This window comes from Schistocerca nitens, chromosome 9 (genome assembly GCF_023898315.1).
Source record: "Schistocerca nitens isolate TAMUIC-IGC-003100 chromosome 9, iqSchNite1.1, whole genome shotgun sequence".
In the NCBI taxonomy this organism is placed as follows: Eukaryota; Metazoa; Arthropoda; class Insecta; order Orthoptera; family Acrididae; genus Schistocerca; species Schistocerca nitens.
This window is the reverse complement of record NC_064622.1, coordinates 352,400,973-352,470,115: the sequence shown is the minus strand read 5'-3', so window position 1 is coordinate 352,470,115 and position 69,143 is coordinate 352,400,973. Positions and strand designations below refer to the sequence as shown.

The 69,143-nt window shown below is 42.9% G+C and overlaps 1 protein-coding gene across 1 annotated transcript; it reads left to right on the top strand.

The window, feature by feature from the left end:
- The first annotated feature begins 18,324 nt into the window (after positions 1-18,324).
- LOC126203225 (arylsulfatase B-like) lies at positions 18,325-39,003 on the top strand. The gene is made up of 9 exons (XM_049937470.1): positions 18,325-18,356; positions 23,148-23,264; positions 25,449-25,608; positions 27,533-27,756; positions 30,460-30,709; positions 30,910-31,058; positions 34,587-34,722; positions 36,880-37,038; positions 38,524-39,003. The coding sequence occupies exons 2-9, from the start codon at positions 23,163-23,165 to the stop codon at positions 39,000-39,002; spliced, it is 1,659 nt and encodes a 552-aa protein (XP_049793427.1). The 5' UTR covers positions 18,325-18,356; positions 23,148-23,162; the 3' UTR covers position 39,003.
- Positions 39,004-69,143: the final 30,140 nt, after the last annotated feature.

Below are 69,143 nucleotides of genomic sequence, written 5' to 3'. Positions count from 1 at the left end.
ACTGGGACCACTTTCACTGGTTTCACCCAGCGTGCTATTATCATTATTATTGATGATGACGATAATGTTTGGTTTGTGGGGCGCTCAAGTGCGCAGTAATCAGCCCCCGTACAAAATCCCAATCTTTGCTCAGTCCAATCTCGCCACTTTCAGGAATGATGATAACACCAACACCCAGTCATCTCGAGGCAGGTGAAAATCCCTGACCCTTCTGGAAATCGAACCCGGGACGCCATGCTCGGGAAGCGAGAACGCGACCGCAAGATTATTATTATTATTATTATTATTATTATTGTTATTGTTACTATCAGGCCAGACGCACATCTGTACACGGCCTCTTCTGTGGAGGTGTTCCCTTCTGAAGGAACGCGCTCACTAGACGAAATTTTGATTCGCCTTCGCTATAACAGATTTTATATCTTAATTGTGTTGTAACCGCTTGGAAACATACACGCATAAATTGATTCAGTGGCTGGGTGCAGGCGGTTATCGCTAAAGCAGCAATCAAATGTAATGTGTTTTTTTTTTCATCTAATTAGGCGCATTACCTAGCTTTTCGGCGATATTTAACGTGAATAGTCATTCACGACGAGCTGAAAACAACGTCTTCAGTGAGTTTGCGTTTCTATGTAATTTCTCAGCTAGTACGCGTCCACTTAAATGCAATGTCAGCAAAAAAACTGACAAGGTGGCCCTCAGCACCTGATAAAATTCTCATTACACTCCTGTCTTTCGACTCTAACACAAGTGGTCAAGGTTCAAGTAGGTCCGATTACTTCCCAGAGCAGCTGTGGTGATTAGTCACGTTAAAATCTTGAGTGTTCTCGAAAATATAACGATATGCAGTTTGAGCACTCTAACGCGGTAAAAATATCATGAAGGCAAAAGGGGATACGAAAAAATTTGATTCCCTGCTCCCTCAAGGAAACGAAAGGAGCTGCTTGTGTATTCAAGACTATCGAAAAATGGAGCTCTTAGTGTACTCTTATTAGTCTTTCGAGAGAAGAAGATGAAAATTATTGATACAACGACGCCTTTGGAAATATTACATCGCAAGTAACTCCAAATTCCACCGTACTTGATCAGTGAAAAATCGCTATTTGGTTGCTCATTATCTACATCTACATCACTACTATGCAACTGAAAATTAAGTGCCTAATAGAGGGTTCAACGAACTGCCTTCAAGCTACTTTTCTACCGTTCCAATCTCGAACATTTCGCGGGAAAAACGAACAAATTAACCTTTAGTAAGGGCTCTGACATCCATTATTTTAGAATGATTATCATTTTTCTTTACGTAGTGGGTGCCAACAAATTATTTTCACACTGTGAGCAGAAAGTTGGTGATTGAAATGTCAAGAAAAGGTCCTGCCTCAACGAAACACGCCTTTGTTTTAATGATTGCCACCCCAACTCGTGTATCATACCTGTGGCACTCTCCTCCCTATTTCACAACAGTACAAAACGACCTGCACGTCGTTGAACTTTTTCGATGTGATTCGTCGGTTCTATTTGATGTGGTTTCCACACTGCACTGCAGTACTCCAGAGAGGGTGGAAGGGGGCAGGGGGCGGGGGGGGGGGGGGGTGGCAAACGTAGTGTAGGCAGTCCCTTTAGCAGACATGTTGCACATTTTCTAAGTGGTCTGCCAAACTTTAGTTTGCTTTCCTCACAACATTAGCTATGTGATGGATCCATTTGCTTGTAACTCTAGTACCTAAGTGTTTAGTTGAATTTGCAGCCTTTAGATTTATGTAATTTACAGTGCAACCAAAATTTAACGGATTCCTTTTAGCGCTCATGTGTATGACTTCACACTTTTCATAATTAAGAGTCACTTGCCACTTTTTGCGCCACACAGGTATTTTGTCTAAATCATTTTACAATTGATTTTGATCTACTGATGACTTTACATGGCGGTAAATGATAGCATAATCTGCGGACAATGTAAGAGGTTACTCAGATTGTCTCCTAAATCGTTTATAAACAACAAGAACAAAAGAAGGCCTATAACACTTCCTTGGGAGATGTCAGTTACTACTTTTGTTATCCTCGATGACTTTCCGTCAATACCACTCACTGTGACCTTTCTGACAGGAAATCACGAAGCTAGTCACACAATTGAGACGATGCTCCTCAGTCGCGGAATTTAAATAGAAGAAGCTATACCAAAAGCCTTCTGGAAATGTAACAATTTGACAACCCCTGTCGGAAGCACTAATTACTTTGTGAGAATAAAGAGACACTTACGTATCATAAAAACTATATTTTCTGAATGCTTGTTGGCTTTCTGTCAATAAATCATTTCCTTCGAAGTAATTCATAGTGTTCGCTCATTCTGCATGTTCAGAACTCCTACTGCAAATCTACGTTAGTGATGTGGGTCTGTCATTCAGCAGATTACTCCTATTTCCTGTCTTGGGCAACTTTCCACTCTTTGGGTACAGATCTCTCTACTAGTGAGAGGTTGTCTATGATTCCTAAGTGTGCAGTTATTGTATCAGCATACTCTTAAAGGAACCTCACTGGTATACAATCTGGACCAGAGGCCTTACCTTTATCAAGTGTTTTAACCAGCTTAGCTACTTCTAAATTACTCATGTTGGCAGTTGTTCTTCATTCGACTAATGGAATATTTACTTGGTCTCCTTTTGTGAAAGAATTTCGTAAAACCGTGCTTAGTAATTCTGCTTTAGTGACACTGTAACCATTAACATCACCACTGTTATCGCAAGTGAAGGTATTGATTGTGTTTTGCCACTGGTGCACTTTACGTACGACGAGAATCTGTTTGGGTTTTCTGGCAGATTTCGAGACGGGGTTTCGTTGTGGAAACCATTAAAAGCAGCTCTCATTGAAGTTCGCGTTAAATATTAAGCTTCTGTAACACACTTTACGTTCTTTTCAAATTCGCGTGCTATTTTCGTCACTTACGCAATAGTGTTTTGACCTGTTTTGTGTACCACGTGGCTTCAGTATCATCTGTTATTAAAATATTTGGTATACATCTCTCAATTGGCGTCGACATTATTTCTTTGAAGCACATCTAATCTACGCTTGCATGATGTTGTTGTTGTGGTCTTCAGTCCTGAGACTGGTTTGATGCAGCCCTCCAAGCTACTCTATCCTGTGCAAGCTTCTTCATCTCCAAGTAACTACTGCAACCTACATCCTTCTGAATCTGCTTAGTGTATTCATCTCTTGGTCTCCCTCTACGATTTTTACCCTACACGCTGCCCTCCAGTACTAAATTGGTGATCCCTTGATGCCTCAGAACATGTCCTACCAACCGATCCCTTCTTCTAGTTAAGTTGTGCCACAAACTCCTCTTCTCCCCAATCCTATTCAATACCTCCTCATTAGTTATGTGATCTACCCATCTCTTCAGCATTCTTCTGTAGCACCACATTTCAAAAGCTTCTATTCTCTTCTTGTCCACACTATTTATCGTCCATGTTTCACATCCTTACATGGCTACACTCCATACAAATACTTTCAGAAACGACTTCCTGAAACTTAAATCTATACTCGATGTTAACAAATCTCTCTTCTTCAGAAACGCTTTCCTTGCCATTGCCAGTCTACATTTTATATCCTCTCTACTTCGACCATCATCAGTTACTTTGCTCCCCAAATAGCAAAACTCCTTTACTACTTTAAGTGTCTCATTTCCTAATCTAATTCCCTCAACATCACCCGACTTAATTCGACTACATTCCATTATCCTCGTTTTGCTTTTGTTGATGTTCATCTTATATCCTCCTTTCAAGACACTATCCATTCCGTTCAACTGCTCTTCCAAGCCCTTTGTTGTTTCTGACAGAATTACAATGTCATCGGCAAACCTCAAAGTTTCTATTTCTTCTCCATGGATTTTAACCCCTACTCCGAATTTTTCTTTTGTTTCCTTCACTGCTTGCTCAATATACAGATTGAACAGCATCGGGGAGAGGCTACAACCCTGTCTCACTCCCTTCCCAACCACTGCTTCCCTTTCATGCCCCTCGACTCTTATAATTGCCATCTGGTTTCTGTACAAATTGTAAATAGCCTCTCGCTCCCTGTATTTTACCCCTGCCACCTTCAGAATTTGAGAGTATTCCAGTCAACATTGTCAAAAGCTTTCTCTAAGCCTAAAAATGCTAGAAACGTAGATTTGTCTTTCCTTAATCTAGCTTCTAAGGTAAGTCGTAGTGTTAGTATTGCCTCACATGTTCCAATATTTCTACGGAATCCAAACTGATCTTCTCTGAGGTCGGCTTCTACCAGTTTTTCCATTCGTCTGTAAAGAATTCGCGTTAGTATTTTGCAGCCGTGACTTATTAAACTGATAGTTCGCTAATTTTCACATCTGTCAACGCCTGCTTTCTTTGGGATTGGAATTATTATATTCTTCTTGAAGTCTGAGGGTATTTCGCCTGTATCATACATCTTACTCACCAGATGGTAGAGTTTTGTCAGGACTGGCTCTCCGAAGGCTGTCAGTAGTTCTAATGGAATGTTGTCTACTCCCGGGGCATTGTTTCGACTCAGGTCTTTCAGTGCTCTGTCAAACTCTTCACGCAGTATTGTATCTCCCATTTCATCTTCATCTACATCCTCTTCCATTTCCATAATATTGTCCTCAATTACATCGCCCTTGTATAGACCCTCTATATACTCCTTCCACCTTTCTGCTTTCCCTTCTTTGCTTAGAACTGGGTTTCCATCTGAGCTCTTGATATTAATACAAGTGGTTCTCTTTTCTCCAAAGGTCTCTTTAAGCTTCCTGTAGGCAGTATCTATCTTACACCTGGTGAGACAAGCTTCTACATCCTTACATTTGTCCTCTAGCCATGCCTGCTTAGCCATTTTGCACTTTCTGTCAATCTCATTTTTGAGACGTTTGTATTCCTTTTTGCCTGCTTCATTTACTGCATTTTTATATTTTCTCCTTTCATCAATTAAATTCAATATTTCTTCTGTTACCCAAGGATTTCTAGCAGCCCTCGTCTTTTTACCTACTTGGTCCTCTGCTGCCTTCACTACTTCATCCCTCAAAGCTACCCATTCTTCTTCTACTGTATTTCTTTCCCCCATTCCTGTCAATTGTTCCCTCATGCTCTCCTTGAAATGCTGTAGAACCTCTGGTTCTTTCAATTTATCCAGGTCCCACCTCCTTAAATTCCCACCTTCAGTTTTAATCTACAGTGCATAACCAATAGATTGTGGTCAGAGTCCACATCTGCCCCTGGAAATGTCTTACAATTTAAAACCTGGTTCCTAAATCTCTGTCTTACCATTATATAATCTATCTGAAACCTGTCAGTATCTCCAGGCTTCTTCCATGTATACAACCTTCTTTTATGATTCTTGAACCAAGTGTTAGCTATGATCAAGTTGTGCTCTGTGCAAAATTCTACCAGGCGGCTTCCTCTTTCATTTCTTCCACCCAATCCATATTCACCTGCTATGTTTCCTTCTCTCCCTTTTCCTACTACCGAATTCCAGTCACCCATGACTATTACATTTTCGTCTCCCTTCACTATCTGAATAATTTCTTTTATTTCATCATACATTTCTTCAATTTCCTCATCAATGCAGAGCTAGTTGGCATATAAACTTGTACTACTGTGGTAGGTGTGGGCTTCGTGTCGATCTTGGCCACAATAATGCGTTCACTATGCTGTTTGTAGTAGCTTACCCGCACTCCTATTTTTTTATTCATTATTAAACCTACTCCTGCGTTACCCCTATTTGATTTTGTATTTATAACCCTGTATTCACCTGACCAAAAGTCTTGTTCCTCCTGCCACCGAACTTCACTAATTCCCACTATATCTAACTTTAACCTATCCATTTCCCTTTTTAAATTTTCTAACCTACCTGCCCGATTAAGGGATCTGACATTCCACGCTCCGATCCGTAGAACGCCAGTTTTCGTTCTCCTGATAACGACGTCCTTCTGAGTAGTCCCCACCCGGAGATCCGAATGGGGGACTATTTTACCTCCGGAATATTTTACCCAAGAGGACGCCATCATCATTTAATCATACAGTAAAGCTGCATGCCCTCGGGAAAAATTACGGCCGTAGTTTCCCGTTGCTTTCAGCCGTTCGCAGTACCAGCACAGCAAGGTCGTTTTGGTTAGTGTTACAAGGCCAGATCAGTCAATCATCCAGACTGTTGCCCCCGCAACTACTTAAAAGGCTGCTGACCCTCTTCAGGAACCACATGTTTGTCTGGCCTCTCAACAGATACCCCTCCGTTGTGGTTGCACCTACGGTACGGCTATCTGTATCGCTGAGGCACGCAAGCCTCCCCACCAACGGCAAGGTCCATGGTTCATGCATAGGCAGATCGAAAAGAGCTGAGGCTGTCCTTGGGGAAGGTGTCAAGAGAATTTTTATCTGCTTTTTGAAATGGATGTATTTTGCGTTTATTTTTGGTTGATTTGGATTTTACGGTATCCAGTCTAGCTACAACCTTGTGGTTATTATTCCCTATTTGGTTAGGATTATTTGTCGCTAAGAGGTCAAGTATGTTCCCACAACCATTTAAACTTCGAGTGGGCTCCTGAACTAGACGTGGAAGACGTTTTTGCCTACCACTGACTTTAAACATGTGTTTCACTAACATATCAAGTATAGATTGAAGTCAACACCAACAAAAATTTATGAGGGGGGATATTTAATTGAAATGACACTGAAGTTTTATTTGAACTGTTTAGCAATTGTATGATCTCAGTCGGGGGTTGGCGAAAGATATCAATCATTAATTTATTCCATTTGTCAGGTATAACTTCTACCCACACTAAGTCTATCGTTTCAGTGTCGAATAATGGTGATGTAGCAGGATGGACTGAGAATACACTGGTGCTATTCCAATATCCCCAGACTCAATGAACCAGAGGCGATGGCTGTTGTGTATGGGGCTCAACTGAGAACGCTTGAAACGGGTTTTGTTCCCTTTTCCGATCACGTGTGTGTATATGTTCGCCTTGCTGTGTGTTGTAGTCCACAGTACCATTCGAAATCGGCAGGAACTGTCCTACAGCGGGTGCCTGGAGAACTGCCTCGTACTAAATCTACAACTGTATAGCTGCTGAGGAACACGTGCACACACACACACACACACACACACACACACACATATATATATATATATATATATATATATATATATATATATATATATATATACACTCCTGGAAATTGAAATAAGAACACCGTGAATTCATTGTCCCAGGAAGGGGAAACTTTATTGACACATTCCTGGGGTCAGATACATCACATGATCACACTGACAGAACCACAGGCACATAGACACAGGCAACAGAGCATGCACAATGTCGGCACTAGTACAGTGTATATCCACCTTTCGCAGCAATGCAGGCTGCTATTCTCCCATGGAGACGATCGTAGAGATGCTGGATGTAGTCCTGTGGAACGGCTTGCCATGCCATTTCCACCTGGCGCCTCAGTTGGACCAGCGTTCGTGCTGGACGTGCAGACCGCGTGAGACGACGCTTCATCCAGTCCCAAACATGCTCAATGGGGGACAGATCCGGAGATCTTGCTCGCCAGGGTAGTTGACTTACACCTTCTAGAGCACGTTGGGTGGCACGGGATACATGCGGACGTGCATTGTCCTGTTGAACGGCAAGTTCCCTTGCCGGTCTAGGAATGGTAGAACGATGGGTTCGATGACGGTTTGGATGTACCGTGCACTATTCAGTATCCCCTCGACGATCACCAGTGGTGTACGGCCAGTGTAGGAGATCGCTCCCCACACCATGATGCCGGGTGTTGGCCCTGTGTGCCTCGGTCGTATGCAGTCCTGATTGTGGCGCTCACCTGCACGGCGCCAAACACGCATACGACCATCATTGGCACCAAGGCAGAAGCGACTCTCATCGCTGAAGACGACACGTCTCCATTCGTCCCTCCATTCACGCCTGTCGCGACACCACTAGAGGCGGGCTGCACGATGTTGGGGCGTGAGCAGAAGACGGCCTAACGGTGTGCGGGACCGTAGCCCAGCTTCATGGAGACGGTTGCGAATGGTCCTCGCCGATACCCCAGGAGCAACAGTGTCCCTAATTTGCTGGGAAGTGGCGGTGCGGTCGCCTACGGCACTGCGTAGGATCCTACGGTCTTGGCGTGCATACGTGCGTCGCTGCGGTCCGGTCCCAGGTCGACGGGCACGTGCACCTTCCGCCGACCACTGGCGACATCGATGTACTGTGGAGACCTCACGCCCCACGTGTTGAGCAATTCGGTGGTACGTCCACCCGGCCTCCCGCATGCCCACTATATGCCCTCGCTCAAAGTCCGTCAACTGCACATACGGTTCACGTCCACGCTGTCGCGGCATGCTACCAGTGTTAAAGACTGCGCTGGAGCTCCGTATGCCACGGCAAACTGGCTGACACTGACGGCGGCGGTGCACAAAGGCTGCGCAGCTAGCGCCATTCGACGGCCAACACCGCGGTTCCTGATGTGTCCGCTGTGCCGTGCGTGTGAACATTGCTTGTACAGCCCTCTCGCAGTGTCCGGAGCAAGTATGGTGGGTCTGACACACCGGTGTCAATGTGTTCTTTTTTCCATTTCCAGGAGTGTATATATATATACTCCTGGAAATGGAAAAAAGAACACATTGACACCGGTGTGTCAGACCCACCATACTTGCTCCGGACACTGCGAGAGGGCTGTACAAGCAATGATCGCACGCACGGCACAGCGGACACACCAGGAACCGCGGTGTTGGCCGTCGAATGGCGCTAGCTGCGCAGCATTTGTGCACCGCCGCCGTCAGTGTCAGCCAGTTTGCCGTGGCATACGGAGCTCCATCGCAGTCTTTAACACTGGTAGCATGCCGCGACAGCGTGGACGTGAACCGTATGTGCAGTTGACGGACTTTGAGCGAGGGCGTATAGTGGGCATGCGGGAGGCCGGGTGGACGTACCGCCGAATTGCTCAACACGTGGGGCGTGAGGTCTCCACAGTACATCGATGTTGTCGCCAGTGGTCGGCGGAAGGTGCACGTGCCCGTCGACCTGGGACCGGACCGCAGCGACGCACGGATGCACGCCAAGACCGTAGGATCCTACGCAGTGCCGTAGGGGACCGCACCGCCACTTCTCAGCAAATTAGGGACACTGTTGCTCCTGGGGTATCGGCGAGGACCATTCGCAACCGTCTCCATGAAGCTGGGCTACGGTCCCGCACACCGTTAGGCCGTCTTCCGCTCACGCCCCAACATCGTGCAGCCCGCCTCCAGTGGTATCGCGACAGGCGTGAATGGAGGGACGAATGGAGACGTGTCGTCTTCAGCGATGAGAGTCGCTTCTGCCTTGGTGCCAATGATGGTCGTATGCGTGTTTGGTGCCGTGCAGGTGAGCGCCACAATCAGGACTGCATACGACCGAGGCACACAGGGCCAACACCCGGCATCATGGTGTGGGGAGCGATCTCCTACACTGGCCGTACACCACTGGTGATCGTCGAGGGGACACTGAATAGTGCACGGTACATCCAAACCGTCATCGAACCCATCGTTCTACCATTCCTAGACCGGCAAGGGAACTTGCTGTTCCAACAGGACAATGCACGTCCGCATGTATCCCGTGCCGCCCAACGTGCTCTAGAAGGTGTAAGTCAACTACCCTGGCCAGCAAGATCTCCGGATCTGTCCCCCATTGAGCATGTTTGGGACTGGATGAAGCGTCGTCTCACGCGGTCTGCACGTCCAGCACGAACGCTGGTCCAACTGAGGCGCCAGGTGGAAATGGCATGGCAAGCCGTTCCACAGGACTACATCCAGCATCTCTACGATCGTCTCCATGGGAGAATAGCAGCCTGCATTGCTGCGAAAGGTGGATATACCCTGTACTAGTGCCGACATTGTGCATGCCCTGTTGCCTGTGTCTATGTGCCTGTGGTTCTGTCAGTGTGATCATGTGATGTATCTGACACCAGGAATGTGTCAATAAAGTTTCCCCTTCCTGGGACAATGAATTCACGGTGTTCTTATTTCAATTTCCAGGAGTGTATATATATATGTCTGACACCAAAAGGTATATATATATATATATATATATATATATATATATATATATATATATTGGTAAGAAGTGTCAAGGAAGCAACCTATCACATCACAGAAGTGTAGGAGGGCCAATACACACTACCTCAACAGAGGGAAAATACTTCACTGTTCTAATTACACATCGAAAAAGTCATGGGAAAAAGCCACCACCCGTAAACAATGGATCATAACGCAGCTTAAATACTGGGAATTGATAAAAATCATTGTAATAACACAGCTACCGCAAAAACTGACACCAAAAGGTATCGCCAAGAGAGTGACGGCAGCTGGATGTGTGTTCACCTCGATGTGTGGATACAGACTAAGTGGCCTAAAACCAGTGTTTACTCCCCTCCTATCTCCCTTTCACCTTCTCTTCCCTACCCCCATAGGTATGGGTACTGGTTTTCCATGCCTGTTCTACCCTGTTACTGACGGCACACAAAGGGATCCATCTACTGGCAGTGATGTACTATTTTCTGTCTGCAGAAATCAGTTACAGATGAACAAAAGACTCAAGAATAGAACGCTTTCCACAAGCGAATAAACGTGTTTCTTCGAAAGACTGGCCTCCCTGGAAAAATTTCTCAGAAAGACTGACCTCCCTGGAAGAAAAGTGAAATACATGAATAGCCATCACGGATGAAGAACTGAATGTTCCACAATAGTGCGCTTTCAATCGTTGTGGATGTGCCAGCACTGTCTGAGAATGGTCCTCGGAAATCGGTTCATGTAGGAAAAACATTGAAATAGCACGCCTCGCGTAAATGAGATACACACAGACCTTTATACCAGTTGTCTCACTGTTCGCCGATCTGCCCCCGAGAGGTGGGGAGCACCGCCCCGCTCTCGCTGTCTTTCACATCTGCAGGCGGTTATAATCTGTCGTCACTATCGTTTATTGTACTTCTTCATGTAAAGTGTCTGAAGGCTGTCTGGCAGAGGTTTCAGATACTCCACAGTTTCAAATAACAGCTTTATGTGTGTATGTGTGCGTGTTTGTTTTGTCATTTGCAGTTTACGGATGAGATTCCTGCTGTACAATTGGTGGATGAATAGACGGTGAAGGAATTTTACACAGATCACTTGGTTCTCATGGAGTAACACACTGCATGTCTGAGTCAATGTTGCTGTTGTTAGCAGCTTAATTGCTGTAATATCGGCTCATTTAATTATCAAAAATAAATAAAGAAATATATAAAAACGAATTATCATTTGATCCATGAAGTACTATCATCGTTTATTCTCCAGGTGTGTGATTCTTTTGCTTGCTACAGTAAATATTGTACCGACAGTTCTCACCTCACATTGTGTAATGGGTGTAGTGTTACGCTTTTAAAACGAATACTGTGATGGAAACAGTACAAAATTGTGTCTTGCACTTAACACCATCCAACAGTCCTTAAACATACATAGAGCAAGGAAGTGTGACATACTATGGTGAGTAGAATACTTCACCAATAACGTAATGTTGATAGGAGCGAACAACACCATGATAACCAGTAATGAGTGTTGATTCCAAGATGGATAGACGTGTTTTTCTTGTGTGAGGTACCAGTGTGTCTTAGGCAGAGACATCTAAACCTCTTATAAGCCATCAACGATCAGAAATAACACAGTAGCAACGACTGTATTAAGCCACGAATGCATCCTGGTCTTGGTTCTACAGGAAGATGAAACACTGTAATAATATCACACAACTATCGAAAAAAGAAAACCTTCCACTAGGACAGTGCAAGAGTTTTCATCTCGACGTGTGGAATCACAGCTTCTTAGAACTAGTCTTACTCCCCTCCTACCTCTTCCCTTTCCTGTCTCTCCTCCCCCCGTAGGAGGGGATGCTGGCTTTCCATGCCTGTTCTATCCTGTCGCTGATGGTACAAAAGAGCTCCATGCACTGCAGGTGCTCTGCTTTGGTCGGTGTTTAGTTGACAATGACATTCTGTTTCCAGTCTGCAGCTGGACACTTAGGTAGGCGGTGGTTCTGCTTTACCAGGAATTTCTATATTCTCGCTGTTGGAACACGAAGAAATCCATTTGCAAGAAATACTTTGCTTTAGTCGGTGTCGGGATGACAATGATATACTGTTTCAAGTCTGCAGAAATCACACATATTTCTAAGGAATGCCAACCCCTGGTACGACGACGCCGGAAACCTCCCCCTCCCCCCCTCTCCTGCCGTTGCCTCCGGGCGCTTCCAGCAGTAATCTCTTGCAGATCGTGCGCTAATAATTAGTGTCTGTGGATGTCTTTAAGAAAACAAAGTTACCTTCATATCTCTGACGTCATATTATTATGGCACCCATTGTCCCAAGTAACATTTGTCCCACAAACTTTACAGCTACTATCATACTTTTGGAGTTATACTTGGTGGCAATAGTTAGTGACTCACGACGTATAGTGGGGCAGATCCATACTAGATATTGCCTGAGAATTATTATAGAGACAGACCCGCCCTAACAGTTACCCTCGAGTGAATTCACCCCACCCCCCTCCTCGCACAAAAAAAAAAAACCATTTGCTGGATCCAGCATGAATAATGTTCCTGGAATTATAACATGCCAGATCCATTCCAAACAATAATCTTGGACTTACTGCAGGCGGATCCACCTTTCGGGCGCCACCTAAGACCATACACAGGGGTGGGTCCATTACGAACGTAATCCAGGAATTATCATGTCCATGGATCCAACCCATTAATATACTCATCCATCCCATATACTACATCAAGGATGTGACGTGAGCGAATGCACATTTAATATTATTCCCATATGTAGTGCAATGTGGATCTTGCATTATTGGTACCCCACTTATAGTACAGCAAACCCCAGGCAATAATTATAGGATGAACCACCAGCACCCTCTGCCTCTATGGCTTGTAACTCACCATTTACAAATGTCCTATCCAATTAACTGATACTCTAAAGTATCTTGGACTAACCCTTGACCAGTGACTAACATGGAAACTTCACCTACTAACCACCCAACAGAAGGCCGCAATAGGCTAAAACTACTCAAAGTACTAACGGTCCGAACTTTGGGTTTAGACCCTTCCCCTCTTCTCCACACCTACAAAACCTGATCTGACTCATCCTCTGCGATGCAAACGTTGTGTGGATCTCCACCCCACTATCGTCAAACTTGATGCACTCCACGTCGCTTTCTGCATCTGTTTACCTTTCGCTACATGGATCCTGTATCAACTCATCAGATTCCCAAACCTCCACACCCACATCCAACACCTCTGCATCTATCTGGAAACTAGATTCCAATAACCCAATTGTCTTCCTTCTGGTCATCAATCCTGGTAAGCTGCCGCACCTTCACAAACACATTCCTCTTTTCCTAGACCTACACACGCTCCATATCCCTTCGTAACGCAATCAGCTCCCTTTCCCAGACAATGAGATCCTCTCCTATGTTCACCCCTCCTGCCTACTTTAACTATTCTGCAACCATCCCACTCCAAATCAGGGTTCCTTTCTCCTTTTTCCTCTACATTCGTCCCTGTCTCTTTCCTCTTGTAACCACTGTCCTATCCACATAAATACTACTCCTCACCCTCTGCCTTTCCTAACTATTATCTGTATAGTTTTTCCTATTTAACTGGCCCCTATGTTTTTACCCACACGCCTCAAACCTATGGAACATACTCTCTCCTCCCACAATATTTCCCACCCAATGCATGTCCTTCAGATTTCAAAAGAAAGTGCAATGCTCAAGAGTTTTTTCATCGAAGAATATTATCATGTTGCATTTGTGTTTTTAAACCGTTTGTATTTTACGTCCTTTCGGCTGTCCATCTTTATTATTTTTAACTTAAAAACGAAAGTCAGTCCTCATATATGTTTTCATCTGTGTCATATTTTTAAGAAGGCTGTTGGATGAAGAAAGGAGTATTATACCAGTCCACCTCTTGCCCGTATGGGGCGAGGGCGATGGAACAACAGTAAAGAAAAAAGGACAGGTTCACAGATTAGGAGGACGCAGCTAGTTTTAAAGAACCCATTGCTTCTCGTCTTGGACAACACACTTGTTACTTTCGTTTCGAACTCCAGAAAATGCATTTACATACCTTTACAGAGATCACAATCGACGGTTTCATAGGAACAAAGATACAAACAATAGAACTATGCAGTATTCACATCCTTCAGTTACAGTACCCTGACAACCTGTAGAATGAGTGTATAATGCAAGCTTTCACATCTAGTACTGACATCACACAAATCTTCCGGGTTAGTAGGCAGTATTCGACGTGTATAACTTTCTCCTAACGTTTCCTCTCCGATTGTGGGAGATCTTCAGAGGTAAAATGGCCAACTGTCAGGAGATAGCTTTATACATGGACCATGGTCTAATACTAGGGAGGTTTTAAGTGATGTAGAATGAGTAGTTAATGAGGCATTCTTTTACATTATATTTGAAGTACGTGGATTTTCAGTTTCCTATCTGATTGGAACCTATTATACGAGGGTTGGAACTTAAATAATGGCAACTATTCATTTACAGCTCGTACAAAATGGAAACGAGTTTCAAAGTTTTACTGACCTACAGATTAGTAACCAGAATTGTACATAACCCGTTGCTAGCGATGTGGAAGTGCCAGTTGTGTTGACAGTTCGAGCGGCGCGGTCTATTGCCCGACGAATCTGTAGCAGTTCTGAAGCGAATGACGTGAAGTGTTTCCTTCAGTTTAGAAATCGAGTTAAACTTACGAGGGCTTCAGTCAGGGGAGTGCAGTAGGTGGTACAGCACTTAGCAGCTCCATCATTCAAACAAATCAGTAACAGCCTGCACAGTACGAGCTTGAGCATTGTGCCGCAAAATGATGGTCAGGTCCTGCAGAAAGTGTCATCACTTCTCTTAGCTGGTCGTAGATCGTGTTCCAAAAATGAGCAGCATAGAGACAAAAGTGATGACACTTTCTGCAGGACCTGACCATCATTTTGCAGGACAATGCTGAAGCACGTACAGTGGAAGCTGTTACTGATTTGTTTGAATGATGGGACTGCTAAGTGCTATACCACCTAGTGCACTCCCTTGACTTAAGCCCTCGTGAGTTCAACTCGATTTATAAAGGAAATACTTAACGGCATTCGCTTCAGAACTGCTACAAATTCGTAGGGCAATAGATCGCTCCGCTCGAACTGTCAACACAACTGGCACTGCTAACAGTATCCTACGACTTCAGCATCTCTGGCAACGGGTTATACACAGTGCTGGTGACTACTTTGAAGGTCAGTAAAACTTTGGAACCCGTATCTATTTTGTACGAGCTGTAAATAAATAGTTGCCACTATTTAAGTTCCAACCCTCGTAGATAAAAACTCCTTTCTGATACCTAGAGTGGGAGGCACAGTATGTTTAGAAATTATTTTTATTTCAGATATTGTGGTTGTAAATTGCACAGTTCATTGAAGTCCCTATTAATTCCCTGAAGTGGCCTCAGAGAGATGTCCAGTTACAATCTTCACAGAACACCCTTATTAAAAGATTTTTTCTCTTTTTGAGTGGGGGCTGAGTTGGGTTTCCCCAGAAGTTCATGTTAAAGGACAAGATCGAGTGTAAGTGCCCATAGCATGCGACCAATGCCATCTAGAAATTTCGATGGACAAAGCAGGCAGGTCTGAGCTTTGTCGCTAACTTATCCATGTAGTGATACTGCGTAAGTTTATTATCCACGCAGTCGCCTAGAATTATCACACGTGGAGTTTCACCCAGTGAATGCCTGGCGAGTTATATTTAGGATGACCGTCAGAAAGTGTTATTTGTTTTCATTTTCAGTATGTGAGATGTTATACGACTAAAGATTAAGCTGTTTGCTGTGAAGGTTTTGTAAGCCATTTACACTATCCTCCTACGTGTGTCTCTTACGAATATGGTTGAAACTTTTATCACTAAATATGTGTCATCACCAAACATGAGAGATTTTTAAAAATTAAACAACTTCCGAGTAAATCACTTATATAGGTCAAGAGCAGCAGCGAAAAAGGCACATAAAATTGCGAGATTCCATTTTTAATGTTCCTTACTCCCAGTGTAGGCTTATATCTGTCGTATCAGTCGTTAACGTGGCCTTCTGTCTTCTGCTGTTGAGTTTCATGGAGAGCAAGTCTCTAATTCCACACCGTCCTAGTTTCTCCGAGAAAATTTTCTAATGTGCACAATCTAAGGCGTTGGCAAGGTTACAGAAAACGCCAGCGGGGAGATTTTATTATTAAGTTGCCCAAAAACTGAGTTCATGACGTCATATAACGCCTTCTCAGAAGACAACCCTTCATGGAAGCGAATGGTTATTCTCAGAAACGTGGGCCAGTATTATTGCGTAGACTAACTTTTCAAAACAAATCGGGAGCACGTAAAGGAGGGAAAAAAGTTATTTATTTTGTCGTATAGTTTTACAAGTACACAACGTATTTACAGTCAAATGGAAATGTCCTAATGTGACAACCAGTCAAGAGCACTTTGACTCACTTGATGTAAAGTCCTTAGATCATCGGTAAATGCTAGAAATGGGCACTCATTAACAACGTGAACTATTGTTTGCTCCTCCTCTCTGTAGTCGCAGTCAGCGGATGGACAGAAACCCCACTTCTTAATGGTGTAACCCTATCTTACTTGGTTAGTCCTCATGCGGTTCAGCCTTGACCAGATTTGCGGTGGTACTTCGAACCCCTCGACCTGCTTTATTGGGTCTTGAACCGTGTGAGCGTTGTTGGGTGGATGTCCGTTGCAGCGGTGTCGCCATTTGCAGGTCACGTCAAGAGAACTGCTACCCTCTAAATCAGCCCAGGTTGGTTTGCGTGATCTGAGACGAGTTGTTGGTGGTTCCTGTAGGGTATCATACAATGGGGAATTCTTAAGAGAAGTAATCTTTTTGAGCAAGCTTATCTTGGCTCCTTTCTTCCTTAGCCCCTGCGGAACAATGTTAGCTAAGACTGGCAGCCACTGACTGGGAGAAGGTTTGACAGTACCAGTGGTGACTCTCGTGCCTTCATTTAGCTGCTCATCAATATTTGTCGAATGGCCACTGTTTTCCCACAGAGAAGAACACTATTCTCCAGAAATTCACAGTTGGGAGTGCGACAATGCGTAGAGTATGAGTCCGCATCCAAGCTACTTCCGGCAATCTTGAGAAGTAGATTTACCCTTGAGACTAGTTTCTCAGATAACTTGATGCACAGTTGCTTGAATGTCAAGAGTCTATCCAGAATGATTTCCAGACATACTGGATTGTAGTTATGTGGTACTCATATTTCATTGAAAGCAATATGTAGCTTGGGCTTATTTATTACTTACAATTTGGTGGCTCAAATGGCTCTGAGCACTATGGGACTTAACATCTGAGGTCATCAGTCCCCTAGAACTAACCTAAGGACATCACACACATCCCTGCCCGAGGCAGGATTCGAACCTGTGACCGTAGCGGTCGCACGGCTCCAGACTGAAGCGCCTAGAACCGCTCGGCCACACCGGCAGGCTACACTTAGGTGAAATGCAGTTAACATCAATCTCGATTAGTGAGATGAGTTCATAATTTCAGGTCAGTTGCACATACACACTACTGCATACTTTCAAATAAGTCTTGAGGCATACATTGATTATGAAGGTGCCTCAAGGGGATGCTACGAAGTCAGCACAAGATTTTGATACTTTGATATCAATACCTGAAATCTATGGAAATTGTTTCCTATTATAATCCCTTCAACTGTAGTAACTCGTATCGTAACATGTGCGCGCAAATGGACCTCAACGTCCTTACCGGAAATAGCGGAAACGTATGCCAACAAACCTGCGAGCGTATAGCTCTAGTGTGAGGGTTGTACCGTTGTTAGTCGCCTACGTCTGTCTTGTCAATTGTTCCAAGTTTGTATTAGCCTCTTGTACAGACAGTTTCAGAAAACTGCTTCGCTGCCCTCTAGTGCACATTCTGACTTTCATTTCTCTCTTAGCTGCTGACTCATAGTACGGCCCAGTGCTTTGCTATCGCAAGTCATTCCGACCCCTGGGAAAGCTGTCCCCAAATCACGTAGTGTGTGTCATCCTGACAACATCTCATTTCCGCACAGTGGCATTACTTCGATTTGTCACGCAATCTGTGATAACAGCTTCCGTTCCACCTGCGATAAATCATATATCTAAAGTAACAAAAGATTGCTTTCATGATACTGCATACTGAAATCAAGATAATTACGTAAACAAGACGTATATAAGTTTCTTCGCGAAACAGACAGAGCACTATAGGCTTGTAGTAGCCTGCACACATCTTACGGTCACCGACGTCAGCTGTAAGTGTTTCTGCTGCTTGTCAGTTCTGTAGTTCACAGTCAATGTATATTATATCAATATGTAGGGAGTTTCCACTTCTAATTCTCTCTTTTTTTCTTTTTTTTTTTCCGTCAGTCTACTGACTGGTTTGATGCGGCCCGCCACGAATTTCTTTCCTGTGCTAACCTCTTCATCTCAGAGTAGCACTTGCAGCCTACGTCCTCAATTATTTGCTTGACGTATTCCAATCTCTGTCTTCCTCTACAGTTTTTGCCCTCTACAGCTCCCTCTAGTACCATGCAAGTCATTCCCTCATGTCTTAGCAGATGTCCTATCATCCTGACCCTTCTCGTTATCAGTGTTTTCCACATATTCCTTTCCTCTCCGATTCTGCGTGGAACCTCCTCATTCCTTACCTTATCAGTCCACCTAATTTTCAACATTCGTCTACAGCACCACATCTCAAATGCTTCGATTCTCTTCCGGTTTTCCCACAGTTCATGTTTCACTACCATACAATGCTGTACTCCAGACGTACATCCTCAGAAATTTCTTCCTCAAATTAAGGCCGGTATTTGATATTAGTAGACTTCTCTTGGCCAGAAATGCCTTTTTTTGCCATAGCGAGTCTGCTTTTGATGTCCTCCTTGCTCCGTCCGTCATTGGTTATTTTACTGCCTAGGTAGCAGAATTCCTTAACTTCAATGACTTCGTGACCATCAATCCTGATGTTAAGTTTCTCGCTGTTCTCATTTCTACTACTTCTTATTACCTTCGTCTTTCTCCGATTTACTCTCAGACCACACTGTGTACTCATTAGACTGTTCATTCCGTTCAGCAGATCATTTAATCCTTCTTCACTTTCACTCAGGATAGCAATGTCATCAGCGAATCGTATCATTGATATCCTTTCACCTTGTATTTTAATTCCGCTCCTGAACCTTTCTTTTATTTCCATCATTGATTCCTCGATGTACAGATTGAAGAGTAGGGGCGAAAGGCTACAGCCTTGTCTTACACCCTTCTTAATACGAGCACTTCGTTCTTGATCGTCCACTCTTATTATTCCCTCTTGGTTGTTGTATATATTGTATATGACCCGTCTCTCCCTATAGCTTACCCCTACTTTTTCAGAATCTCAAACAGCTTGCACCATTTTATATTGTCGAACGCTTTTTCCAGGTCGACAAATCCTCTGAAAGTGTCTTGATTTTTCTTTAGCCTTGCTTCCATTATTAGCCGTAACGCCAGAATTGCCTCTCTCGTCCCATTACTTTTCCTAAAGCCAAACTGATTGTCACCTAGTGCATTCTCAATTTTCTTTTCCATTCTTCTGTATATTATTCTTGTAAGCAGTTTCGATGCATGAGCTGTTATGCTGATTGTGCGATAATTCTCGCACTTGTCAGCTCTTGCCGTCTTCGGAATTGTGTGGAGGATGCTTTTCCGAAAGTCAGATGGTATGTCGCCAGACTCATATATTCTACACACCAACGTGAATAGTCGTTTTGTTGCCACTTCCCCCAGTGATTTTAGAAATTCTGATGGAATGTTATCTATCCCTTCTGTCTTATTTGACCGTAAGTCCTCCAAAGCTCTTTTAAATTCCGATTCTAATACTGGATCCCCCATCTCTTCTAAATCGACTCCTAGTTTCTCCTTCTATCACATCAGACAAATCTTCACCCTCATAGAGGCTTTCAATGTATTCTTTCCACCTATCTGCTCTCTCCTCTGCATTTAACAGTGGAATTCCCATTGCACTCTTATTGTTACCACCGTTGCTTTTAATGTCACCAAAGGTTGTTTTGACTTTCCTGTATGCTGAGTCTGTCCTTCCGACAATCAAATCTTTTTCGATGTCTTCACATTTTTCCTGCAGCCATTTCTTCTTAGCTTCCCTGCACTTCCTATTTATTTCATTCCTCGGCGACTTGTATTTCTGTATTCCTGATTTTCCCGGAACATGTTTGTACTTCCTCCTTTCATCAACCAACTGAAGTATTTCTTCTGTTACCCATGGTTTTTCCGCACCTACCTTCTTTGTACCTATGTTTTCCTTCCCAACTTCTGTGATGGCCCTTTTTAGAGATGTCCATTCCTCTTCAACTGTACTGCCTACTGACCATGTTGTAATCTAATTGAAATCTTCCCGTATCTCCCGGCCTTTTCCAAGTATACCTCCTCCTCTTGTGATTCTTGAACAGGGTATTCGCTATTACTAGCTGAAACTTGTTACAGAACTCAATTAGTCTTTCTCCTCTTTCATTCCTTCTCCCAAGCCCATATTCTCCTGTAACCTTTTCTTCTACTCCTTCCCCTACAACTGCATTCCAGTCGCCCATGACTATTAGATTTTCGTCCCCCTTTACATACTGCATTACCCTTTCAATATCCTCATTCACTTTCTCTATCTGTTCATCTTCAGCTTGCGACGTCGGCATGTATACCTGAACTTTCGTTGTCGGTGTTGGTCTACTGTCGATTCTGATTAGAACAACCCGGTCACTGAACTGTTCACAGTAACACACCCTCTGCCCTACCTTCCTATTAATAACGAATCCTACACCTGTTATACCATTTTCTGCTGCTGTTGATATTACCCGATACTCATCTGACCAGAAATCCTTGTCTTCCTTCCACTTCACTTCACTGACCCCTACTATATCTAGATTGAGCCTTTGCATTTCCCTTTTCAGATTTTCTAGTTTCCCTACCACGTTCAAGCTTCTGACATTCCACGCCCCGACTCGTAGAACGTTATCTTTTCGTTGATTATTCAATCTTTTACTCATGGTAACCTCCCCCTTGGCAGTCCCCTCCCGGAGATCCGAATGGGGGACTATTCCGGAATCTTTTGCCAATGGAGAGATCATCATGACACTTCTTCAATTACAGGCCACATGTCCTGTGGATACACGTTACGTGTCTTTAATGCAGTGGTTTCCATTGCCTTCTGCATTCTCATGTCGTTGATCATTGCTGATTCTTCCGCCTTTAGGGGCAATTTCCCACCCCTAGGACAAGAGAGTGCCCTGAACCTCTATCCGCTCCTCCGCCCTCTTTGACTAGGCTGTTGGCAGAATGAGGCTGACTTCTTATGCCGGAAGTCTTCTGCCGCCAATGCTGATTATTTATCAAAATTTAGGCAGTGGCGGCGATCGAACCCGGACCGAAGACGTCTTGATTATGAATCAAAGACGCTACCCCTAGACCACGGGTACTTAAAAAAAAGTGAAAGTGTTTCATCTAATCGCAAACGTGATGGTACCGATGAATAAACCTGTTGCAAAAGTAAATTTGGGCGTTGCTTATATGTGTTCTGGGGTACTATCTTTAAGCGTGTTAGATTATTCTAATGCAGGTTATTGCACACGAGAGAACTAAAGCGTTAACTTGGCACTGTCAACGCAGAGAAGAGGTCTTCAAGTCCACAAGATAATTTTGTGCTATGTTCAGTTAATTCATGTTCGAAGCAGTACATGAACTAATTGAATTGGAATAATAGGTTCTCATGTAGAAGACTGGTCATGAATTAGCATGTACTGGTACTCTGGTACCGTTGCTGCTGAGACTGTAGGGTAGGCAACTTACAGAGAGGGTAGAGTGGACCAAAACGAAAAAAAAGTCTCATGAACAAGAGCTCAAAAATGCAAACCTTAAGAGCTTGTGAACTTGATCAGTAAAAAGACGTATTCCACAGTATCGAAGATGAACAAGTGATCACGTTTGTTAAGGTCGGTATTTCGGAGCCCATGTTCACCACACCTTTTTTTCTTGTTTTGTTTCATATTACCTCATCCAAAAACGTGGGAACTAAAGAGCTCGCTATAAATGAGATGTGTTTCCTTGAGAATACATCTACATTTCTTCCAAGGATTCACAATTACGTTCCCTGAGCAGATCTGCTACTTTCGCATATACTACGGTTCTATCACAACGCTTTTGGACTAGTTCGGTATTTACTGCCGTGGTTACTCGATGATGACTCCCCGTGCCGGAGCAGAATGGGTGCATCTAACGTCCTGTAAGGAGTGTGTTTTAGAGATGCACTGCACTCTGCCAGAAATCTCGTTCGTCTTCAGGTTGACTATTTTGGGGAACAAATGTGTACATGTAAACAATAAACATGTAGAATGTTAATAACGTTTGTCTCATTTAAAAAACTAAGATAGTTTTCACATAGAAAGTTTGGAGGCTTTAATTCTCAGCACAGCTTCATAATTGGAACACTTTCCGGACTGTCGGCCCTGTAATCTAAGTTTATTTTGAAATGACAACTTTCGCTTTATGTGTGCTGCAGTTTTTTCTGAAGTTACAAAAATTCTTCTCGAAGTTAAAGTTTTTAAAATGTGAAAAACTGTTCTAAGATACAACATGGTCATGCACCTAGGGACAAACATTATATTCAAATTTAACAGTGCTTGTTTCAAATAACTACACTACTACAAGCCAATAATCAGTAAGTAAAATCAAATTAAGAAAATGTGTTATCAAAAATTACTTACAAGTTAAAAACTTTTTTAAGTGGAAGCTCATGGCAGCTGACACGAATTTCCATTTCCAGACAGGGAAAATTGTTAACACATTAGAGAAGACTGACTGTGTGGCCGAGAGCTAATAGTAATAATTGCTTACTCAGGAGCTGGATTGCTGCACATTGCAAATTACCTTCCGAGCTGAATGTTGTAAGCTGGTCGCACGGCTCTGAAAGACTTACAAATGAATTTCATTAGTATGACAACCAAGTGTACATTTCCAGTAGAACAAGGCACTGTACTGACACCTGCTCTGTGTCTGACTGTTGGCAGAGACTTCTGGGGAGGATGCGACTGCTGCTGGTGGTGGCGAGTGTGTGGCTGGTGGCCACCGTGGGGCAGGCAGAGGCCAAGCCGCCCAACATCGTCTTCATCGTCGCCGACGACATGGTGAGTGCCGTCCTGTCCTGCCGTCAACTGGGCAAATAGTATTATACATCCTTGTTTCTTAGGATTTCATAAGGAAACATCGGACAGATACGTCAGTTATAGGGCTTGAGCTGCCGACATCAATTTGTTGCAGAATTACGAGACACCAGATAGCATGTTACAACTTTTTGATGATATAAAGTCTCTAACTTCATTGCTTCTCATTGCAGTATGTGTTATACGTTTGTAAGAGAGAAATTTAACTCCAAGGCAACTTTACATTATTTGGCACAATGACTTCATTTCATGGGAGCCATGATTTCACCATCAGCATGTGCAGAGTTTACAGTTCATTATAGATTCTCCAGCTGCTGGTTGGTGTAATTGGCTCGTCCAGCAATCTTCACTGCATGAGTGACAAAGCCTATGATATTACAAAGGAGAGAATCAATTAAAACTAGTGTTTCGAAGTGACTGATATCTACTACTCAGTCGTACCTTCTCTACATTCCGAGTAACAAGGTTGGCTCACTGCTGGGATCTGTGTCAGGGGTCAACTCTCATCATAATTGCACGTGTTCATAGGATACTGAATAGTCGTCCCTACGAGGGTTGTTCGGAAAGGAAGGTCGGCTCGGCCGCGAAATCCACAAGGAAAATCTAAAATTTTTTACTTACAACAGGTAGTGCACCTTCCAGCTACTTCTCTACATCGTCACCGCTCCGACTGAGACATTTGTCGTAGCATTGTACAAACGCTTCAATACTATCGTCATAGAAGGCAGCCGCCTGTGCCTTCCGCCAATTCTCTAAGCTACTCTACAGCTCGTTGTCTGTGCCAAAATGTTACCGTCTTAGCCAGACGTTCACGTGAACAGAGACAAAAATCAGCGGGAGCCAAGTCTAGGCTGTATGGTGAATGATCAAACACCTTCCATAGAAAACGCTGTAGGAGCGTTCTCATTGGCTCTGCAGTATGTGGGCGAGAATTGTCACGAACAAGGAAGTGCATGACAATTACGTCGTGTGAACGGCACGAAATCAGGTGAAACTTGTTACAGGCACTCAAACTTGGCTAGAGACATTGTTGTTCTAGGCGTATTTACGTGCTCACTGTGCGCTCAGAAGTGAAATCAGCGACGTGACGTAATCGACGAACATACTGGAGACACTGCCCAACAAAGCTATTCAAAGGTTCATCGGATTTTTCACTGTGGTTTCCATTTCGCAACCGATCGGACCTTGCTTTGCGAATAGCCCTCACGTTTTGCAGTCGAATCATCAGGTTGAGCGATAATAAGCCGCAAACTTAGACATAGACTTGTACTTTACAGTTGAGAAATTAAATAAAAATTACTTGCAAGGGGAATGAGGCAACAGTAATTAGAAAAGTTATAGAGAAGAGGGGTAACATATAACGATCTATGCAGTGATCTGAACACAGTACAGTTCCAATCAAGTGCAAAAGAATTCCAGAACTGATATAAAAACCTGAATGACTTCCTAAGGTCTGCTTTTCTTGAGAAAGGTTGTAAGAAAATTGATGACTGAAACGGAACGGCAACGTAAATCAGGTATCTAATACATATTCGAGTAATAGGGAAAAGAGTAGGAAAACGGAAGAGTAATAAGCAACACAGAGGAAAGTAAAATCCTGCTAAAAGAACTGTTCATGAATATAATTCAACAATTAAGTACACTATTCTCATATTTTAAAACTCAAAAGCAAAATGATGCTATGTATACCGAGGAAATTAATGTCAAGAAATTAAAACTAAACAGTTGAACAACTGGACTAAGAAACGACCTGCACCATCCAAAAATAGGTCTTACAAAGGCTTTTGAAATAAATGTAACAAATGAAGTTGAGTTTCAGATCAGAGAGGATAGGGAAAGAAATCTACCAAAATCTTGTAAAATTATAAGTTATATTTTTTCCGTATGTGCGTAAGTATTCATTTCATTTTTTTAGGCAATGGAAGCAGTCAATGGAGATTAGTTCATTCAAACGTGTCACGTCTAAAACGTGTAGTAATAGTATCGATGAGAACTTGTCTTTTTATTTTGTGATATTTTGTTCAACAATACACTGTTTTCAGTCTCTAAACGAAAATTTATTACGTTTGGGGAATAGGCCCAAGCAGCTAGTGAAGACGAGTGGTATTGAGCCGAAGAATGTGTGTGACGTAGCAAAACGTGTTGCAGGGCTGGAACGACGTGAGCTTCCACGGCTCGGACCAGGTGCCCACGCCCAACATCGACGCCCTGGCGTACTACGGGGTGATCCTCAACGGCCACTACGTGCAGCCAGTCTGCACGCCGTCCCGGTCGGCCATCATGACCGGGAAGTATCCCGTCCGGCTGGGTGAGTCTGACGTCAGCTCGGAATTAGCACTTCTTCGTCATAACGGCTCGTGAGTACAACGTATACATAGAAATCCTTCACCAACTTTCTAACTTCCTTTGTGCATGGTTTCTTCTGATAATACCTGCACAAGTTTTCGTTCCTCCTTTTTCGTTGCAGTGCAGCTCTCAAACTGTAGGTTAATACACTTCACGTTTGAAGTTGCTTTACTGCTGCATTAAATCAGTAGGAATCCCGGTCTTACAGCCGAGTGGTCTTCCTTTTACATCTGTCATCACTTTCAAATCCAGGCTCAAAACGCAAACGTTTTCTGTCTACAATTTTTCAAACAACCTCTTAGTTGACGACGGACACTGTTCACACTACGTACGAACTGAAAACCCGGAATAAAACATTAAAAACTTATCCTTGTATATTTGTATACCTGATCGGGAAAGAATATCGCAGTACATTGGCCAAATATAATCAAACGTAAGTTAAAAATGTTGGCGTTTAGACACACAAAGATTGCAACTATGATAGTGACAACTATTTATTTACAACTTATACAAAGTAGATACGTGTTTCCCATTGTGGAAGTCGTGGAATATCCTTAGCAAATGGTTCAAATGGCTCTGAGTACTATCGGACTTAATATCTGATGTCATCAGTCCCATAGAATTTAGAACTACTTAAACTTAAGTAACCTAAGGACATCACACACATCCATGCCCGAGGCAAGATTCAAACCTGCGACCGCAGCGGTCGCGCGGTTCTAGACTGAAGGGCTTGCAACCACTCGGCCACAACGGCCGAATATCCTTCGCAGCGCTAGTTGTGTTTATAGTTCGAGTGGAGCGGTCTGTTCCCTGACGAATCCCTGCAGTAGTTTTGAAGGGAATACCATGAAGTGCTTCCTTCAGTTTACGATTCAAGCTGAAGTCACAAGAGCTTAATTCTGGGCAGTGTGATAGATGGTACTGTACTTTCCAGCCCCGTAGACTGAACAAACCAGTTACAACTTGCACCATATGCGCCAGAGCATTGTCCTGCAAAATGATGGGCGGTTCCTGCAGGAAGTGTCTCCGCTTCTTTCTCTTGGCTGATCAGTTTTGCGACACAGCCTCCGACCACCTGAGAGAAAGAAGTGACGGCACTTACTGCAGGACCCGACCATCATTTTACAGGATAATGCTTTGATGCATATGGTGCAAGTTGTAATTGATCTGTTAGATCTGGGATGTGCTCTACCACCACCACACTCCCAGGACTTAAGCCCTTGTGACTTCATTTTGATTCCTAAATTGAAGAATGCACTTCATGGCATTCGTTTTAGAATTGTTACATAAATTCGTTGAGCAATAGAGCGCTCCACTCGAACTATAAACACAACTAGCGCTGCCAAGTATATCCTACGTCTTCCAAATCGCTGGCAACGGGTTATACACAATACTACTCTGAAGGCCAATACAACTTTGAAACATAAGTTGTAAACACATAGATCCACTGCTAAAGTTCCAATCCTCGAATTTTCGAGACAAAATCTCATGTGTAAATATTTTACACTATTGTGTCCAGCAACAGAACTCGTGTTGATCAGAAACGGCTTCCAGACCCTTAACGGCCATCTGACTTGGATCACCTGTCATTTCTCACAGCATTGTTCTTTGAACTAGACCCTTCGAGATATCAGTCGCCATTCTTGACCACTGAGAACTGGTTTCCAATTTTTAATACCTCTGCTTCAGTGGGAAGCAAAATTGTAAGCTACCTCCTTCTTTCGATCTCGCCAGTAACTGACGACGATATTTGCCCATTGAAACCCGTTTTCCTACATCACTTCGGTGACAAAATGTTTTCTCGTTCCCAGCAGATGTGTTACTCCACACATGTACCCTCTACATGTGTGCGCGCTGTGACTAATGGATCCCTCGTATTGTTGCAGGCATGCAGGGCCACGTTATCCTGGGGGACGAGGTGCACGCGCTGCCCGAGGGCAAGATCCTGCCGCAGTACCTCAAGGACCTGGGCTATGTCACCAGGGCCATCGGAAAGTGGCACCTGGGCCACTACTCCAAGGCCTACACGCCCACCTACCGCGGGTTCGACTCCCACCTCGGCTACTGGAACGCCGGCGTCGGCTACTACGACTACATATTTGCAGACCAGGTAACCAGTCGGCTTCTTTTCTGCGCTTCAGTTCATCTCACAAATTCCCTAGGACCTGCAGAGGGGTCGGTAGTCAGTGTAAAAGCATTAAATTATAGTAATCAATATCTTGGTGACTAATTACTTCATTAAACTCTATAGCCAGATTCAGTTTTGGAGTCATCATATCATTCAACGATTACAACAATGACATGCAGTACTGACTATGCGTGTTTACATCGTTGCTATATTCATTGAATTTGATGATGACTGCAAGATCAAAAGAAGTCATCAGTATCAAGAGACTGTGACCAAGAGATTGATCTCTATGGCTTAATCATCTCATAAAGTCTCAAGAAATTTTACTTGCAGCTTTATTAAGAATGCCTTCACTCTTGTAAATTTTTAATTTGTGCCTTGTTACAGTTTCCCAAGTGGCTATATATGAGATGAACATAAAGGTACACCTGTGCCTGCCTCAAAATTTTCAGAGTGGTTGTCAACACCACACGTTCATTTGGTGTTCCCAATCTATGTCGTATGAAAACATAGTCATCTTTTAAAATAAAACAAGTATATATTGGCGTCAACCTATTGGGTGCCCAGTTAAATGTTTCAGCAAAAATATCTCTGGAACAACTATAGATATTGAAAACCGACTTATTCTAAAACGTCAACTAATATTATTGTCAACGTAAACTTATGTTTATTTAATGGACATTCCATACTGTTTCTTATAGAATCAATAACATAAAAAATCACAAAAAGAACGGCTTTTGTTGCAGCGCAATACGTGAATTACATCCTGAGAAATTCCAAAGGGAAATTGATGTTTGAAATGAACAAAACTGACCGCTGTTGGACATTCCGAGATGCAAACGTGAACTCCACATTGCTCGTAATCGCGATGTGATCAACGTACTACGAGGCAACAAACGCTGTACATATTGCTATTTACACTGCTTATTAAATTGACTGGAAACAATATAGAGGTCCCATCACCCGCGATGAAAAATAAAGACAGGTTTTGTTGGTTCATACTTTATTTATCGCTACTACAATACTAGAATGTTGCATCGTAGAACGTCATGATTACGACCAACGTGGGGTTCACGCTTGCATCTCGGGATGTGCAATAGCCTCGCGTTTCGTTTATTTCAAACATAATCTTCGTTTTGCAATTTCTCGTTATGTAATTGACGTATTACGTTGCAATCAAGACCATTCTTTTTATGATTTTTCAAATTATCGATTGCGTAAGAAATGACATGGGGCACCCTTTTTTTTAAAAAAGTGTAAGTTTACGTTGAAGATAATAGCTGCTTACGTTTTAGAATGTCTCACACCATTTACTTTCGTGAGCCCCTTGCCTTCCACCCATGATCGTGAAAGTTTGTTTTCAGTGTCTATAGCTGTTCCAGAGGTATTTGCGCTGACACGTTTAAGAGGACCAACCTGCATATCACAAACATATGGAGCATTACATAAATCACCGTGTAGAAATATCTGTGCTTCAAACCCTGTCATGAGACAACATTTACAGCGGAGCCTGCCAGCAGTGTAGAAAACACGTCGTTGACATCCTTATCTGGTACAGCATGTATCTGTACCAAGATAATTCCCAGAAAACCTGTACCCCACTGCAACGTTATGTACCGCGGAAACTACTGTACTGAGCATAGTGGAAACAAAGTCGTACCAACATAACAAGTTCCTGTGAGGGAAAAGAAACTGTTCATATATCACAGTATTATTGTAGTATCTCTGATGTTACTCTCGTGATCTTTATTCAGGTTATACGACAATGAACTGCGCCAAATGTTGCTCAACACCTGTTCCCTAAATTTACTCATTTGGTAAGCTACGTCACCTTCCTTCAAATACCCGCATTAAATTCCGTCTGTATATCCCTTATCTATCAATCGTATTAAAGTCTTATCATCTGTTGTTGAATTATTTCCAGTCTCTGTTGTTACATAATGGCACAATGCTCTAGAGTTAGTCGCACTGACGTACTATGTATGCTCTTATTTATTTGATGCACAGCAATTTCCCAGAAAGAAGTCTATGTTTTCAGTTGACCTCTATACTGCTCATTTGACGAGTTGATACCATTGCACATAGCTTTGTAATACTACTCTAGATAGGTAGGAGATATGACAGTCTGCAGTAACTTACCACCAGCCTTGTAACAGAATATTCACTTCAGAGGAAAAAGGTGACTTCCTGACTGCCCCGAGGAGCCATTCTTTACTCCACAACTACCGTCAATGCATCTGATCAAGCATTTCCGGTATATATGTGCCACGTTTGTCTGAAAAGGGTCGAATATCTCCAAAAAGTTGCAGACTACAAGTTCCACGCTCCACATATCGTCTTTGAATGACCCATCTTACCTGTCTTAAATGAATGAACAACTACGACGCCACTGTATGAACTGAAGATACAAAACGTTCCGTGGATTTTGTAGTAACTCACCTGGGGGTTCAGAAGATTTGGTGATTATCATTTATGGGCACGTACTGATTTAGTGCTTCTTTAGGTGATGAAAATGAGGATTAGATTGTCGCATTTCGCATTACAATAAATTAGGTTGTTGCTGTTCAGTATATGTCCTTTTGAAGAGAGACTACTCTTGTTACGTACTGTACGAGGTGTAATAAGAGCTAGAGCTTTTTCGATAGAAAATCATGTAACGGCTGAGTATTACGTTTTACCTGGCAGGGAGCCCACGGGTACGACCTGCGCGAGAACCTGACGACGGCGTGGCAGTACAACGGCAAGTACGCGACGGACGTGTTCACCGATGAGGCGGAGCGGCTGATCCGGGAGCACGACACGGAGCGGCCGCTGTTCCTCTACTTCGCGCACCTCGCCTGCCACCCCGGGGACCACTCGCAGCTCATCAACGCCCCGCAGGACCTCATCAACAGCTTCTCCTACATCTCGCACCCCGACCGCCGCATACTCGCAGGTGAGCTCTGTTACTGCTTTCCGTCTTCCTATGAACACTTCCACCAACAGTGAGGTGATGCTGGGATGGAACATTTAGTGTCCCAAGTGGCACTTCAGCGTCTTGTTCGTAGCTTATGGTATTAATATGACTCAGATATTGTTATACACCACGGTCTGTAAATTATGGTATAATAAGTGGGAGTGTTCTTGTGTTGACAGCGGTGATGGCGAAGATGGACGAGTCGGTGGGGCGTGTGGTGACAGCCCTCCACGAGCGCGACATGCTCAACAACTCCATCATAGTGTTCGTCGCCGACAACGGGGCGGGCAGCGACGTCAACTGGGGCTCCAACTTCCCGTTCAGAGGCGTGAGTCGACTTCTGCTACACTCTCGTACAGTCTGGAGTCGATAATGGGTTGCTTCATTTTCAGAAGCTGTTAGCCAGTTCCACATTTTCCACTAGTAAATAAAATATGTTGTGAGGACAAATAAGTCTACCGCTGTGGCCGAGCGGTTCTAGGCGCTGCTGTTACGGTCGCAGGTTCGAATCCTGCCTCGGGCATGGATGGGTGTGATGTCCTTAGGTTAGTTATGTTTAAGTAGTTCTAAGTCTAGGGCACTGATGATCTGAGATGGTAAGTCCCATAGTGCTCAGGGCCATTTGAACTATATGAGGACAAATAAACACTAGATCAAAAATGTGAAAGCATCGACAGTAACTTAAAACTAATGTTACAGCTGCTGTTGTAAACGAGTCGTTTTGTGGAGGTCGTCGACTGCTCTTTAAAACTGTCAGCAGACGATTCTCTACAGAGAGTCTGGTTCAAATGGCTCTGAGCACTTTGGGACTTAACATCTGAGGTCATCACTCCTCTAAAACTTAGAACTACTTAAACCGAACTAACCTAAGGACATCACACACATCCATGTCCGAGGCAGGATTCGAACCTGCGACCGTAGCGGTCGCGCGTTTCCAGACTGAAGCGTCTAGAATCGCTCGGTCACACCGGTCGGCAGAGAGATTCTGTATTGGGGTATCTACTAGAGGGAGGTATTTTCATTTACCTTACCTGTCATTACGAATACAATAGATGGGACTCGCAATAATGTAGGAAGATAATTCTTGTTGACTGGAGCAGTTTTAACGCAAGATAATTCTACGAAGTTTAACTGCAGTTGGTAGCTACAAGTGTCACGCTTTCTGTTGTAAAACATACGTCGTAGTTGTTCTCATACTCCAGACAAGGAACACAAAACTCTTGCAACGGGCGCATAAACTTCCTGCTATTCTCTTCTTCCTGATGATGATTCTTCCGGAAATACAAACGCTATTTTTTTTCAAGGTCCGATTGGTCGCGTAATAAAAACCACAACAAAAATCAAAAATGCTTTATTTGCAACATTTAGCTACACCTTCCACTACTTCTCTACATAGTTGCCGCTCCGACTTAGATAAGCCGCGCGGGGTAGCCGTACGGTCTGGGGTTCTTGTCACGGTTCGCGTGGCTCCCCTCGTCGGAGGTTCGAGTCCTCCCACGGGCATGGGTGTGTGTGTTGGCCTTAGCGTAAGTTGGTTTAATATTAAATAGTGAGTAAGGCTAGGTACCGATGACCTCAGCAGTTTGGTCCCTTGGTCCTTACCACGAATTTCCGCCTTAGATATTTGGCATAGCGTTGTAGCAACTGGTCAGTACCCTCGTCTTAGAAGGCAGCCGCCCGTGCTTTCCACCAGTTCTCTGCCTGTAGTTTCTGCCCCAAAATGTCGTCCCTAGAGCCAGAGGTTCATGTGAGATAAAAGATGAAAGCGAAGTCCGGGATTTACGGTAGGTGGTCAAAACACTTGGCATCGAAAATGCTGCAGGAACTTCTTTGTTCCAGATCACGTGTGCGGCCGGGCATTGTCATGAAGGACAACGCCTCATGACAACATTCCTCTCCGCTTGTTCAGAATTGAACTTCATACACGATTTGATCCCTAGCTGGACAAGACCATTGGTTGACACTCGCTTCTTTCCTTGGCCGCATGTATCATGGAAGTTTGTACGTCCCGTTTCAAAGTTTTGGCATCATTGCCACACTTTGCTGTCACGCATGACAGTCACGTTATCTGGGCTGCATGCAATCAGGCGAAACCCTCAGTATTTAGCAGTCGAATGACAGTATACGTTTCACACCTGGCGGGTGACACCATCGTTCTAGGTATTTTTACGCGCTCACTATGCACTCAGAACTGACAAGTACGACATGACGCTATCGACGAGCATACTAGAAACATTGTACGACACATCTGCGCAAACCTTCGTGGGATTTTCACCGTGGTTTTAATTTTGCGACCGATAGGACCATGAAAAAACGTATTCCTCGTATATCTTGACACTTCTGTGTCATTCTTGCGTGTCCTCCAGGAGATCAAGAACATTCTTCTCGGACTCTTTGCTTCCGTTTCTTGCTGATGGTTCCACTTGGAATGTCCACAACGGTCGGTTACGAATTGGCTCAGCTACCCCTTATATGAACTGTGGCTCATATAACAGCCAATCAATAGAGAAACGCTTTCAGGGTGAGGTGTCAGATTTTCTGACTACCCTGTACTTTATCACAAGCTGCAGTGAGTAGCCGTTGTAAGAATAACCTAGATTTGTCACTTCCACAGGAGAGCCGTTGTTTCTGCAAGTTGTATAGTCACTGGAAGAATACGTGAATACTTTACGTAATGTAAACAGAACTTTTTATATTTTTTGCCTGTCCATTTTTTAATTCTTTGGCCTGGATTGTTTACCAAGATAATTAAGAAATTAGCCACAGCAGAGTGAAAGAACATCTGAGAATTTCTTGAGACGATTATACATGGTGACGCATCTTAGCAAGATGGTTTCAAATGGATAATAGTTATTGGGTTTTTAGAAATTACAAATTTATACAAAATGAAAGATTAACATCAAGTGGAAGCCATCTTCTTGTTACAATTGTAACTCTTTCTCAGAAGTTCGTCATAACTCGGGCCAACTGGTACTGGGCAATCAAGCACACCTCTTCTTAATGGCAGCTTTCAATTCCACTAAGAATGTTTCCTGTTCCTCTGAAGTTTTGGTACCCCTCATAGTATTGTATAGCTAGATGTAGCTGTGCGATTAAAATACCAAATAAACATCCACCACATTGCAATGACATTCTCAGCATCTAGAAAAAAAACGTTTACCATACGTGAACACATGTGATCTATCGGCCACTTTTACTTAGCTACTGAAACGGCTGACAGTCCTGAAGTGAGTGACATATGTGCTGTCTCCTTCCCACCACTGACAATGGTGTACTAACAAACCTGAAAGCATCTGTTTCCCGTACTTCAATACAACAGTGCCACAAATACACTTTAAAGTTTGCAAAGGCTGATGCTAGATTAAAGCCGTGCACCACATAAAGCACAGCGTTAGATATTTTAGAAGACTTCTTCTGAGACGCACCGTGTATCACCTTCAACAATGCGGTAATCACGCTATGTTCACGATAAGGGGACTACAGAAATCCGACATATGCAAGGGTGTACAGTCAGTCGATCTTCGTCAAAACTTTTGAACTTTTGAAGGGGACGGGTATCCTTTGTGCTGGTGTACCTCATATATGCGATGGCTTTCACAGTACTAATATAGATTTGTATATAGCTGTAGATGTGTAGCATAGAGGTATTGCAGGAGGTGTACAGCTTCCAGTTACATCTGCACAGCTCCACACTTGCCACAACAGGGTCAAAAAATTTACATATCAGTTCCCTCGCCAATGTGTTGGGCCTCGAAAAATTGAAGCTAATCCGTTAAACAATGTAAATCATTCACAATATGTAATATGATATATGATGTCTGGAGTGCTGTGACGTTTCGTGCTGATTTGCTTGCAGATAAAGAACAGCCTCTGGGAGGGTGCGGTGCACGGCGTGGCTGCTGTATGGAGCCCGCTCCTGCAAAACACGTCCAGGGTGGACCACGAGCTGATGCATATATCGGACTGGCTGCCCACGCTGTACGCCGCAGCAGGTACGTCCAGGGGAGAGAGGTAGAGGGAAGAGGGGGCAGGGTGCTCATTTGGTAGCCAGGGAAACAGTCATAGGCAGTGCCCGCATCAGTAGTACTCACATCTAATGCCACTCATTCCACACAAACACTATGTCCTGAAATACATGTAACACAACTTCACTGCCTGACAAAAAAGAGTGAAGTACCAAGAAGACATGATCTGTGGTGAATGTACGTTTCTACAGCCACACGCCATCAGCAGGTATCACTGATTAGAATTTCAGTTCTCTGCGACAGTTACAACATTCAGCAGAGTGCATTAGCATTTTGTTGCCATCGGGTGTGGTAAGGTATGTGGTAAGGTATATGACGGACATGAACATGGCTTAGCCACAGGTACTGGCAGAAGTAAAGCTGTGAGTACCGGGCGGGAGTCGTGCTTCGGTAGCTCAGATGGTAGAGCACTTGCCCGCGAAAGGCAAAGGTCCCGAGTTCGAGTCTCGGTCGGGCACACAGTTTTAATCTGCCAGGAAGTTTCATATCAGCGCACACTCCGCTGCAGAGTGAAAATCTCATTCTGGAAACATCCCCCAGGCTGTGGCTAAGCCATGTCTCCGCAATATCCTTTCTTTCAGGAGTGCTAGTTCTGCAAGGTTCGCAGGAGAGCTTCTGTAAAGTTTGGAAGGTAGGAGACGAGGTACTGGCAGAAGTAAAGCTGTGAGTACCGGGCGGGAGTCGTGCTTCGGTAGCTCAGATGGTAGAGCAGTTGCCCGCGAAAGGCAAAGGTCCCGAGTTCGAGTCTCGGTCGGGCACACAGTTTTAATCTGCCAGGAAGTTTCATATCAACGCACACTCCGCTGCAGAGTGAAAATCTCATTCTGGAATTAACACTGTACAACATACCGTGTCTTACTGTGGCATTCATTTGAGCCATACTAGGGAATTACAATCCTATGCATGGCCTGCTGTTAACAGTACGATACAGATGGGTGCATATGGAGTGGTGCGGTGACTAGGAAGCATGGACTGCTAATTAATGGCGTTGAATTATGTTCAGTAACGAATCGCGGTGCTGCACTACCCTCGATGACCATCGTTGGTGAATATGGTGGCGACCTGGGTAGAGGAACATTCTTCCAATGTTTTGGAGGGGCCCAGCTGTTTTACTTATGGAGTCACGGTGTGGGGGCCTTTGGGTATGACTTCAGTCGCAGCTGGTAGTCAAGAGGGTGCAACAGTATGTCATGGACATTCTGCATACTTATATGTTACATCTTATGCGACAGAATGGTAGTGTCACTTTTCAGCAGGTCAATGCTCGTCCACACACAGCACTTGTCTGTTGCGTGTGTTGAGGTACTCAAATGGCCAGCAAGATCCCCAGACCTGCCACCAACAGAACTTGCATTCTACCACTGAAGACGTCAACTCGTAAGTGCCAGTATTCAGGATATCAGGAATAGGTATTCAGTTGTGGGATATCTTGCCTCATTAGTGGATACAACAGCTTCATAACAGGCTTCCCAACTACATACAGACCGACCAGTGGTGGAGGGGGGAGGTTGCATCATCACACATAGAGGTGGGCTGAGATACCAAGTTGTTAGTGTATTTGATTCGATTTTGTAATCGCTGAAATAACATCACATATCCTCTCTGCCCATGAAGTTTTGGTTTGTTTCCTCCTCCCCTCTTTACCGTCACGCCATTTAGTTGGCACAGCTGTGCACCGCGATTAGACTGTGGGTCATATTTCACGCCATTTAAAAAAATGTCCCTATTGAAATTTTTACTTTCCGTCAAGGAGTGTAGCAGTTCAGTTTTGCAGTAGGCTTAATTAACTTCTGAAACGTAGCACTGTGACGATTGCATTTAATTTTACAATATTTGTATTGCAGCGTTATTCTGCAGAGCACAAGTACGAACTTCGCGTTCATTTTGAAAAAAACTAACTCCGTGCATCTTTCCTGTGGCCAACACCTGCTTATCGTCCTGGGGCAATAAAATGGATATTTTCGAGCACATTCATTACTCTCTTGTACAAAGGATGTCTATTGTGATTTTTGCGATTAGAAACAAAAGTCCTTCATGTCAAAACATGATGTATCATATCAAACAGTCCATTGTGTATTAAAAGTGGTAATTCGTTAAACGCAATTTTTCTTAATGTTTTCACAGGAGGTAATGCATCCGACCTGCCGGACGACCTGGACGGCGTGAACATGTGGCCGCGGCTGGTCTCTGGAGAGCCCAGCCAGCGCACGGAGATACTCCTCAACTACGACGAGGTGGCCGAGAACGGCGCCGTCCGCGTCGGCGACTGGAAGCTCGTCAAAGGTGAGTAGCTGGCGTTGTCTGGAACCTATCAAATACATCAGACGTTCTGCTACTGGGTCAGTTAACATCCCACAACAGTTGCAGTTGTGGAATGGCACAGCGAACAGTGCACAATTAAATGATACGTGACAGACTTTGTGGCTACGATGAGCATAGAGTTCATGTATAGAGGGTGTAACGAGTACAACTGCAGATAGCTTTATATGTGGTACATTAAATGTGTAAACACATCAGTGTATAGGTTGTTTTTTCTCTGCATCTAACAGGATTCCCGCAAACGCCACACATAATTTACTACCTGATGTTTTCTGCATAGTTGTAACTGCGTCATTAAGTGGACCACAGCTGTCGGTATAGACTTAACGTTTTGTGTCCACGTGTTCATGCTTCAATACCTGACTTGATGTCCAGGGGAAAATTAGCATTAAGGGATTACTCTTGCCACATGTTCTGGCAGGTACAATCCACCACTTAGAGATGCGACTTGTGATAGCTATAATTGTTAGTGGGTTCAAATAGTTCAAATGGCTCTGAGCACTATGGGAATTAACATCTATGGTCATCAGTCCCCTAGAACTTAGAACTACTTAAACCTAACTAACCTAAGGACATCACACAACACCCAGTCATCACGAGGCAGAGAAAATCGCTGACCCCGCCGGGAATCGAACCCGGGAACCCGGGCGTGGGAAGCGGGAACGCTACCGCACGACCACGAGCTGCGGACAATCGTTAGTGTGCAAATGACGTACATACTGATGTAATGCTGTTCAGTACAGAATCCTCAGTCACCAACGGAAGTATCTGCACTTACGCCCACGACAGCCTGTATAAGTCTGACGTGTGTATTATAAATATTATTCTTTATTAATATTCAGTGAAATCGTATTTCGTAGATCGAAAAAAATTTTGTAAATATTTGCTGTCTTAAGGCTATTCAGTGATAAATGAGTAAGTTGATGAGATATTTAGGTGGAAGGATTCTGTCACGTATTTATATGATGGTAAAATTTTGTGAACAGATTTTGGCCACGAAGGATAAGGAAGCATATACCAAAAAACCTGGGGATCGACAGGGCACAGTAAGATTTAATAATGGATACTCGATTGTTGAAGAGCAGGGGCACATTTCTTACTTTGTTGCCACTGGCATTGTGCTATGGAAACCAGTGTCGACGGTACTAAAGGTGGAAAGTGTGCAATATTGAAAGTGGTTACTCATATGGTGTTCGCACATCGTGTAGTGGTTTCCGTGAGATGGGTACAACACCAGCTGTCAGCCCTAACAAGTGGCCAAAGAAGGGTGGCTACATTTATCTAAATAATTTAATGCACACTGCGCCTTCTGATGAAGTGAGAAAAAGAGTGGCAGGTGTGGGAGGAATGGGAGAGTATGAAGAATAGGAGTTTCTATGAAGTTGGGTCATTTAGTGTAAATTTAATGTTGTTTGAATCGAAACTGTAAGCGGTGTGCTGGTGCGGCAGGTGTGCAGAACAACGACTATTACGCCGGGGCGAGCGGCGCTGAGGACCCGCTGTTCACGCCAGCCTACGACCCGGAGGAGGTGCTGGCCAGTCCAGTGGGGCAGGCGCTCTCCAGTGTGGTCGGGGCGTCCCCGGAGGCGGAGGACGTGCTGCGGCTGCGCGCTGAGGCGACCGTGTCCTGCCCGGAGCGGCCCGCCCACGGACTGTGCAACATCACGAGCAGCAGCGGCTGGTGCGTCTTCAACATCAGGCAAGACCCGTGCGAGGCCGGCGACGGTGCACCTGCTGACATGCCGGAGGGCCTTGTGGACACACTGCTGGAGCGGCTGGAGATGCTGTCGCAGCCGCTGATGCCGCAGCCGGGGGCCAACGTCACGCAGACCGACCTGGCCGACCCCAAGCGCTGGAACAACACCTGGGTGCCCTGGGTCGACTGCATCGCCGACAACGCAGACCCCATGTGCAACGTCGTCATGTAGTGGCCGCTCTCTCTTTCAGCCCTCACTTTGCCTCAATAGTGTGATGTAGCTATGTAAAGAGCAATAAATGGCTCTCACATATCGTAGTTCTTGAATTTTCCTCAACATTATGTGTAGCTTAATACCAATTCCAGTACAAGACCTACAACCACTACCCCTGTGTTTATACCTTAATAAAGTTGTTGAAATACCAATATTCCTTCACCAACCTGATGATCAGCTGTGGTCCTGAAAAGGAAGCTTTAGCCAGTGTTCAAGTCTTTACAAATAGCAGTACAGACTGGTCATAAACTCCTCATGTCAGTGACAGCATTCAAAGGGAAGCTGGGATAGAAACTGTTGAAGAACCGGGTCTAAGTAGAAATAGCAACAAAGTCTGGAAATTATGCAAACATCTCAATAACGACACAATTAAGGTTACTGCACATTACAGTAACACTATAGACCAGGTAACTCATGAACGGAGAAGTCAGACACGAAGCCGAAGTGCATGAAAAACACTATGTAGGTGTAAAGGAATGTGACGCTCTTACTAGCCTATTTCAGATACTAGAACTCAAAGTGGCTGTCAAGAAAAAGAAAAGCGCTAGAGTTGCCGGCTTAGACGTCATCCCATTAGAACAAATTAATACCTGCAACAAAATAATGGACCCTACAGGTCCTCAACACTTGCAACAGCAGATGCCAGATACAACAGGTATGACGAAAGATCACAGTGTAGTTCATCTTAAACCAAGCGAGGGAACAAACGATATCCAAGCACTATAGACAAGTTAGCATTTTCAGCCGCCTTTACAAACAGCTAGAACGAGTGTTTTTGAACAGATTTGTGTGTATTATCGGTCTTCTGTTTGCAGCGTTTCAACTTGGGCGAAGCTGCACATGGCAGCTCTTAAATCTTAGTAAAGTATGAGTTTGAAACTCTTTATGTTACTAGTGGCTTTCGCGGATCTGACAACAGCATATGACATTTTCAGTCACTGGCTGCTACATAAATTCTACAACCTTCCCATGTACTACATTTCACCGAGTTTAGAACCTTATTTCCGCGACGGTGATTGTTTTTCGTTGACTTCCAAAGACATAGTACTGACTGGAGAGCACAGAAAAATAGCCTACATAAGGAAGTGGACTACCTCCATCGCTCTTCAACATGTAGCACAAGAATCAACCGCTGACTTCGAATAAATTAAATTTTCTCTGTGCTGATGATACAGCCCTTGCTGTTCGTAGCAAAAACTTTGTTGCAGTGCAGGGAGATCTGACAAATGCCAAAACAAAATTATCAAGGTACTATAAATCGAACCCGCTATGAAAGAACTCTTCTAAGATAAGTGTGTGCATTCGATCAACAGAACAGAAAAAAAACGTGAGAATGCCAGGAACTCTGTTATAGGATTGTCCTCTCTAAAATATTTGAACAATAGTCTTTGCTATGGAGCGACGACCTGAATGCCATCCATATCAGAACTCCAACCACAACAGCGGGACTCTGTGGGAAGACCAGACTAACCTGTGATTCCTGAAGATGGGCCGTAGCCTTTTAAGTAGTTACAGCAACTACATGCTGGATGATGTACTGATCAGACCTTGTAATACTATCTTACACAGGCTTTATGTAGTGGGAATGAGTATCAGAAAACAAACAAAAACCACATAGGGTATTAATTGTACCTGACGGCTTGGCTCTCTACAGTGCTGCTTAATGATTATGTCATCTTCTTGGCGACTGTTCTGAAAGAAATTATGAGGGACAACGAAACTAGCATTTGCGGGTCGGAGCATGTAATGTTAGACCGTTAAATGTGTTAGATATGCTAAAGAATTTAGAAAGGGAAATGGATAAGTTGGATATAATGGGAATTAGTGAGGCGGGAGAATAAGGACTTCGGATCAATGAACACAGGCTTATAAATACAATATCCAACAAGTGTAATGTAAGACTTGCTGTAATAACAAATAAGAAGAGAAATACAAGATAAGGGATATTATGAACAGCATATTGAAGACACTGTTTAAGTCAAAATGGACACGAAGTCAATACACCCCACGGTAATACAAGTTTATGTGCCTAGTAGGTTTGCAGGGCATATTTGATGACATAAAACAAAATTATTTAGATATTTAAGGGAGATAAAACTTGAATCATAGTGAGGGATCGGAATTCATTTGTAGGAAAAGGAAGAGATAGAAATATATTGGGACACCATGGGCTCAGGGAAGAAGATGAAAGGGGTAGTTTCGTGGTATAGCTTTGTTTAATCATTGCTACCAGTTTGTTTAAGACTCATGAATGAAGGCAGTATGCAGCAGTTCGAGCTGGAGATATCAGAAAGTTTCAGATGGTCTACATAACAGTAAGACAGAGATTTCAAAACTAGATTTTAAACAGAAAAATAAATGCAGGAGCAGAAGTGGATTCTGATCGTAATTTATTGGTTATAACTTGTAGATTAAAAATGAGGAAAATGGAGGTAAGTAGGAAATTAACAAGGTAGGATGTGATAAATTGAAAGAACATGAAGTTGTTGACAGTTTTAAATGGAACATTAGACAATGATTGACTGAAACGGATGACAGGAGTACAATAGAAAAGTAGGTTTGAGAGATGAAATAATTGAAGCAGAAGGGGAAAAAGGAGGCAAAAGACAAACGCTGTTATAAATCCTTGGTTAACATAGGAGATACAGAATGTAATTTATGAAAAGAGAAAATTTAAATATGAAACTACAGCAAATGAGGAAGGTGGAAGATAATGTCAAAAGACAGAAAGTAGAAGTTGACGGTGGATAAAAGAGAAATCGGTGTCTGAATATTAAGAGCTCAAATGGCAAGAGTAAAAGCGAAATGTCTCAGTGGAAGTAAACTGATAAAAGTTCAAGCTATATGATAAATAACACAGCTCGATAAGAACTGAAGATGTTTGACGTGAGTGGTGGAAATAGATAGGATTAACAACGGTGATTAACGACGGTTTTCGAATAGAAGACTGTTGTTTATGAAAGTTAGTTCTCGTGCATCAAGCACAGAGACATTGAGTAAGGAGATGAAGTGGGAGACTAAGTGACAAGTGAGAACAAGCAGCGGTAGTAAACCCTCGCCTGCTCTGAATATCGGTAACCTTAATAACTAAATCAATGTTATACCGAAACTGGTAGCACATAAGAAGTTCATAAAAGAAATTTCTACAATACATACGGCTGTTGGTAAATTATTGTTTTAGTTTTTCTGCTGAATGTTCAACTTTCTTCTTATAAATGCTTCCTATCCAGTGACCTCTCCCAACTTTTGATGCACAAAGCGCCGTTGTAGCATCTATCCAGTCATCTTGTTCTCTAACTTTGTAAGTACGTTTCTCTCGACTAAGATAATAGCACTGCATTCTGAGAATTATCTTGGTTTCAATTGTTTCTCACTCAGACCTCGGGACTGTGTTTCCGCGAGACCGAGTGATCTGTGATTAATTTATGCGGTTACCACTGATTTCGGAGTGACTAGTAGCTGCTGTAAAAATACTGCTTCAAAATATATTTGTTAGCCTTCTGATCCCTTTCGTACGTATGGTATACACAGAAGAGCCAAAGAAACTGGTACACCTGTCTAACATCGCGCAGGACCCTCGCGAGCACGCAGAAGTGCCGCAACATGACGTGGCATGGACTCGACTAATGTCTGAAGAAGTGTTGGAGGGAATTGACACCATAAATCCTGCAGGGCTGTCCATAAATCCATAAGATTACAAGGGGGTGGAGATTTCTTTGATGTTTTACCAGATTCCTGATATTCACGGTACGCTCGTGAAACGGTCGTACTGGACAATCCACACCTCATCGCTACGTTGGACATGCTGCGTCCGATCACTCGTGCGCCGGCTATAACATCACGTTCAAACTCAAATCATATTCAAACGTTCAAATGTGTGTGAATTCCTAAGGGACCAAACTGCTGAGGTCGTCGGTCCCTAGACTTACACACAAACTATCTTATGCTCCCTAGTCTTACACACAAACTAACTTATGCTAAGAACACTACACAGACCCATGCCCGAGGGAGGACTCGAACCTCCGGGGAGGGGCCGTGCAATCCGTGGCATGGCGCCTTAAACCGCGTCGGCACTCCACGTGGCAAACTCAAATCTTGATAACCTGCCATTGTATTAGCACTAACCGATCTAACAATTGCGCCAGACACATGTTGTCTTGTATAGGCCTTGCCATATTCTGACTGTTTACGTATTTCTGTATTTGAATGCGCGTGCCTATACCAGATTCTTTGGCGCTTCAGTGTATAATCAGCCTATCGAAAGCTGATCGAAAATCATATGTCTTCATGTCTATGAAGGTGTTTTTTTCCGTTCAGATTCGTTTTGATATCTGAGAATGTTTTATCTCAGTGTTTAATCTCCGATTTCTGCAAAAGCCAATGTTTCACTTTTCTACTTTACCCAGACATATTTCGACACCTATTGGTTATCCACTGTAGATGTTGTTTTATTTTTATAGATGGATTACATAATGTTCATTGTTTGTTTTTCTATTTTAGATCTAAAAACTGCGAGATCGTGTTTGTTTTGATTGCTCACGTAAAATTAGATTGATTATGAAAGTGAATTTGTACATGTATTGCATTTACTCATTTTTATAATTTAACAGCGTGTCTTTGGGAAGGTAGTCTGAAGACATTACTTAACGAGCTTTTAAGTTTAAAACAGTTTTACTTCAGTGGTGTCGCCGGCCGCGGTGGTCTCGCGGTTCTAGGCGCGCAGTCCGGAACCGTACGACTACTACGGTCGCAGGTTCGAATCCTGCCTCGGGCATGGATGTTTGTGATGTCCTTAGGTTATTTAGGTTTAAGTAGTTCTAAGTTCTAGGGGACTAATGACCACAGCAGTTGAGTCCCATAGTGCTCAGAGCCATTTGAACCATTTTGATTCAGTGGTGTCGGTGTACGTTCTGTACATATGTTTTTATTCCTGTTTGAGCGTCGTTTGTGTGTTTTGTTGTCTGATTGTATAGCGTAGAATTTGGGTAGAGTGGTGTTCGGGCTAGGGCTGTGCAGGCGTGGGCTTATTTTGACAAATTTTATTCAATCAAAAAATCTTCTTTGAGAATTAACAAAATAGGAATTTGATGAACTGAATGAAATATTTGGATCCGATACATTTCGTGAAGTACGGATATTAGAACGAAACAGCAAATGAATTAAAATATCTTCAGCACAGTAATGAAACATTTTGAGATTAATGCTGACGCAGTAACACTTAAAACTGGAGGCAACAAAAAGAACACCAACAGTTCAAAATGATCGCCCTCTTGGCCGAAAAATACAACATACAGTAAACACAAAATAAAAATACACTGACGAAAAAGAAACCCCAAACCAAGAGGGAGTTGTGGGACATAAACGAAAGTTTATAGAAACGTTTCTGCACCCGAAAGATGGTGTCTATTCAAATTGACGCCAGTGGCATTAAAAGTGGCGCTAGTAGCCCACTAACAGGATGAAAATCAGGTTTACTTTAAATACACGCTGTAATGTCGCGTGCTTTAGTTACCTTTGAGCTCGGACGTGATGAGTTGATGCTAGTCTGGAATGCCTATTATGGACACCACAGTGACTACGAGAAGCTGGATATTCCTTCTTCAATACTGCAAAAGGATTGGGCAGGAATGTAACCACTGTACATGACTGCTGACAGCGGTGGTCAGGAGAAGATACGATCGCAAGAAGACCAGCCGCCGGACGGCCACGTAGCACTACCACGAAGGATGACCATCGAATTCGGTATATTGCTCAGACGCATCGTACTGCATCTGTAGCAGGTGTTGGCACAAGAGTGACACAACAAACTGTTATAAATTGGTTTCTTGGAGGACAGTTTCGAGTTAGACGATCTGTAGCGCGCATTGCACTGACCCAAAACTGCCCCTACTTGTGACTTCTGTGGTGTCAAGGGAGAGCTCATTGAAGGGCACTGATGGAGGTCTGTTCTGTTTTTTGACGAAAGCTAGTTCTGCCTCTGTGCCAGAGATGGACGTGTGTTGTTTAGGAGGAGGGCAGCTGAGGGTCTGCAACCAACCTTTTTGCGTTCTAGAGACACCGGGCCTACACTTGGAGATGTTCTGGTACGTGATTTCGTGTCACAGCAGGAGGACTCTCGTGGTTATCCCACGCAATCTGACTGCGAATTTGTACGTCAATGCCATGATTTAACCTGTTGTGCTACCATTTATGAACAGCATTCCAGGAGCCTTTCGAACAGGATAAGGCTCGCCCACATTCCGCTGTTGTAACTCAACAAGCTCTACAGAGTACCAACCTATCGGTTTGGCCTGCTCGATCAGTAAATCTGTCTCCAATATGACACATTATCGGACGACAACTCCAGCGTCTTCCACAACCAGTATTAAGCGTCACTGTATTGACCGACCAAGTGTAACAGGCGAGGAACTACATCCCACAAACTGATACCCGGCACCTGTACGTCACAATGCATCCATGTTTGCATACTGGCATTCAACATTATGGCAGGTTAAACCGGTTGTTAATGCACCAGCAATTCACATTTGCAGTTGCTTTCAGTGTTAATCACTTAAATACGTTACCTAGACAAAAGTACTCCAGAAATTACGTTCATATACGTTAATTATTGTTTGATGTCCAATTTTTTCCGTCATTGTAAGTTCACCGTCGTACCTGAATGGTGAACACGGCTGTCTACCATGTGGGGGACTTAGGATCGATTACCGTTCCTGCCAGGGATTTTTCCTTGGCGGGGGTGCGCTCAGCCGTCTGATGCCAATTGAGGAGCTGCTTAACCAAGCAGTAGCGGCTATCACTCAAGTAAACTAATAACGACCGGAAGAGTGGTGTTTTGACCCCACGCCCTCCAACTGAATCAAGTGACGCCATTGGCAGAGGAAGACACGGCGGGCGGTCGGTGACTATATTTCCACCAGGGCTTATGAACGGATTGCTTTCTTAATTTTTTTACAGATTGTAAATATCTTTCAAAAAGAGTTAAATCAGAAAATCAGCCCTCAAATTTAATTAGGGTGTCTAATGTTTACATTTAAAATATTAGATCTGCTAACCACTCTCCTCACTAGCTGCTCACTGTTAGCAACACTACTGTCAAGCAACTAAAACACTATCAATGCAAAATTAGCAGTTACAATTACCTGTACACCAATTCTTGCTACACCCACAGCGTAATAGTAACAGGCGACATTAACATACATCCCATTTCGAGAATATAAACACGCCCAACCTCGATACACCAACCACGCACTTGGTCGTTCTGTGTGGAGTGTGCCTCAGAAATCGTTACACTCAGTGTACACCGCTTGTGTTCTTCACCCTACAGTCCACACTAAATACGGCTTGAATCAGGTCAACCGACCAGTACTCCACGATCGGTCACTAAAGCAAACTGTTAGTGCTCCTCTTGTAATACGGAAGCCTTTGTCTGCGTATCCTTTGGAACAGGTGTCTTGTTGCCCGGGAAAGACATCAACAGCCATTCTGGCCAGTTTTTTAACTCATAATTTGAGCCACGCCCCGTGTCGACAGTTAGTGGAGGGCTAAACTTGATCTCTGGCACAGCAACTTCGTACTCATTGGCTGTCCACACACTGCCCACATTGACTGCTTCCATCCTTGCAGCTGTTAACTGCCACCTCAGTCAACCTTCGGCCTGACGCCACTTCAGACGGGTCCGGCCAACGCCCCACCTTGGCCCAGCACCACCCCACGACTCGGCAACCACTGCGCCACAGCAATCAGCGGCGGATTTCCTTGACCTTATCGCATCTGACTCCGCTGCCCAGACATTCAAGCGCAGCCCGCTTCACCAACACCGCTAGCTCAGTCACGCCCCGCGTTGGACACCGGCGCACACATCGCGGTGGGTTTGGTTGGCTGATTTGGAGGAAGGGACCAAACAGCGAGGTCATCGGTCTCGTTGTATTAGGGAAGGATGGGGAAGGACGTCGGCCCTGCCCTTTCAAAGGAACTATCCCACACATCGGAGTATTTGCACTCTGAAACCGTTCAGAAATCAAAATCGCCAAGTTACTTCACAATCCTTTCAAACGTTTTAATCTTCGAGGTCGATACTCTGCCAGTCTTTCGGTAGCCAGAACCTTCGCCTACGCCCACTACATCTGTTGTCAAGTTAGTCGAAAACCAGACGTAGTGAGAAATACATGCACTTGTCCGTGCGCTGTTGTTTATGACATTTGCTTCTCTCGCTTTTGTAATTACGTTTGGATAAAGACAGCAGCTGAATATGGAAAAGAAAGATATGTACTTTATCTGACATCACACCTTCATTGTTTTATTGTTTCAATTGAACATTTATAGACAGTATTTGTGTGGGTATTTTTGTTATTCCAAAATCTTCTGAGTTCAATATTTATTTACCTGTCGGATCTTGTCGAGCTGTATTTCTTTTACAGGCATGAAGTTTTAGCCGGTGACAATTGTTTAACACGGTAACGTTGTCCACTCTCATCCGCCATTTTGTTTTTTTTATTCGCTGATAGTGAAATGTTACATTAGGTACACTATTGCAAAATGTCAGTTTTTCGATTACTCTGTTGTATATTCTCTGCGAACAGTCAAGAAATTTTCCAGAAGATCTTGGTACGATAATTTTAGAGCAGTTTAATGGAAAGAAAGTGAAGGAGAAGTTTTCATTCATGAAAGTAATACTTGCAGCAATATTAAAACGTCCAGTTCATCAAAGAGCTGTTTTAAATAGTGCTTTGAGGGTTTTGAAAAATCTCTTACAGAAAAAAATGGACACCTGCTTGATACAAACATGAACGACTCTTGTAGATAAATAAACAATGCCTTAACTATTCAGGTCAATTGCCTTACAGACCTGCGGCACATGAAGAAAAAAAGTGAGAAACCGGGACGACCTCCTAAAACATTCCAAGAAGTGAGTGAGCGCAGCAAGCGGCAGTCTAGAATAAATTTTGCTCGTAAATTTTCACGTGTTGGATTATAACAGAGGTATAATACGGAGATGGTTAGCAAGTTCGAACCCATTTTTAAACTGTAGCAGACCAAGGCATTGTAAGGAAAGTGTCCCATTTTTGCAAGCGGCAGTCAGTCTAATGGACGCAAGCACACTGTGTTTATCTCTAGATGTAAATGACTGCGACGGAACTACAGAGTAAGATAAAGGTGGTAAAGAGGACGAGACCAACTGTTTGACATTTAATGAAGGTGTACTGAGACGCAAAGGAATTGTAGACGTTGGCTGCGAGTTGACACTGATTTAAATCGATCGGAAAGTTGGAAATTTGTGCCGCACCAGTGTTCGAACCTTGGTTTTCTGCTTACTAGGCAGATGCACTGACCACTGCGCCATACAGACACAGTGGTCATTGCGGTTGCATCGATTACCCTAGCACGCCTCTCGCCACCCAAATTCTGAACTTACCCACACACTACTAATGCAGTGGCCCTTACCCGTTATCCCCGTAACTCGCGACATTTCGCCGATTCCGGAAAGCGTTCGAGCCTCGTGCGGCTCTGCATTGAAGAGATCATTGGCCTTCATGTCTAGTTTGTATATTTTTGCTGTAGGGGGCAAAAACTGTAGAGATTGGAATACGTCAAGCAAATAATTGAGGACGTAGGTTGCAAGTGCTACTCTGAGATGAAGAGGTTAGCACAGGAAAGGAATTCGTGGCGGGCCGCATCAAACCAGTCAGTAGACTGATGAGCAAAAAAAACTACTGCTACTACTACTACGTGATCAGGCCCAGCGGACCGCAGGCATCTACAAGTTTCCTCCTCCACTGTCCATTGGTGCTATCCACTATCCGTTCACATCTATTGACACTTGGTTTAAATCTTCATGGAGACCATCGCTCCAAAGCTTCTTGGGTCTCCCTGGCGGTCTCTTTCCTGTAGGTGTGAAATCCAGGAGCTTCCGAGGCCATCTGTGATCCTCCATCCGGGCCACATGGCCAGCCCACTGCATTCGTTTGGCTTCGACAGTTCCTGCTATGATGGACTGCTGGTATAGTTCCTCAAGCTCTTGGTTGTATCTGATCCACCATTCCCCTGTATCTGCATCCAGAACTGGACCGAAGATCTTCCGAAGCACTTTTCTCTCAAAAACAAGGAGCTTATGAAAGTCATGTTTCCGGATACTCCATGTCTCACAGCCATATAGGTTGGATCAGGGTTTTGTACAGTCGAATCTTGAACTGTCTGGAGCGATATCTGGATCGAAGCAGTTGCGCTATGGTGTGGTAAGATCGGTTTCCTGCTTGTATTCTGGCATTGATTTCTGCTTCACATGACGAGTTCTCAGTGAAAAGTGCCCCTAGATATTTGAATTCTTGCACCCTGTTGTAGGACTGGTCCCCAACCTGCAGTGATTGTAGATGATTAGCAGACTGACAATGGCCACGCGTCATAACGAGGTACTCTGTCTTGGCTTCGTTCATGTTAAGCCCAAATTTGCTGGCAGCCTTCTTTAGTGCTTTCGTCATTTGCTCCAACTCCTCTTCCGACCCAGAGAGTAAACAGATCTCGTCTGCATTTCTCTGCTATGCCAAACTCCCTTAAACAGTTGAGCAGGCTCTTGCGATGTATGCAATCATAGGCCTTCTTAAAATAAACGAATAAAATATGCAAATCTTTACCATAATCACCCAGTTTCTCAGTGAGCTGCCGGAGACTGAAGATGTGATCTACTGTTGGCCGTCCTGGCCGGAAACCTCCCTGGTACTCCCCAATCACCGAGTCTGCCACTGGCTGAATTCTATGTATGAGGCAATTGGACAGGATCTTATAGCAGACGTTAAGCAAGCCGATTCCTCGATAGTTGTCACATTTCAGTTTGTCGCCCTTCTTATGTATTGGACAAATCAGAGCTGTTTTCCGTTCTCCTGGTAGTTCTTCTTTGGTCCATATTGCCTGTATCAGTCGGTGTATTTTTTCTGCAAGTTTCTCTCCTCCTGCCAGGATCATTTCAGCCTGTATTCCATCTTCACCTGGACTCTTATTCTGTTAAAGGGGGCTGATTCTGGTTTTTATCTCATCCAGGGTAGGTGGGGGATAGTCTGCATCGGCTGTAATTGGGTACTGGAAATCAAACTGCAGTTCGGCTTCATCACAATTTAGCAGCGGTCGAAAGTACTCTTTCCATCTCTCAGCTATGTCCCTATCGTTCGTCAGGATCTTATCATGAAAATCTTTGACAAATTTCTGCTTGGCCTGGTGACCTTTGCAGAGGTACTTCACCTTCAGAAACATTTCCCTAGTCTTTTGTCCTCTGAAGTCTGTTTCTGCTTCAATGATGATATCCCTTCTGTATTTCCTCTTTGCTCTTCTCAGAACTGCTTGTGTAGTCTTTCGGACCTCCTAAAATTGCGCTTTGCCCTGTGCCAGATTTTTCGCCTTCAGCCATTTGCTCCTGGCTTCCTTTCTCCTTTCCAGGGCATCTGCACATTCCTTTCCAAACCAGATCTTCTTGCCCACTGGGTTTCCCATGAGTGTTTCCTTTGCTGTATCCATAACTGAGCTCTGGATGTTTCCCCACATTAGTTCAAGGTCCTGATTCGCGTCCATTTCACTGAGTGCTTCTAAGCGGTTACTAAGTTGCAACTGGTATCCGGTCTTCGTTGCCTCATCTTTTAGTTTCTCCACATGGAACCTTTCCACTCTTTTTAACTTAGGCCCCGTTCTTCCTTTACACTGTATGTTTAAAAGGCCTCTGACCAGGAAATGATCACTCCTACCTTCGGCACCTCTCGCTGTCTTAAGGTCTAACACCCGTCTCTTGGCTCTGAGATCAATGGCAACATGGTCTATTTGATTTACAGTTCTCCCATCTGGTGACACTCAGGTTCCTTTATGTATTTTTTTCCGCTGGAAGTTTGTGCTGGAGATGAACAACCCTAATGATGTAGCGAAGCTGATGAACCTAACCCCATTGTCACTGCTTAGGTTGTGTAGACTGTGCCTTCCTGTTGTGTCTTGGAATATTTGTTCTTTCCCAATCTTGGCATTCATATCACCAAGGAGGATCCTCAGGTGTCCATTTGGAATAGCGTCCATCACTGCCTCTAGCTGTGCATAGAACTGGTCTTTCACTTCACTTTCGCTCTCCTCCGTGGGAGCATGACAGTTCACAAAAGTCGCCTTAATATGCTTTACGTCCAGTGTTAGAACAGATATTCTTGGGTTGACTGAAACGAATTCTGAAACATTAGTGGCCACCGTCTCACTGACGTAGAAACCACTGCCTAACAGATGACCTCGTTCACAGGCTCCACACAGAATAGTACAGTTTTCAACATCAGTGCTGCCAGCATCGTCCCACCGGATTTCTTGCAGTGCAGCTAGGTCTAGTTCGTACCTCTGAATTTCTTTGACCACACTGATTGCAGCCCCTGTCTTGTACAGACTCATTACATTCCACGTTCCAACCCGTATACCGTTTTTTTGCCATTGACGTCATCTATTTTTGTCAGTAATGTTCCGAGGCTTACTTGTTGTCTTGAAAGCATGTTTAATTTTTTTTACGAAGAAAGGGTGCTGGCCTCCCGTCCAACCTGCGGTGTTACCCTCACAGCTTACAGGACTGCTGGCTTTTCTTAATGGGTGGGCTCCCCTCAGGAGTTGGGTTATAAGTAGGAATAAGAAAATTGGAAAGACACCCTCGGGCCTCGAAACCTGATACCGTTGGGGTCTAAAATGCAAGAGTTGGCCAAGGGAGGAGGACAGGGAAGGAAAAAGAAGGAGCCTGATACAAGTAAGTGGAAGCAACGTCAGACTCAGCTCGGGGCCCCGCGGTCGCCAACGCGTACTTCTAGCTGAAGTTTATTTTCATTTTCAAATATACACTCCTGGAAATGGAAAAAAGAACACATTGACACCGGTGTGTCAAACCCACCATACTTGCTCCGGACACTGCGAGAGGGCTGTACAAGCAATGATCACACGCACGGCACAGCGGACACACCAGGAACCGCGGTGTTGGCCGTCGAATGGCGCTAGCTGCGCAGCATTTGTGCACCGCCGCCGTCAGTGTCAGCCAGTTTGCCGTGGCATACGGAGCTCCATCGCAGTCTTTAACACTGGTAGCATGCCGCGACAGCGTGGACGTGAACCGTATGTGCAGTTGACGGACTTTGAGCGAGGGCGTATAGTGGGCATGCGGGAGGCCGGGTGGACGTACCGCCGAATTGCTCAACACGTGGGGCGTGAGGTCTCCACAGTACATCGATGTTGTCGCCAGTGGTCGGCGGAAGGTGCACGTGCCCGTCGACCTGGGACCGGACCGCAGCGACGCACGGATGTACGCCAAGACCGTAGGATCCTACGCAGTGCCGTAGGGGACCGCACCGCCACTTCCCAGCAAATTAGGGACACTGTTGCTCTTGGGGTATCGGCGAGGACCATTCGCAACCGTCTCCATGAAGCTGGGCTACGGTCCCGCACACCGTTAGGCCGTCTTCCGCTCACGCCCCAACATCGTGCAGCCCGCCTCCAGTGGTGTCGCGACAGGCGTGAATGGAGGGACGAATGGAGACGTGTCGTCTTCAGCGATGAGAGTCGCTTCTGCCTTGGTGCCAATGATGGTCGTATGCGTGTTTGGCGCCGTGCAGGTGAGCGCCACAATCAGGACTGCATACGACCGAGGCACACAGGGCCAACACCCGGCATCATGGTGTGGGGAGCGATCTCCTACACTGGCTGTACACCACTGGTGATCGTCGAGGGGACACTGAATAGTGCACGGTACATCCAAACAGTCATCGAACCCATCGTTCTACCATTCCTAGACCGGCAAGGGAACTTGCTGTTCCAACAGGACAATGCACGACCGCATGTATCCCGTGCCACCCAACGTGCTCTAGAAGGTGTAAGTCAACTACCCTGGCCAGCAAGATCTCCGGATCTGTCCCCCATTGAGCATGTTTGGGACTGGATGAAGCGTCGTCTCACGCGGTCTGCACGTCCAGCACGAACGCTGGTCCAACTGAGGCGCCAGGTGGAAATGGCATGGCAAGCCGTTCCACAGGACTACATCCAGCATCTCTACGATCGTCTCCATGGGAGAATAGCAGCCTGCATTGCTTCGAAAGGTGGATATACACTGTACTAGTGCCGACATTGTGCATGCTATGTTGCCTGTGTCTATGTGCCTGTGGTTCTGTCAGTGTGATCATGTGATGTATCTGACCCCAGGAATGTGTCAATAAAGTTTCCCCTTCCTGGGACAATGAATTCACGGTGTTCTTATTTCAATTTCCAGGAGTGTATAATTAAGATCACAAATATATTTCATTATGTCCCATTGCGACGAAAAGTAGAAAATGATATTGAACTGGTTTCGAGTGCAAATATGCGGCTTCCGACCGCTCCATCAAGGTCACGGCACTGGCTTCCGGGAGACGTTTCCCCGTTGCAAGCGGAGCAGCTAACAGTCTTGCTCCGTCTCCCGCTCTCTCTCTCCCTCTCTCTCTCTCTCTCTCTCTCTCTCTCTCTCTCACTCCCCCTCTCTCTCTCTCTCTCACACACACACACACACATACGCAAATGAAATAAGTTTCTCTAGCAGACACACCATGAAAACTTGCGACTGAAGCATTCAAAATTAACGTTGCACTGGACGAAAACAAAACTTGAAACAAGTGAGCAGCGACAATAACTACGTCTCTCGGTGAGCCTTTAGTTTACTCCCACATCTTGTCCTGTGTACGAAAATGTGTGATACCAGGAGTGGGAGAAATATAACAGGTGTGCCGGCCGGGTTGGCCGTGCGGTTCTAGGCGCTTCAAATTGGTTCAAATGGCTCTGAGCACTGTGGGACTCAACTGCTGTGGTCATCAGTCCCCTAGAACTTAGAACTACTTACACCTAACTAACCTAAGGACATCACACACACCCATGCCCGAGGCAGGATTCGAACCTGCGACCGTAGCAGCAGCGCGGCTCCGGACTGGAGCGCCTAGAACCGCACAGCCACCGCGGCCGGCTAGGCGCTTCAGTCTGGAACCGCGTGACCGCTACGGTCGCAGGTTCGAATCCTGCCTCGCGCATGGATGTGTGTGATGTCCTTAGGTTGGTTAGGTTTAAGTAGTTCTAAGTTCTAGGGGACTGATGACCACAGATGTTAAGTTCCATAGTGCTCAGAGCCATTTGAACCATTTTTTTGTAACAGGTGTGGAAGACCGTGTATGTAATTACAACCAAACGACAAAGCACATCAATGATGTACAACAATATTGGAAATGCAAACCTAGAACACGCACGACCACTACTCTCTAAAAGATACTTCAGGATGAATAACTCTAAGTTCTCCCGGCTGCTTCGCAGCTGACATGCTGCAAGACCGTAAAAAGGAGTAAATGCAAGCCAACCTGTAGCGAGCCAATTCCTCAAGGTAGTCCCACGTGAGCAGAAAAACGAAAATCGAAATGCATAATTTATAATTTTTGTACCTAAAGTAGAAAACAACCACAAAACTTGTATAACATTTTTAAATATATAAAACGAGATGGGTGACACATAGATGTAGAAACATGTCGGGGTGAACAGAAAAATGAAATGCAGTGTGTTTTGCAGCAGTCAGAGTTCAAAAACGCAACATGGAAGACAACGTAACCTGAGGCTTCCATTACAATAAGATGAGAATATTACGTTGATATATGAACTCGTTATTTGTTGTCTTATGGTTACCTGTATCAGCACTCTTCCTTGTGAACCTAATTGGTTCTGGGTGTCACGTACATACGTAAGTTCTACTACGTATCTACCATTCTCCTCAAATCCAGTAGGATGGATCCTTCCCTTCCTTATGTTCATTCTTCTAACCAAATGACATGCTATTGTTCAAGCAATCATTTTTGCAGCTTAGAAGAGGTCAGCCATCAGTGCTTCTATTGAGACATGTAGCTTAATGTCATCCATGTACATCAGAGGATTTAACACATTATTTAAGCCATTGCTGCTTTCGATAACGAAACTATATCCGTTTGAATTAAGTATAGATAGAACTGGATTTAGAGCTAAAAGATAAGGGGCTCAAACTGTACCTTCTGTGTCTCTCAAATCCTAATTGACTCAGTTATCACAGTTTTCTTGCCATGTGTCATGTGTAGACTTGTCTTCTAGTGTTTCATCACTGACGAACGTGGCTTGATGACTGAACTATTGATTTTACTTTTTCTTCTTAATGTTTATCATCATTTTTGAAGCATTTCTGACTGGACCGTTATTAAAGAGGAGGTCACACTTACTTCTATACTCTCTTCCCTTTACAATTACTACTCTCTATAAGAACTCACTCATTAGACGAACTTGTGATTTGTCGTCTCTGTAACAGATTTTATGTCTTCATTCTACCGTAACGGCTCTTTATCACGACTAATGTAGACTGATTAGTTGGCTGCAGAAGTACATCGCTAAAGAAGTGATCAAATCTAACGTTTCATTTTCTGCTAATAAATCACATTACCTTGCATTTATCGACATTTAAAGTGGATAGTCATTCATGACGAGCTGAAAACAATGTAGTGTGTGATTTTCGTTATCTGTAGTTACACAGCTAACAACTGCAGACTCAGAGAGTGTGCTTCTCAGCACTTGATAGCGATCTCATCAGACTCTCATCTTACAACTCCAACACAGGTGCCATCGTCAGATTCAAGTAGGTCTGATTACCTTTCTTAGGTGCTGGGATGAGTAGGCGCAATAAAATACTGTGTGACATCGAAAACATTTCGATAAGTGGTTCGAACATGTGAACACGGCGAAACATCGTAAAGGTGAAATAGTATTTAAGACACGAAAAAATAAATTCGATGAATTTGGTGACTTGCTTATCTGGTTGCGACACCAGCCTGCAGAGGTGGACCCTCATTGTTACAGAATGTCCCGTCCCATTTGTTTAAAGGCGCTACTCTCCTAGGATCACACAGAAAATTTCCTCCTGCTTCTCATGCAGACTTCGCGTTGTATGTCCATCTGTACCAGGCCATCTTTCTTGATCCTGAGTAATTTCCCTAATCGTTGTATTTCTTACGTGGTCTCGCTGAGATATTCCATAGGATCTTAGTCCATTTCAACAACTCTTAATTTGTTTTTATCTTTTCCAGTTAAGTTTGACAGGCTGGCCCACTACTTTCAAGTTTGTTACAGTTCCACCACTGCACGGGTATACAGTGTTCTCAAAATTTATCTTGAATCTCCACTTATCAAATTCTTCTAACAATTTTCTTAGCGTAAAGCATATATTATCTTCAGAACTGCCTGATCATCTGAGAAGAACCAATGCACACAAACAGTGATACTTTTTTTTATCTGAATTCCCGTTCCTGTACATTTACTATTCCACAAGTCTAAGAAGAGAAAGAAAGTCGGCAGTCTTCGTTGCTACTCGCCGCGGTGCACAGCACAGCTATACGTGACTGCGGAAGCACACAGAGAACGCTGGTTAGCCTGGTAGACAAGGTGTAGCTGAGCCATTTCGGGTAGAACGTCATGAGCGCTCCATTATCTCTATAGTTTTTCTCACAAGATTTTACAGAAACAACTCATCCAAAAATTTTGATTTTTAGTTACGTAGAACTATATATGTCACCTTCATGGTAAAGTGCACATCGCCTCCCTAATGGTCATATTTATTGTGATACTCGCAGCATTGAAAAATAGTAGTCGCTATAATTTTGCGTTTGGCGCATATTACACCGTATTTTGCTACGGATGAAATATAGCTAAGATATTTAATATTTCTCTACACTTGGGAGGAGATCGTCATCTATCCCCAACCTCGAGAAAAAAGGAATTTATGTAGCACTTTCACTTCCGATCGCACGCGTGCGAAAAAGATATCTTCATAACATACCTCATATTTCCTAAACCCCTCGCGATATCGAAAGCAGATTTTTGCAAATGATAACACGCAATAAGGAGAGTATTTTGTCATATGCTTACCATAAGGCACTTCCTTATCTTTGTCGATGTAACCAAATCTACAGTTCTTATTTATTTTTCAGTCCATTACTGTAAGACTTAAAAATTCATTTATAGCTATCAAAAGCAGAATATGTTAGTCTGAAAATAAAGGTGCTACTTCTTCTCTTATATTACAGAAAATCCGACACAATGAGGTTTTCTGAAAGATATTGATCTCTCTGGTCGTCCATTGCTTGTTTAATAAGACATTCTATTTCGTTTCTGTGGCGATAGCTATTGAAAGGTAAATCTGTGCAGTTTATAGTGTGATTTGGCAAAAAAGCAAAATTATACGTGGCAGTTACATAAACGCATGTGTTACTCTAAACTCGTAACTGATGACACTTCTCTTAAGAAAAAAGATTAACAACTCAGATGAAAATAAATCGCGAATTCTGTTGCAGGATCAGGGGAATCTTGTAACCCAGTGTATTTTTAATAACAGACGACTGTGACTGACACTAAACGATTTTTTTTCCGCGCTTCAGCTGTATTTGACATATGAAAAAGTACAGCAAATATTTTACCATCTTTCCGTCCTTGTCCCTGCACAGAGCGAGGAAATGAATCTTCTTACCTTTTAATTACTAGTAATATTGACTTTCATGAAGAGCTGGCAAGGTTCTGTGAGTCGTCATTGTGTTCACAGCTTTATAGTTACGGAAGAGTTTTATCAGGTCAGTTCTACTCTGTAGCAAAACCCCAGCATTTTTCCATTAGAAATAACGAATGTGGTACCTGTGTGTCTCTAGATCACAATGTTATAAAAATGTTATAGTCATTACTTTATGAACCGAATGAGAGCAGTCAAGTTTGAAATAGATTATAAATATAAATAATCCATTTTAACACATCAAAGGACTCTTAAAGTGAAGAGGATCACCACTGAATGGGGATAGTGAAGCGTCCCCTTAGAAAAACTAATGAATTACTGTGCTGATAAACTTCTTACATTATTTGATTTTTAAACAGCTGAGCAGAACTGAACGTACTCAGACATTTCGCTCTTTCCCTATTCTGATCAACACTAAACTGACACACAATATTTTTTAGCGCAACGCAATCTGACTTAATAATCCCTACAAAAGGATGGCCCTGATTAACAATAACCTACACCTTTCACAAATCACTTACCTCACAAAAATCTTCGTTACTCAAACTACTGCAATACAGCGAGCGCCAATACTGCCAGTTAAATAAAAGATTCAAACTACTGAAGGCACTAACTACTAATAGGCATAGTTAGCAAATGAAAGATTTTGATAGAGAACAAACAATGTATTTACCTTAATAGTGTTCAAAAGTCATAATATCTATATCAGTCCATGATATCCAATATTACAAATTTACTGTCTCTGTCCAGATCATCCGCTCTCAAAACTCCGCCATCTCACTCCCCATATCCACCACTGCTGGCGGCTCACCTCCAACTGCGCAACGCTACGCGCTGTTATCAGCCAACTGCCCAACGCTACAATGGCGAGTAATACAACAATGCCAACCAGCCACAGACTGCACACAGCACAGCCAGTGATTTTCATACAGAGCGATACGTGGCGTTACCAATGTAAAAACCTATACAACCTACTTACATAGCCCCCATGCTCCCCACAAAAAATTTTCCAAATTGTTTTGGGCCATGGCCAATACAGATTTGAAAAAAATTTTCATAATTACAATAACAAAGATATCAAATGCGCACACTTATTGATACAATGTTGGTCAAAAGCTAAAATAAAATTTTCTCACAGTCCGTTAAGACAGTCCTGATCATCCATCACAGTAAAATTGCAGTTTTTTTTTTCAAAGTCTGAGCAGTAAAAAAAAATGCACACCGAAGTAGTGGATTTCCATACAGTCTTGAAGAAGTATTGTAGTTCTTCCAGCGGAAAGACAGTGCTGACTCTTGACATGCAGAGAGGTAATGGGCCACAACAGAGTAAACCTACCGCAGAGTCAGTCGAAGTTTTGAAGAATATTGGTAGGTAGGTCATCACAGACCAGACCCACTGTAGTCCTGGTAGAGATTACGGTAGTGGTGGGCCAACAGAGGTGCAGACCCACTGCAATCCTTGTAGAGACGGCCAACAGCCATCTGTTGCGACTGTGCAGGTGCACAATTACCACTGAAGAGTCTTGCGGACAATATTGCAAGTCCACGACCCACCACTTGTGCACTCACAAAAAAAAATTTTTTTTTGAAACATCCTTAGAACCAGCAATGCTGTTAACCATTCCCTTGCTGCATTATTAACACATGTGCAAGCACCAACAGTCCCAATTTCTCACATACTGTGCATATATTATGACCAACAGAAATGTGTGCAGTGAAATGATACTTAATTTGAAGAACTGGTGTCTATACAATTACAAGTTTACGACATGTGAATACAATTACAAAGGTACAAAATACATCATTAAAGAACATATCAATACAGATAACATTTGTAGTAGTACAGGCTTTACAAAAGAATAGAAATAAACAGATACATCAGTGGTGCAGGAATTATGACATAAGTACATACATAAAAGGTCAGAATAACTTTCTAAACATCAACTTCACACGTGGGCATTAAAACAAAACAGAATAAATAATGTCTAAACATCTTTACCAAGTAAATAACATATTATTAGAAAAATTCTACAACATATCTCTTATGAGATAAACACATAAAGACAGGAAGAACACAAATACACAAGGGTACACAAACACATAGTGGGATAACACAAAAGGAAAAGACAGAGTTGGTTTTACTGCAGTATTTTCCATCAAAACTCCTCCCTTCATTCATCATTATTCCCAAAAAGTCCTATCTATACCTCTTATCCCTAAACCCTCCTGTTTTATTCATATCCTCTTTAAAATTTCTTTTTTGGCCAAACCATTTTTTGTAGCTTCTCAATGCATTTCTTCTAATTCATCACAACTAGTTCTCTTATATAGCCTACCCCCTCTTAAGCTAACTTAAATCTACTGAGCTCAGATGCTAAACTAAGGGACGAGGCAATGCAGCAACACACAACAAATTAACACAAACAGCAATGACATAAAAATACAAATTGGCAAAGCAAGCAGCAGTATATCTAAATTAGCAAAGCAAATGCAACATTACAACTAATATGAGCCAATGTGCAGCAACAAGAAAAATAAATCAATAGTAAAACTGGCTTAACAGAGCAATACAAAGTGAAATTTAATAGCACTATGCTTGGCAAGCAGCAGCAGCAAAAGCAATAACTTATACCTAAGCATGACAAAACTCAAGCAAAAAACTATTACAGTAAAAATGGCCATGTTTAATACCTATGTCACACCTTAACACTAGAGTGATGCATCACGAGAACTGACTCTAGCAGACAAGTTACCAAATCGTAAAAAAATTATTTATGCAATTCCTGTGAAGGGAAATGTCTATTGATGTTCCCTCGTTTTCTCGGAAGTAGATCATAAAATTATTATTTACTGGATCAGTAGACATAAAATAACTAGATTAGTACATCTATTAAATTTTATTTTAACCAATGCTGCTGTGCAGCTAGAAACTAGATATTAAACAAAATGAGCAATCTCTCAACAAGAAAGACAATAGATGTAAAATGTTTCTCATCATTTCATTAGGCATTTTAGTAAATATCATAAATTAAGAGCTCCACAGTGTAATCATATGTTTTCAAGTTCGACCGTGTCGTATTTGCGACGCTTTCTACACAGAAATGTCAATAGCGAGGATAATGGCCTCTTTTTTTCCACCTAATGGAATCCTTTTTTTTTTTTTCAGGTGACTATCGCTCAGCTGGGCGTCCACATTACGTCAAGGTCACTTAGCTTTCTTACCGAAATATTTACGACAGCAGTTTGCACTACATTGACAGTCTCATATAAAAATTTCACAGGTCGAGAATTTGCATTGCAAATGTATAGAAACAAAATCCTATAAATATAACAGTGTCCAAAAAATATTCGTCGGCATTGTGATACATTCACGCATTTACACACATTTCATAACTCTTAAAGTACGATTCTTGGTTCCCAACATCGTTTTTCACAAATCAGAGTCCCTATTCACTACTCATTACTCCTTACCTTATTACACATATACATATTTGTCGACACTTCTTCAATATTTCATCATAACAAATTCGTAGCATAATCAAATTCCTCACATAACATCAGCTTATTGATCGTAAACACACCTCAACAGCATAATACACATCGTCATCGTAATAATATCATAACACCTCAGTCAAGTCTCAAAATTGTCGTAGCTTTCTGCAATAATTTCAATACCTAAAAAGAATTCTCCGCTCATTTCAATAGCTGGCTCAAATGGCTCTGAGCACTATGGGACTTAACAGCTGAGGTCATCAGTCCCCTAGAACTTAGAACTACTTAAACCTAACTAACCTAAGGACATCACACACATCCATGCCTGAGGCAGGATTCGAACCTGCGACCGTAGCGCATTTCAGTAGTGTCATCTACCTCAAATGTTCTTTAAAAATCATGATCCCATACCAAATACATCATTCAAAGCTCTCATAGTATCACAATGGTTCCAAAAAATATGAAGAGTTCACAAAGTACAGACAAAATACAATTTCATAAGTGTGAAGTTACCCAACTGTGTAATTGCATAAACATGTGTCACTGACATAGTAAAAAAAATGTTTGTCTCTCTCAGTTAAATGATCAGATATCTGTGTAATTCTGTGTGAGAGAAATATGGTACCGATGTGTAAAGTTGTATAAGCAAATACCTTATTAGCTAGGGCTCCTTGTGCTTGCCAAACACATGGTTCACAAAGTAAGCGTGTACCCCACTGAGGATTAACGTAATTATACCCTCAGGTGCTTCCCCCATGAACCATGGACCTTGCCGTTGCTGGGGAGGCTTGCGTGCCTCAGCGATACAGATGGCCGTACCGTAGGTGCAACCACAACGGAGGGGTATCTGTTGAGAGCCCAGACAAACATGTGGTTCCTGAAGAGGGGCAGGAGCCTTTTCAGTAGTTGCAGGGGCAACAGTCTGGATGATTGACTGTTCGGGCCTTGTAACATTAACCAAAACGGCCTTGCTGTGCTGGTACTGCGAACGGCTGAAAGCCGGGGGAAACTACAGCCGTAATTTTTCCCGAGGACATGCAGCTTTACTGTATGATTAAATGATGATGGCGTCCTCTTGGGTAAAATATTCCGGAGGTAAAATAGTCCCCCATTCGGATCTCCGGGTGGGGACTACTCAAGAGGACGTCGTTATCAGGAGAAAGAAAACTGGCATTCTACGGATCGGAGCGTGGAATGTCAGATCCCTTAATCAGGCAGGTAGGTTAGAGAATTTAAAAAGGGAAATGGATAGGTTAAAGTTAGATATAGTGGGAATTAGTGAAGTTCGGTGGCAGGAGGAACAAGACTTTTGGTCAGGTGATTACAGGGTTATAAATACAAAATCAAATAGGGGTAATGCAGGAGTAGATTTAATAATGAATAAAAAAATAGGAGTGCGGGTTAGCTACTACAAACACCATAGTGAACGCATTATTGTGGCCAAGATAGACACAAAGCCCATGCCTACTACAGTAGTACAAGTTTATATGCCAACTAGCTCTGCAGATGACGAAGAAATTGATGAAATGTATGACGAGATAAAAGAAATTATTCAGGTAGTGAAGGGAGACGAAAATTTAATAGTCATGGGTGACTGGAATTCGTCAGTAGGAAAAGGGAGAGAAGGAAACATAGTAGGTGAATATGGATTGGGGGGAAGAAATGAAAGAGGAAGCCGCCTTGTAGAATTTTGCACAGAGCATAACTTAATCATAGCTAACACTTGGTTCAAGAAACATAAAAGAAGGTTGTACACCTGGAAGAATCCTGGAGATACTAATAGGTATCAGATAGATTATATAATGGTAAGACAGAGATTTAGGAACCAGGTTTTAAATTGTAAGACATTTCCAGGGGCAGATGTGGATTCGGACCACAATCTATTGGTTATGAACTGCAGATTGAAACTGAAGAAACTGCAAAAAGGTGGGAATTTAAGGAGATGGGACCTCGATAAACTGAAAGAACCAGAGGTTGTAGAGAGTTTCAGGGAGAGCATAAGGGAACAATTGACAGGAATGGGGGAAAGAAATACAGTAGAAGAAGAATGGGTAGCTCTGAGTGATGAAAGACGAGGGCTAATAGAAATCCTTGGGTAACAGAAGAAATATTGAATTTAATTGATGAAAGGAGAAAATATAAAATTGCAGTAAATGACGCAGGCAAAAGGGAATACAAACGTCTCAAAAATGAGATCGACAGAAAGTGCAAAATGGCTAAGCAGGGATGGCTAGAGGACAAATGTAAGGATGTAGAGGCTTGTCTCACTAGGGGTAAGATAGATACTGCCTACAGGAAAATTAAAGAGACCTTTGGAGAAGAGAACCACTTCTATGAATATCAAGAGCTCAGATGGCAACCCAGTTCTAAGCAAAGAAGGGAAGGCAGAAAGGTGGAAGGAGTATATAGAGGGTTTATACAAGGGCGATGTACTTGAGGACAATATTATGGAAATGGAAGAGGATGTAGATGAAGATGAAATGGGAGATAATATACTGCGTGAAGAGTTTGACAGAGCACTGAAAGACCTGAGTCGAAACAAGGCCCCGGGAGTAGACAACATTCTATTAGAACTACTGATGGCCTTGGGAGAGCCAGTCATGACAAAACTCTACCATCTGGTGAGCAAGATGTATGAGACAGGCGAAATACCCACAGACTTCAAGAAGAATATAATAATTCCAATACCAAAGAAAGCAGGTGTTGACAGATGTGAAAATTACGGAACTATCCGTTTAATAAGTCACAGCTGCAAAATATAACGCGAATTCTTTACAGACGAATGGAAAAACTGGTAGAAGCGGACCTCGGGGAAGATCAGTTTGGATTCCGTAGAAATGTTGGAACACGTGAGGCAATACTAACCTTACGACTTATCTTAGAAGAAAGATTAAGAAAAGGCAAACCTACGTTTCTAGCATTTGTAGACTTAGAGAAAGCTTTTGACAACGTTAACTGGAATACTCTCTTTCAAATTTTGAAGGTGGCATGGGTAAAATACAGGGAGCGAAAGGCTATTTACAATTTGTACAGAAACCAGATGGCAGTTATAAGAGTCGAGGGGCATGAAAGGGAAGCAGTGGTTGTTAAAGGATTGAGACAGGGTTGTAGCCTCTCCCCGATGTTATTCAATCTGTATATTGAGCAAGCAGTAAAGGAAACAAAAGAAAAATTCGTAGTAGGTATTAAAATTCATGGAGAAGAAGTAAAAACTTTGAGGTTTGCCGATGACATTGTAACTCTGTCAGAGACAGCAAAGGACTTGGAAGAGCAGCTGAACGGAATGGACAGTGTATTGAAAGGAGGATATAAGATGAACATCAACAAAAGCAAAACGAGGATAATGGAATGTAGTCAAATTAAATCGGATGTTGCTGAGAGAATTAGATTAGGAAATGAGACACTTAAAGTAGTAAAGGAGTTTTGCTATTTAGGGAGTGAAATAACTGATGATGGTCGAAGTAGAGAGGATATAAAATGTAGACTGGCAATGGCAAGGAAATCGTTTCTGAAGAAGAGAAATTTGTTAACATCGAGTATAGATTTAAGTGTCAGGAAGTCCTTTCTGAAAGTATTTGTATGGAGTGTAGCCATGTATGGAAGTGAAACATGGACGATAACCAGTTTGGACAAGAAGAGAATAGAAGCTTTCGAAATGTGGTGCTACAGAAGAATGCTGAAGATAAGGTGGGTAGATCACGTAACTAATGAGGAGGTATTGAATGGGATTGGGGAGAAGAGAAGTTTGTGGCACAACTTGACTAGAAGAAGAGATCGGTTGGTATGACATGTTTTGAGGCATCAAGGGATCACAAATTTAGCATTGGAGGGCAGCGTGGAGGGTAAAAATTGTAGAGGGAGACCAAGAGATCAATACACTAAGCAGATTCAGAAGGATGTAGGTTGCAGTAGGTACTGGTAGATGAAGAAGCTTGCACAGGATAGAGTAGCATGGAGAGCTGCATCAAACCAGTCTCAGGACTGAAGACCACAACAACAACAACCCTCAGGTGTTACAGATTACGGCAATGGAATGAAATGTATCACGGAAAACCTTTGTATCATTGTAATTCAAAAATCTTTAAACATAAATGTTTTAAGTACAAAATCAATCACTCAAATACGTGCATTGTAGCGCTAAACTGTGCGTCTTGTTGTAAGACAATCTCTGTTATTACCTAAGGGTAAAAAATGTGCCAAGTGTCGTAATTATCGTCGTCCATAAGCAAAGTTCTGAGGAAGTCCTTTAATCCCACAGAAAGTACTTCAAATAAAGTATGTCTTTTCAAGTAAACCAAAATGTTGCATGAAAATCTCATTAGCAGTGCCGGTATACGTTCTAAGTACGTGAGCCTTATAGTCGTTACATGATCGTTAAAACTAACAAGCAAGAATGTACAAATAACAACACTGTGTCGTCTGTTCACTATAACAATGGATTCGTAATTTCTGTTTAAATAAGTTTTCTTGGTTCTTGACTGGATATTTTTCAAACATTGTTGCATGTTAACAGTTTTTAAGTCTGATAAATTGTATTAGTAGCGTGAAGTGAAAAATTTTATGGCAAAGACTAAGTAAAAAAGCAGAGTATCTCTCAAGAAACGGTTTTACATGTGAAATGAGGTGCAATCCTTTACCATTTCTAGTGCACAGAGTTTCAACTTCAAAGTAATTATCATGTTGTATACGTTGGCAAGGAATGCTAAAATTTTCCTCAAGGTTAACGTCTATGTTATCTTTCTCTGAGCCAGCCGGCGCACGAGGCTGCCTGCAGTGCAAGTCATTGTCTGTCTTTATTGGCACACGTCGTTATTGGGATTTGGAGATCTAACGTCTACAAATTCACCTTGTCGAGAGGGTCCTGCCCTGTTTGAATCCCGCCAGTTCTGATGCAATTTAGGTCTGTCGTTACGATTATTTCGTCTGTCGTCATGTCGGTAGATTCCATAATTTCTTTCTTGTCGGTCACGTGGTGGAGAATTTCTCCCTGAATCGTAACTGTGCGCTGAACTGTTGCGTCTGAAGTTATTCTGTCACCCTTGGTAATAATTGTTTTGGTTCCCATGTTGTCTGTTTCTCTGATTGTCTCTGTGATAGTCATTACCGCAGAGAGATGATCTTTCCCTGTAATTATTTCTACTCTGCCAACAGTTGTCATATGCATGGCGTCTGTTTTGGTCACGATTTGCGTTTTAAGAATAGCCTTGTGTCCAGTTATTGTTTCTGTCACCACGGAATTGTGATGGATGTGACCTGCAATTGTTGTGCTCCTGTTTCCGCGTTCCGCGATTGTCAGTGTCAATTTCCAATTCTTGTAACAGTCCCTGAAAAGCTTCAATGTCGTCTTTGCAACGTACTGCCAAAATAATATGTCGTAAATGTTCAGGCAATTTGATTAAGCAAATGCGGATGAGTTCTGAGGGGCTGTATGTGTTTGAAAGATACTGATTCTTATGTAACATGTCTTCGAAATATTTGACAAGACTGGAAAATTCAGATTGTTCGAAATGTTTCATCATTATGATGCTATGTTTTACTCGGTCTTGTGTAGCTTGAGACCAATATGCTGAGAGGAAGGCATGATAAAATTCTCCTTCACTGTGACAATCGTGAATGACAGATCGCATTCTTACAGCTGGTTCATACTCTAAATAGCCACACATAAATTCTAACTTGTGCTCCAATGACCAGTTGAGAGGAAAACAATGAGAGAATTGATGAAGCCATGCTTGTGGATGAATGTTGTTGCCAGAATTCTTAGATGTTTTGAATTTACGTGTAGTAATGAACAACTTATAGTCAAAATCATCATGTCGGCGAGTCGCATATCGGTCATTGTTACTTCGTTTCGGCGGTTCCATCTCAAAATTCAATGCGCCTTGCCAATTTCTTTCATAATTTCCGAAGTGCCCTGTGTTATTATTTTATTGCTGTTCCGTATTTCTAAGTCCCTCTTCCCGTATTGGAGCGCGAGTGTCCTCTGAAATAAATAATTCTTGTATTACTTGTGCCAGCTGAACTTGTACCTCCCGGATTTCTGTTTTGTAATGTGTATTGATTTGAATTTGATTTTGTTTGAATTTTCTAATTTGTTCATACTCTTCTGTGTCAGTGAAGGCTACAGGTCTTGTGTCATTCAGATCATCATCTACCTTTGTAGATAAGTTAGTGAACTGATCCGAAAGTTCGGCTACATTCTCCGATAGTGAACTTATTTCCTCAGTGTGTTTTCCTGAACCAAGTTTTAGAGTGTCCATTTGTGTTGAACTCGTATCTACTGTGTCCTTTAAGTTTTCCTGAGTTTTTGCAAGTTGCGTAACCGAATCGGTAGATGCAACTGAGTCAATTTTAGCTTGCAAGATGTCGTGATTTTCATGAACAATAGTTTGCAGTTCTTTTATGGCTTCTTCATTATTCTGCAATGCATTTTCATAACGCGAAAAAATAGGTTGAAAATGCTCACAAATTTGTGTCTTTACATTACATACTTTTTGACATTTCGATTCGATTTTAAGTAACTCAGCAGTTAAATCTCAGTGTGTGTTTCTGAACCAAGTTTCAGAGTGTCCATTTGTGTTGAAATCGTATCTACTGTGTCCTTTAAGTTTTCCTGAGTTTTTGCAAGTTGCGTAACCGAATCGGTAGATGCAACTGAGTCAATTTTAGCTTGCAAGATGTCGTGATTTTCATGAACAATAGTTTGCAGTTCTTTCATGGCTTCTTCATGATTCTGTAATGCATTTTCATAACGCGAAAAAATAGGTTGAAAATGCTAACAAATTTGTGTCTTTACATTACATACTTTTTGACATTTCGATTCGAGTTTAAGTAACTCAGCAGTTAAATCTTCAGGTGTTTGTTCAAGTGTGGTGTCTAACTTTTGAATATTTTGTTCCATTGTGTCTAACTTTTGAAGCTTTTGCTGTGTTTGTCTCTGATTTTGTTCCATCGTGTCTAACTTTTGAACATTTTGTTCCATTGTGTCTAACTTTTGAAGATTATGTCCCATTTGTTTCTGTTTTTGTTCAAGCGTTGTGTCTAACTTTTATAGCCTTTGTCCCATTTGTAGCATTAACTGTAATAACAATGCACTGGTGTCTGAAACACGTTCCTCAGTGCTATTCGGCAGTGCATTTGAACCGGCAATATTCGCATTTTGAAAAGTAGAAAATGTGTCTTGACTTACTCGAGAAAACGGTGAGGACGCAAAACCTGAATCTACAGTATTTGCAAGATTGTGTCCTGTCATTTCGTAATCCTGAGGCGAGCTGTTGCCGACCGATCGATCGATAATGCTTCCCTGTTCACTAATTGTTTTACTGTCTACACCATTATTTGTCGCCCGCTCCATTTCCCTATGCACAGTTACCAAATTACTGCTTTGAATGTCTGTTAATTCATTACACAGTGGTGCTGATAAGCTACGCTTGTCATCACTATTATTTCTCAGTTTACTTTGGAGCCTAGTGTTACGTTTTTTACACGCCATTATTGTCACAATATTTCACACGATAACACAGAAAAGCACAATCTGAAGAGCAAAATAAGAAAACACATTAACATAGCATTGAAAATAATATCTAGTTTATTGCAAGCGCAGCTGCGAAATACTTGGTGCAAATCTACATGCATGCCACAACTGTTTTACTGTACAACAATGGAAAACTACAACTACAAAAGAAATTCTCTCTATAATAACACGCTAGCAATAAACAATAGCTACACTAATTACAGAAACTACAAGAAAAAATCAGAAGATTCCAGTGAGTTATCCCCGGCTAAGGGTCGACATATGAAAAGTCCCCTTAGAAAAATTAATGAATTACTGTGCTGATTAACCTCTTACATTATTTGATTTTTAAACAGCTGAGCAGAACTGAGCGTACTCAGACATTTCGCTCTTTCCCTATTCTGATCAACACTAAACTGACACACAATATTTTTTAGCGCAACGAAATCTGACTTTTAATAATCCCTACAAAAGAATGGCCCTGATTAACAATAACCTATACCTTTCACAAATCACTTACCTCACAAAAATC

Coding starts and splice junctions, on each gene's coding strand:
- LOC126203225 (XM_049937470.1), top strand. CDS start 23,163: ATGCGACTGCTGCTGGTGGTGGCGAGTGTGTGGCTGGTGGCCACCGTG. Junction 27,757..30,459: donor ACTACATATTTGCAGACCAG/GTAACCAGTCGG, acceptor TTTACCTGGCAG/GGAGCCCACGGGTACGACCT. Junction 34,723..36,879: donor CACGCTGTACGCCGCAGCAG/GTACGTCCAGGG, acceptor ATGTTTTCACAG/GAGGTAATGCATCCGACCTG.